At 45.9% G+C, this 71,197-nt stretch overlaps 4 protein-coding genes and 1 long non-coding RNA gene across 6 annotated transcripts in view; 3 read left to right on the top strand and 2 right to left on the bottom strand.

The window, feature by feature from the left end:
• Positions 1-1,287, bottom strand: part of LOC123050395 (uncharacterized) — a 3,804-nt gene extending 2,517 nt beyond the window's left edge. The window contains exon 1 of the mRNA XM_044473198.1: positions 863-1,287. Within this exon, the coding sequence (XP_044329133.1) occupies positions 863-1,262 (400 nt within the window). The 5' untranslated portion in view covers positions 1,263-1,287. The remainder of the gene's footprint in view (positions 1-862) is intronic.
• A 21,974-nt stretch (positions 1,288-23,261) lies between these two features.
• LOC123054947 (synaptotagmin-5) lies at positions 23,262-28,340 on the top strand. The gene is made up of 13 exons (XM_044478824.1): positions 23,262-23,716; positions 24,452-24,556; positions 24,643-24,693; positions 24,808-24,928; positions 25,471-25,592; positions 26,037-26,138; positions 26,232-26,306; positions 26,401-26,480; positions 26,559-26,709; positions 26,790-27,020; positions 27,192-27,488; positions 27,667-27,780; positions 27,879-28,340. Exons 1-13 carry the CDS (start codon positions 23,612-23,614, stop codon positions 28,035-28,037), a joined length of 1,713 nt encoding a protein of 570 aa, XP_044334759.1. The 5' UTR covers positions 23,262-23,611; the 3' UTR covers positions 28,038-28,340.
• A 4,318-nt stretch (positions 28,341-32,658) lies between these two features.
• Positions 32,659-44,987, top strand: LOC123054946 (protein TSS). Of its 2 annotated transcripts, none has more exons than XR_006426412.1 (23): positions 32,659-32,927; positions 33,534-33,595; positions 33,947-34,039; positions 34,309-34,381; positions 36,179-36,475; positions 36,559-36,617; positions 36,759-36,890; positions 37,045-37,086; positions 37,189-37,707; positions 37,797-37,987; positions 38,142-38,637; positions 38,832-38,894; positions 39,064-39,165; positions 39,247-39,564; positions 39,645-39,737; positions 39,830-39,931; positions 40,074-40,178; positions 40,379-40,512; positions 40,876-41,059; positions 41,877-42,008; positions 42,093-42,205; positions 42,282-42,355; positions 43,045-43,127. XR_006426412.1 is itself a non-coding variant. In XM_044478823.1 (23 exons), the coding sequence occupies exons 1-23, from the start codon at positions 32,849-32,851 to the stop codon at positions 44,704-44,706; spliced, it is 5,133 nt and encodes a 1,710-aa protein (XP_044334758.1). In that variant the 5' UTR covers positions 32,659-32,848; the 3' UTR covers positions 44,707-44,987. The 2 variants fall into 2 exon arrangements, 1 of the variants encoding a protein (XP_044334758.1); XM_044478823.1 differs by having other exon boundaries at positions 42,274-42,355; positions 43,045-44,987.
• A 7,265-nt stretch (positions 44,988-52,252) lies between these two features.
• On the top strand, positions 52,253-53,282 carry LOC123050394 (uncharacterized). Its single transcript, XR_006423760.1, has 2 exons — positions 52,253-52,925; positions 53,011-53,282. It is a non-coding gene; the product is annotated as an uncharacterized lncRNA (long non-coding RNA).
• A 274-nt stretch (positions 53,283-53,556) lies between these two features.
• On the bottom strand, positions 53,557-54,569 carry LOC123050393 (VQ motif-containing protein 31). Its single transcript, XM_044473196.1, has one exon. The coding sequence runs from the start codon at positions 54,439-54,441 to the stop codon at positions 53,812-53,814; it is 630 nt and encodes a 209-aa protein (XP_044329131.1). The 5' UTR covers positions 54,442-54,569; the 3' UTR covers positions 53,557-53,811.
• Between the last annotated feature and the right edge of the window lie 16,628 nt (positions 54,570-71,197).

The raw sequence follows: 71,197 nt of genomic DNA, 5'->3' as shown, positions 1-71,197 counted from the left end.
CAAGTGAGCAGACCACCTTCGAGGAGCACCGGTAGACTGCGAGAAGCTGCTTCGTGCACCACCGCAGAGCAGTGGTCACTGCAGCCCGCTGCCGCACGTGACCAGATCCGGGCCACCGCAAGCCAGATCCCGCGGGATCCAGCCTGCCCACGCCGCCCCCACCAGAAACGCGCCAAGCCATTGCCGGCAGGCATGCCTAGCGCCTGCACGCGCCAGCAGGCAGGAGTACCAGTTGAAACACGCAGAAGGGGGAGGAGGGCGAGCACCACCACGCGCTCCTCACAGAGACCACACCTGCCGGAGCGCAGCAGGCCACCGGGAGGGAGCAGCGAGCTCCGTGTGGCGCATCCTCACCACCGTCCCTAGCCACCATCGCCAGAACCCACGCACGCCGGAGTCACGCCGCGTCGGTCGCTGCCACACGGAGCTCCCCCAGAACGTGAGCGTGCCACACGGGGGATTACTGTCCCCCGCCGCCAGATCCGCGCGGGTTTTGCCCGGCGGGGGCTATTGGCGGTGGCGAGGAGGAGCGGTGAAGAGGTAATTAATATTGTACTCCATCTGTTAAGAACTATCTTAAATTTTTTCACAGAGGGGGTACTTTATTTGTTTGTTCAATGCATATTAGAGACAAGAAGACGAGTAAAATAGCTGGATATCTGTGATTGCACTGCTACTCGCGGTCAGTAGAATGAGTAAGCCGATTCCTGACTGCATTGCGCAGAAAAAGGCAGTTTGATGCTTGGGGGAAAGCAGCTTGACTCAATGGATAGTACTACGAATTGCGCACAAAAATAATGAAGCTTTCACATCAGAACCTGTAGAAAATTAACCAAGAAGAAACCTGTCCATAAATACATACCAGCGACGACCCCGGCGTGGTAGCTGCGGCAGCGGAAGAAGTGGCCGCGGTCCCTGATCTCGCGCAAGGCGAGCAGGACGGGCCGGAGGGGCTCGGCGATGAGCGCGTTCCATATGGCCACCAGCTCCTCCCAGCCGTGCCCGGTCGTCGGCCCGTCGGTCTCCTCCGTGGGTAGATCCTCCGGGGTGAGCTCGGACGCCCACCACTGGTTGAGGGCCGGAGCGCTAGGGCGTGCGCTGCACAGCCTCAGCACGCTGCATCTGTTGCGCTTGGTGAACTGGAGGCGAGGGGCGCAGGAGTAGGAATTGGAGCGGCGGCTCCGCGTGGCACTCGGGGAGACGAGGGCGCTTGCGGGGAAGAGGCGGTGGGAGGAAGCCATTGTCGCCGAATTTATCGCCATGGCGATTGTTACGGTCGTTTTCGAGTATATTGGTGGACGTAAACTTGGAGTTTGGCGTCGTGGCGGCCTATTAAAGGGACGAGCCGGATTCGGCCAGGAGTTCGGTCGGGTCACCTTTTTTTTTTAGACAAATTCGGTCGGGTCATTTTTTTTGACAAACTCGCAAAGCCTTTATTAACCCGTCACAATGTTTACAGGGGCGAAGGAAAGGTTCCCAGGATGACCTAACCAAACATGGCGGCCACCCCCGAGAGAAAGTACATGCTTTGTTAGTTTGTGAGCTTTAAAATTTGAGCTCCTAAATTCATGAATTATTTTACAAAACTGAAAATCTGAAGACCTGTCTACAATTTCTTTGATGACTGATCCATAAGATGCAGACGTGTCATTCCTCACATTATCTACCACCACCTTACAATCTGATGCAACATATATGTTCTGGACGAATAGATATGCTGAAAGGGATAGGGCTTTCCTGATTGTCATTGCCTCAAGTGTTGCTGGGTCACTAATATGCTTGACAACAATGGCCGATGCTTCGAGAAATACCCCCTGCTGGTCCCTGCAAACTGCACCCACTGCTCCAAACCTTCGGCCAGCAGAAACCGCTGCATCTACATTTAGCTTTACACACCCCTGGATTGGAGGCAGCCAGCGTGACAGTCTCGGAACTGGAGCAGTCATTGGTCTTTGAACTCGGCAGGTAGCTTGCTGAATATCTGTCAGGTAGCTTGTTACAAAATTGTTTGTTGCAAAAGGGGATTGGTAGATGTCTTCATAAACAGCTTTTCTTCTTGCAGCCCAGATCGCCCAAGCCGTCACCACTAAGCGGGTAAACTCGTCTGTGTCTAGGAGCCAAGCCTTCGGGTTCTCTTCCTGACAGTGAATAAACTTCTCAACAAATTCCTCCGGCGAAAATCACACTGTGCTATGAATGCGCGAATACTATGTGTGCGAAATCACAAGATTACAAAGGTGTTCCCCTATATAAAAAATAGATTACAAAGGTTGCTCCCACCTTCTCAGATTGTGATATGTGCGTCATTTGTCGCAACCTGGGATTTTCTCTTTTTTTCTAAGATTCGATTATTTACATCGTTTTATCTTTTAAACCGTGCATCTAAATCTCGAATCGTTTTTAGTGATGGATTTCTCACGTCGAGATCTTCGAAATTAGATCCCATGTTAAAGATTTTGACAAACATTTTTCACGGAAAATATCCAAAGACGGAAGCACGGTTTTTTTTTCCATTTTTTGTTCCTTTTTTGGAAAGGCACAATTGTGCTTTAAGTAAATTTGTGCCTCCACAAGAAGCAAATATATGCCTCTCGCGAAATAAAAAAACGCGTCTTCTTTTCTGTGCCTCTCACGGAAGTAAAAAAATGTGTTTTCTTCTTTTCCGAGAGGCGGTTGTGCCTATCCCGGAAGCAAAAATGTAAAAAAATAAAATCCGAGAGGCGGTTGTGCCTATCCCGGAAGCAAAAAATGCAAAAAAAAAACTTTTCCGAGAGGCGGTTGTGCCTATCCCGGAAGCAAAAAATGTAACTTTTTTCTTTTCCGAGAGACGGGGTTGTGCCTCTCGCGGAAGCAAATATGTGCCTCTCGAGGATCCATCTTGTTTGTTTTATAGTGATAAAGAATTAGTTCAACATTTATTCTTTGCCTGTGTTGTTGCCAAACATGTTTGGTCTTTTGATTCAAACTTCTTTCAAGTTGGTACACCTACCTGTTTTGAGAATATTTGGGCTTTGTGGCGTTTACACAAAAATAAAATTGTATTAAATTTGGTCGCAGCGGCTTCCTTGTGGAGTTTGTGGACACTGAGGAATGAATTTTGCTTTGAGGGAAGGGCTTGGAGAAGCGTGAATTGCATCCTTGCGAAAAAAAAAGTGGTTATCCTCATCAATGGAAGGTGCTCCGCGACAACACACATGCGGTGCTTTTGCAATGATGTATCCTTCTGCTGGACAGGCACATGAGGAAATGCTTGGAAGTGAACTTCCCCTATGCTGCGGGCTTCCAGTAGACGATGCGCTTTCATTAGTTGTTATTCTCTCCGTCCGAAAAAGCATGTCCCAGACTTGTCTCTTAAATGGATGTATCTAGCACTAACTTGGTGCTAGATATATCCATTAGAGGGACAAGTTTTTCCGGACGGAGGGAGTATTATTTTGTTTGGCTGGTTCCCCTTTTGCATGGGTATGTAAGATAAATAAAGAGTAGGTTATCATTTTTCTTCAGACATCCGTTTGGTTGCTGATCAGTTGCTGGCCAGTCACCCTGCTTGGCCCGAGAACTATATTGGTGTTGTGGCTTCATTCATAAAATGGATCCGGGGGAACCCCCTTTCTTTCAAAAAATAATAATTCTTCAAAGCGTATAAACTCTATCAATGTGATACCGGAAAACAACATGCATACAAGAAATTCACACATGTTGTAGGCCGCACACCATGAAAGTCACTAACGAAACTTGAGAACAAACCTGAAACTGTTTCATGCCAATCAAAATCTTGTCAATACCATTTGGAATCGGATTTTCAATTTTCGATTTCAATCGCATTCTCAATTTGCTCATGTTCTTGCCAAATCGGTGAACAAGATTCTTGTTCCAGTTGGTTTCATGAGTGTCCTGATATGACCAGAGCCATCATCTGTAATGAACAACTTTGAATGTATGAAAACCAGCTGCCCATTTCTCAAAAAAAAAAGGAGAAATAAAGGAAGCAAGCAACTAGGCAAACCGCTCCCTATTTGTACTCTTAAAATAGGTTTTCGCCCCGTTTTATCATATATAAAGCAACACAACAGAGTACACGACCGACGATACAATATGATGAGGGCCCCTCTTACAAAGCAAATCTAAAGATATAACATGAATCCTAGAACGAGCCTAACACCTCACTACGACCAGACCGATGTCGCCCGAGCACCACAACAACGCCCCCAAGAAGGTGACGGCACGAAGCATCGCTGCCGAGTCCGAACAACAAACAACAGTTTTCACATGAAGCCTTGACACAGGGACGAGACCTACGACGACGTATTCAAGAAGTGACACCCGCGGGCGCTACCATCATCGCTGCCGGATAGCGTGAAGTTTTCACTCTGGAACTCGCCTGCACCACCTGTAGGAGCCTCGGTCACCGCCGCAACGAGAGCCAGCCCATCCACACCTGATTTGCGCACCATGAAAATAGATCAGAGCCTCCAGCCACTACACCCCTTGCCATCCACACTATCAAGAGGTGGAGACACTACCGCCACCACGGAGGAAAGCCAACCGTGGAACCCGCCATCCAGGACCTCCTCCCTGGCATCCTCGGACGAACTCATTGCCGATGCCATAACACGCGACCGCCACCAAACCAACCACAAAACACCCGCCTCGACATGGGCGTCGAGTGACCGGAGCAACCAACCCCCGAAAGGGTGACCAAGTCCAACCCCCGACAGGGTCTAGCGGACGGACGCAGCAAAGAGAAAGAAACTGCTTCATCTTGCCGTGGTTTGCCTGATCCTTGCAAGTAGAATTGCACCCAATGTTGCAGAAGCATTGGGCGTTCATGAGCTCCTTCTCCAGAGACTCAGGCTACGCCCGGACCTGATCGATGCGTCGGCCAAGGGCTTCGCTTTGGCCAAGTCGCTTTACACTCTCTTCAAGGAGACCAAGGAGGTGTCAGAGGTCTTCCTTTACTTCCTAGCTCTCCACAAGTCCAAGAAGCAGTGACCATATCCTACAGTTGAGATATGAGGGATGGATACAGTAGATCAGTCATCAGACATAGAAGGAAATACTAGTCTCATAGATCTTACAATATATCGAGTCTGGGAACCTCGTCTGGGACGAATATAGTTTAGGAGTTTTAAAACTCTGTACAAAGTTACATATGAATTTTGTCCATATAATTAGAACAAGTATGATGCTTGAATGCCAGAAAGCTATTCTTCCATCAGATTCCTGATCACCCTCATCAAGCCACCTTTAGTTTTTAGTATCTTGTACATTCCTAGCAGGTGGCGTCTCGGATCCTTATCGCCTGCAATCTCATAGTATACAGCTCCAAAGTACACTTGAACCCAAAGCATCCTGAGATGAACAGACAATTGTTTAGAGAAAATATTTTTTGATGTGCTAGGAATAGAACTGCATAGTACGAATAATTGCTTCAGACACTGAATACTAACCAAATAATTTCCGTGATGAGCCGGTACAAACCCTACCATAGTAAGCAACAGAAAGCAATAGTAAACAATATGTTCACAATCATGTTAAAGTTTACGAACTCGTGTCTGTACCAAAAGACTTACCGAAAAAGCTCTGTTATCCTTGTACAACAAAATAAGTGACATTGCTGCATTGGGAATGAAGGCATACTTTAATGTTTCATTATTCACAAAGGTGCATAATTGCCACGGGGAAAATATGCATTTGCACGTCTAAAATAGTAAAAATATTTTCTATGTTCTGTTGGACATATATAAAATGTAGAACACAGGTCAAATTCATGTTCAGTTGAATCGATATAAAATTTATAACACAAGTACCATTCACAGAGGCAAACGTGAAAATTTACTTTCAGCAACAGAGAATGGCTTTCTAAAAAGCAAGTGCCTCCCATTCCTCAAAAGATTCATCTGGAATTGCTGATGTGATAAGTGTTTCAAATGAATTAATTAGACAAGACTACTCTTTTGTTCCAGTAATAAAGGCAAGAAACTTCTAGTATGATCCAGAGTATGATAAATTGATATATTTGTTTGCTCCCGTATAAAGACATGCTAAATGGTACTGCTATTTGAGTCCCAAAACTCACCGAGCTGTATCCGAGCACAAATGTGGTTTGCCTTCCCGTTTCTTTTCAGTTCTGCTGCTAAAACACTTAACTTGTAGAATATATATCCACGAACAGGGTTGGTACTAATTTACCTAGCTGGCAGAAACCAGCAATCATCAACAATGGGCCTGCAAAAAAACAGAATACATAATCGAGCAATGTTGCCACGTTCCTTGGATAATTTGCGATTTCATCAGTGAAGAGTAAAATCACGATGAAACCAAACTAGTATCGGGCGTGAAATCGGATGAATAAGAGCAAAAGTGCCATATTCAGATCATACTTGGGAAGGTGAAATTTAAGTGATACTGAATGTTATTGGAAGGTGCAGTAGTTAACACTGAATTTTCCTCCGGTACATATTAATTAGTGACAAGATGAGTCAAATATTTGGACACATCACAGCGGCTATTAGTGATTTTGCATTGCCAATCGCTGTTAATTAGTAGAACGAGTAAGTTGACTCTTGGTTACATTGCCCAGAGCAAGCAGCTTGATTAACCAAGAAGAAATGTGTCCATACACACGCACATACCGGCGACGATCCCGGCGTGGTAGCTGCGGCAGCGGAAGAAGTGGCCGCGGTCTCTGATCTCGCGCAGTGCGAGCAGGACGGGCCGGAGGGGCTCGGCGACGAGCGCGTTCCATATGGCCTCCAGCTCCTCCCGGCCGTGCCCGGTGGTCGGCGCGTCGGTCTCCTCCGTTGGGAGCTCCTCCGGGGTGAGCTCCGTGGCCCACCACCGGCTCAGGGCCGGAGCGCTAGGGCGTGCGCTACACAGCCTCAGCGCAGCACCTCGCTGGCGATTGGCGGACCGGAGGCTTGGTGCGCAGGAGCGGCGGCTCCGCGTGGTACTGGGGGAGACGAGAGCGCCTGCGGGGCAGAGGCAGAGCGACGACGCCATGGTCGCCATGGTTTATAGTGACCAACGTTTTTTTCGAGTATTGCGGTGGAGAAAAACTTGGCGTTTGGCGTCGTGGCGGCCTATTAAAGCCGAGACTTCAACTCCTCGATGGTGGGCCAAAATCACTGTGCTACGAAAGTTTAGCACTTTCTGATCTAGGTTTGCGCGAATGCTTTGTCTAAAAAAAAAGAGTAAATTAGAAAGGTCACTCCTGCGGACCAACCTATGATCGTGATTGGATGGTTAGGAGGACAATGGTATTCCAGCTCATCAGGGCAGGCAAAATTTCATGTTTTGACCCTTTTTACAAACAAAATCGGGATCTGACCCCACTTTCAAAAAAAATGACATCTGACCCTTTTGCTACTGCCAAAGGTCTTGGCGGTAGGTTCACGCAGGCTACCGCCAAGGCTTCCGGCGGTGGCATGGACGGCCCACTGTCGTTAGCTAACGGCCAGCGCAACACCCTACCGCCGCAGGTCTTGGTGGTAGGTTGACTTACCCTACCGCCGCAGGCCTTGGCGGTAGGCTCCTGTGGGTTCAGGTTTTTACAAGTTTTATTTGATTGTTTGTTTTGTCACAAGTTTCACATAGTTTCTACAAGGACGCAAAATATGAGCTACATATTAATAAAGTTTCACATAGCAAATATCAAACAGTTTACACATAGATTCATAAGTAGGAAATAGCAAATAGCAAACTTGTCCACATAGTTTGACAACCCCTACTAAAACTTAGATGCATATGCAATAGACATGTTTATGGGGCGGATAAACCTCCCCCCCCCCCCTCGTATGTTAGGCCTGGCCGTGGAGACAGATACGGCAGCGGATCCACCGGTTCAGGCGGAGGCGGAACGCTGGTCGGCATCCGACCGTTCAAGCACTCCCACCTTGCCTTGCCCGCTGGAGTTTTCGCCTCCGCCCTTCCCCAGCTGATGATATCGAACGCCGGTGCACTTGGGGGCGGCATCCTGGCTCTCTCCTCCGCATTGCTCTCGAAGTAGATCCTCCGGCCCAAATTGCGCAGCTCCCAGTTGGAGTGCTGCTTGGCAGCTTCAATGGTCCCTTCCCGGCGTTCACGGGAGATAGTTGGATCTCCCTCCATCTCTGTAGTCACTCTCTTCCACTCCTTCACACTCAGCGACCAACACTTCACATCGTCGGCGATCCGTTCTGCCCTCTCGTGCCACCGCACTGCCCTCGTCGCCTGTAGGAACTCGTCTGAAAAAGCGCTCACCGGCTGTAGAAGCTCGGGGAAGGACTCGTACACGTACGGAAGTGGCAAGCCGGACGGGTCGTGTTGGAGATGAATGGGCGATGGTTGCGCCACTGTTACAGACCTAAACATATGGATGAATAACAAAAGTTCATCATTAACTAAATAAAATACATATATCAAGATGGGTCAAATGCAATATCATATCATATCATATTTACTCCACTACTTGCATCATATAAATTTTGCTTACTCCAATCATATCATAAATTTTGTTAACAAAAAAATTGAGAAGTTGATGGTTTAACATTTGTTTGAAAAAAATCTAAGCCTAAACCTAGGGTTCATCAACTAGGTTCATCACATTGCAATCATCTAGGTTCTAGGGTTCATCATATCAACTAGGGAGGGTTCCTCATATGGTCAAAAAAACTAAACCTAGGGTTCATCAACTAGGTTCATCACATTGCAATCATCTAGGTTCATTATATTAACTAGGGTTCATCATATCAACTAGGGATTCTCATGATTTTGAACATGAACATGAACTTTTTTAGGCTATAAGAAAGCGGATTGATTTGACTCAAACTAATTGGGGGATGGGAGGAGCTTACCTTCCTCTTTCCGAAGCCATCTCGGTCCGCAAAATCCGTGAATCAACGAAGAAGATCGGAGCGGGGAAGTGGAGGAGATGAGAAAATGGGCGAGAGGAAGAAGAAGAAGGCTGGGTGGGTGGGGATAAGGGTTGGGGTGGGGTGGGCGGGGCGGTTGGGTTTATAAATGCCCAAACCCTACCACCATAGGGCGCGGCGGTAGGAGACCACAACTTACCGCCATAGGGCGCGGCGGTAGGGCGGGAGCATGTGTTAAGTTTCTGTGACCAAAAAATCTAACAGCTCAGCGGTAGGGTTGCACACCCTACCGCCGGGGCGCTCGGCGGTAGCAACCTACCGCAAGAGCCATGGCGGTAGGGGTGCAACCCTACCGCTGAGCTGTTCGATTTTTTGGTCACAGGAGGGGGCGTGGGAGGGAGGCACCCTACCGCCGGGTGTCATGGCGGTAGGCTGTATAGACTTACCGCCGCAGTTTCTGACGGTAGGGTGGCCCAGTGTGCATTTTTTGCACCTCCTAACTTCTTTTGTCTTCAATTTTTGGCAGACAACATTTTAAACAGCATATGAAGCACACAATGTATGATATATGAAGCACACACCACAAATCTATAAATAAGATAGGTTGGATACATAGCAAATAGACATCCATAAAGGTTTTCACCAAGTTATACATAGCAAATTAACGAAACAGTTTCACGAGCAAATCCATATGGTTCACGAAGCAAATATGCAAGTTTTGAGTTCAACGACACGGCAGCAACTTCAGTCCTTCCTTCCCCTCTTCGACGTTCGGTCCTCGTTATCCTTGGATCGCTTCTCAGCCGTCGTCTTCTTGCGAGCGGTAGGACGTGCTTTCTGAACGGGGATGGACTCTTCCAATCCTTCTTCGGCACATTCCTCTTCTCACGCTGGGTTGGCTGAGTTGCTGGAGGTCCGTCGTCATCATCGTACTCCTCCTCCTCCTCCTCATCGTCCTCTTCCTCTTCCTCCTCACCATGTTCTTCTTCTGCGCCCTCTTCTTCATCATCATCGTCCTCACTCTCCTCCTCGTCATCTTGGACCGCCCTAGACGACGAGGGTGCATGGCTCGATGAAGCGAGGCTACGCATCGGTGCATGAGGAAAAACATCCTCGGTGTTTGTAGCGCACCCAAGCAGGCCCACAAGCCGGCGTGCTTTGTTGACGTATTTCTGCAATGATAAAGAAACAATATGAACTTCTCAAATGTCTAATGATAACGAAAATTACTCCATATTAACTTCACCATTTCCCTCAACTTGTTCTCACTAGCTCGAGTCCCAGGGATAGCACTAAGCGCATCAAAGGCATGAAAAATGCTTTTGTTCAGCTCCGAAGACTGCAAAGTAATAAAATGAGTCAATAGCACTAAAAGTTGATTTCATCCAACCGTCGGTTCAAAAGAGGTAAAAACAACATACCACTCTGTTCATGAGGGGTCTGTACTCCCTAAACCCGCCTTGAAGCTCTCTGATGCTCTCGTTGTAGGCTTCATTCTCGGAGGCGTCATCGAAGAGGCCTTCGGCATCTGTTGTCGTCCACTGGGGCCTCAGACGCAGACGATGCTTGATGCCATCGTCGTACCACGGCATGTGATCCTCGTACCCGTCCCAGTCAATCACTCTCCTCTCCGTGTCTTTGCGTCCTTTCCACTCCTTCGCGTATCTCGCATGTTGGGCTTCCCAATCCGTGATTGATTGATTCTTCTGCCTGCTCATCCTGCAATGCATAAGAAAGAATGTAAAACACCCTTCTTGTATGAATGTAAAACATCAAAACAAGAACTTAAATCGATGAGGACGGCTTGTGGTACTCACTGGTGTAGGTCGTAGCCACCGGTATCGTGGCCGGCTGGTGGTGTGTGTTGCGCCTTACCAAATTGTGCGGCAACACGTTGTGGCAAGTGGTACTCCACGACATAGACACAAATCATGGGCACGATGCACCGGAAGAGAAGCCGGTCCTGCTTGCACATGTTGTTCAGCTCGAACCCCCACTCTCGATCATCACTATACGGCCGCCAAGTAACCTATAACCAAACAATGGTAAGCTCAAGTGAAAGTGTTATCGAAACTATTCAAAATGTAGTTTTTATACCTGGAAAGGCGTGAGAGCATCAAGCTCGTTGCTGAAGACCTTGTACAAGGCCTTCGATTCGCCCGTGTAGACACGCACCACGTCCCAAGCATATGCGACGGTCGGGTTCCGATCATCTTCGTCATCTCCGCCATAGTCCGTCCATGCACGCGGAGCGCAACTTCTCCGGACGGCCCACCGGGATTCGCTCTCACATCCAAATGGAGAGGCCCCATACACATCCACACATACCGGACGTGACTTCCGCTCTCTGGGTCGCGTCGTCAAGCTACAAACCAAGTATAGATGATAAGATGTCAAAATCTAAAGCAGCACACGTCCATGATATTTGAAAGAAAGTGATACTCACTTACCAAACGGTATAGGTAGGCGAGTCCGGCGGCCCCCCAGCTGTAACCCGCATCCCAGTCCTTTAGGAAGTCGAGATACATCCATAGGGCAGAGTTCCCGGAGCAGTCCGGAAACACTACCTCCGTGAGAATGTACCACAGGTACGCCCTGGCGTACTGCTCCACCACCCGGGGCTCGGCATCTTCCGGGCACTTGCTCCGGTGCTTGAGAAGCCATGGCAGCGGTATGCCGGAAGTCCGGTTGCTCTTAGCGGGGGGGCAGTCGCCGATGAGGCTGACAACCCCATCGTGCCAGTTCGCCCTCTCCACTCTTCCTGTGAGAGCACGACCCTCGAGCGGTAGGGCCGTAATCATTGCCCAATCCTCGAGGGTCACGGTCATCTCCCCACATGGAAGATGAAAGATGTGCGTCTCTGGCCGCCACCGGTCGATCAAAGCCATGAGAGCTGAGTGGACGAGCGTCGGCGGCTTACGCTTGAACTGCAGGACGAAACCCAATAGTCGGGCTCTCCTGAAGAACGGTGCGTACCGCTCGTCGTACTCCATCTTAACCGTCGTCTTGTGAGCCCTCATCCGCAGTGGTGGCAGCATCTGTGAAAATCAATAACCAAAGCATAATTAGCATAGACATAATAGTTAGCAACTTGTTTTCATCAATTCGAAAGATTTTGTTTAAAATGGTAATTACCACTCCATTCTCAATGAAACGGGCACGGTGACGCTTGTCGAACCTAGGGTCAAGCATTGTGTACTTCGTGCCGATGTCGTCCGCAAGAGATGGCCTCCTAAAAGAATTGCATAAGCATATCAAAAGATTTTTCAACATGAACTAGGGTTCATCATTAACTATGAAACATATCGATGCATAACAAAGGTTCATCACATTCAATGACCACCTATGAGTTAATTTTTTTGAATAATCATATATCAAGATTATCATGAACATGAACTAAATACAATACATATATCAAGAACTAATTAAAATACATATATCAAGATGCAATCACCATGGTTCAAATGCATCATATCATATTTCTCCAACAATACCCAACATGCATCATATCATATTGTTTTCAAAAACAAAAACCATGAACTAGGGTTCATCTTGAGGGATTAACCATGTTTACTCCAACAAAATCCATTACTTGCATCATATAAGATCCACATGTATCCTGTATCAAAACAAATATCTCCAATATTCTTTTTTTATAGAAAGACTGTAAGAGAACCCCCTACAGTATAATTGGTGCAACAAATCCAAATTGCAAGTACCATGCCTTGAACCTGGGTGGGTGGGAAGGCATCAACCCCTTCCCACCACTAGGCTATGCCTTAGTCTGCATCTCCAATATTCATCATATCATAAAAAATTTTAACAAAAAAAATTATGAACTAGGTTCATCTTGAGGGTTCAACATTTATTCTCCAACCATATCCACTACTTGCATCATAGCATATCAACATGCATCATCATATCACAATAAATTCCTCCAACATGCATCATATCAAAAAAATCCTCCAAAAATAATATGAACTAGGGTTCATCTTCACATAACCATACCAACTAGTGACTAGAGTTCATATCTAACACAATATAACATCTATCATCAACCTAAATCAATCCTAGGGTTCAAAATATTTAAATCTAGTTCAAGAAGGGGGGTGATTTGAATCAAATAATGCGACGAATCGGAAGCTATTTGACTAAAACTAATTGGAGGGATCGAAGGAGCTTACTTTTCTTTCTTCGGGGCCATCTCGATCCGCAAAAACGGTGAAGAAACGACGAAGATCAAAGGGGGGGAGTGGAGGAGATGAGAGAGGGGGCGAGAGGAAGAACTCCTCTGTTCTTGGGGCGGCTGGGTGGGGGAGAAGGGGGTGGGGGCGGCCAGCCCACGGGGTTATAACTGCCCACACCCTACCGCCAGGGAGCTCGGCGGTAGGATCGGACAGGCTACCGCCAGGACCAGCGGCGGTAGGGTGTGACGGAGGGGGACGGGAGGCCGTTACCGCTGTTGACGTGGATAAGTTTCCTACCGCCGGGCTTCGTGGCGGTAGGTTGCCTGATCCTACCGACGGACACCCTGACGGTAGGAAAAAGGGTCAGATTTCAAAAAAAATCCAAACGGGGGTCAGATCCCGATTTTATACGTGCAAAGGGTCAAAACACGAAATTTTGCCACCAGGGCACAAGTCATGGTGCTCACATTCCTGAATTTATTTCAGGATTTTCGGCGATGTGTGTTTAGTGGGAAAAGACGTTCTTATACGTTACGAGGCGCCTATGGTAACTTCATCAATTTCACGATGATCTGTCAGATCAGTCTCTCGGAGGTGCTCATAGGGATAGTGTCTACGCATGTGTGTTCATATGGATAAGTGTATGCGCGTTATGTGAGCATTTTCGTCTGTACTGTGTTCTAAAATAACAAAAGTCACTCCCATTTTCCAGGTTGCGAAATATGCGCCACTTGTCACAAACGAGAGTTTTTTTTCTTATGGATTCGTTTATCCACAATGTTTTCTCATTTAAACCGTGCGTTCAAATTCCGACACGTTTTCAGCGTTTGATTTCTCACGTTGAGATCTTTGAAACTAGATCTTATGTTATAAGTTTTGATGAACTTTTTTCCACAGAAAAACCAGACAAAAAAACCGAGACGGAAGCACGATTTTTTTCCTAGTTTTTTGTTCCTTTTTCGAAGAGGCGGAGTTGTGTTCCTTGCGATTTAAATGTGTGCCTCCACGATAAGCAAATGTATGCCTCCACGAGAAACAAATATGTGCCTCTCGTGAAAGAAAAAAAACATGCTTTTTTAGAGGCACAGTTCGCAGAAGTAAATTGTGCCTCCACAAGAAGCAAATATGTGCCCCTCGTGAAAGTAAAAAACATGAATTTTTTTCCCTTTTCCAAGAGGCACAGTTGTGTCTCTTGCGGAAGAAAACCTATGCGAGAAGCAAATTTGTGCCTCTCGCGGAAGCAAAAAAATACATGTGTTTTTCCTCTTCCTAGAGGCACAGCTGTGTTTCTCGCGGAAGCAAATTTGTGCCTCTACGAGAAGCAAACATGTGCCTCTTGCTGAAAAAACGCGTTTATTTTTCTTTTTCAAGAGGCACAACTATATCTCTCGCGTAAGCAAATATGTGCCTTCTCGAGAAGCAAATTTGTGCCTCTCATGGAAGCAAAAAAAGGTTTTTCCCCTTTTTCGAGTGCCTCTCGAGGAAGCAAATTTGTGCCTCTTGCGAAAGAAAAAACACATTATTTTCCTTTTTTCCGAGAGGCACAATGGACTAAAATATGTGCCTCTCATAGAATAAAAAATATATGTTTTTTGGTGCAAAGATATTTTCTGATTTTTTTTGTCCAAAACCTTGGGACAACATGAAAAACCCATTTAAAACGATAAAATGTGTAAAAAAATATCTCGAAAGTGCCAAGGGACCGCTCTTAGGCCATAAAAAATAACGCTTGAGGGACCCTCAGTTAGCTGCTCTCCTATGTCTAGCTTATAGCAAGACGCATCCGTCACGCTGAAGCTTTCCTGCACAACGCGTGTATGGGCTGGCCCAATAGCGTCTTATTCGTTTCGTTCGTTCTTTGGTCGTCGTTGATGTGTTTATTCAGTTTTTTTGTTCCTTTACTTTTAATTTTTTTTTCTTATTTTACTTTTTTTCCTTTTTTCAGTTGTTATACATTTTTTTGTTTTTCCTTTCATTTTATTCTTTCTTTCATGGTTTTCATAAAAAAAATTGCATTTTCATTTTTTCTTTGGTTTTTTGTTTCTTTCTAAGTTTGCAACTTTTTTCTTTTCTTTATTTCTTTCTTGGCTTTCACAGTTTTCCATTCTTTTTGCGCTTGTTTCTTCGGTTTTATTTTTTATTTTTTAATATGTTTCTCTTTTGGTTTTTTTCCTTTTCCTTTTTTCTTCTGAGTTTTATTCTATATTTTTTGTATACATCAAGAACTTTTTCTAATACACATTTAATAATTCAAATACAAGTTTAATATTTTAATACATGTTTAACACTTTATATACACATTTGTTGAAAAAATTCAAATACTATTTTTTCATTTTTTTAAATACTAGTTTTTCGTATACATTTTTTAATACATGTTTAACATTTAATATCATATACATGATTAACATTTTTCAAATAAAATATTGAAATAATTAGTACATTGTCAACCTTTTTCTATATACATTTAATATTTCTAAATGCTTAGTTAATATTTTTCAAATACAATTTAACATTTTGTAATACATCATCAATATTGTTTTATACATATTCAACAGTTTTAAGTGCTTCATTAATATTTTTTAAATACTTGTTTAAGGTTTTCTTCAAATGCTCGATTAACACATTTTAAATACATGATCAACTTTTTTAACACACATTGCATATTTTTTATATACATGAGAAACATATTTTATACACATTTAGCATTTAAAAAATGCTTGGTTAACACTTTCCAAATGTTTTTATGTAAAATAGTTTTTTTAATGTATATTTATTTAAAATATTTGAAAGTACAAAGAAAGTAAAAAAAGGAAGAAAAAATAAAAAAAAAAGGAAGAAAAAATAAAAAAAGGAAGAAAAAAATGAGGTTGCGGCCTTACGCGCATATGGGCAAGCCCATTTAGAGAGGGACCTCGTGCGAGAGCACGCAGGTAAGCGACACATAGTGTTGCCCCTAGGTTTGAAAATTTACCATGGTCTGACCATCGAGCCCACGTCAGTCCTCCTATTTGGCGCGACGTAGGTCCTGTAGCTTTCCATGTCCTTTTTCTTCAGGTTTTTTCTTTTAATTTATCTTTAAAAAATACTTTTCTCTTTTTTATTTTCACGTTCATTTTTATTGTCTTTTTAGTTGTCATTTTTCTTTCATTTCCATTCTTTCCTTCCTTTTCTTTTTCTTTTTCCTGTTTGCAATCATCTTTCAAATGCGTGAACATTTTTTGAGATCATTTTTTTTTTGAAAACGTGAATATTATTGAAATCATAAATGTCTTTTGCAATCGTGAAAGTTGTGCAAATTCATTAAAAAAATTACATTCATGGCATTTTTTGAAATTATGAATATTTTCTGAATTTCTGCCATTTTTAAAAACCGTAATCATTTTTTGTAATCTTTTGAATATTTATTTTGAATCAACGAACATTTTTTAAATTTTGAACATTTTTTGATGTTCTGAACAATATTTGTTTTCAAATTTGTGCTATTTGTGTGTTTTTTGTGCATAAGAGTTAGATTTGGATAGGGACTATTTAAGGAGAGGGTTCTTCCTCCTCCCACCTACCGCTTTCCTCGTTCTCTTTTCCATTAATGTTTGAAGCTTTTTTGGTCTGATCTCCTTCTCCGGCCAACCAAACTTATTGATTTGTTAAAGATTGAGAGTAGAGACCTAAGATCTACACTTCCATCAAAGGAAATTTGATTCCTCGTACATTATATTGTAAATCTTGTTACTCTTGGGTGTTTGGGCACCCTACATGGAAGAGGTCACCTTGGAGCCACATTCCATTGTGGTGAAACTCTGTGATGGTATTGGAAGCCTCCAACTAAAATTGTGGAGATAGCCTCAACCTTGTTTGTAAAGGTTTCATTTGCCGCCTTCAAGGGCACCGCTAGTGGATTCATGACACCTTGCATTATGTGAGGACATGAGAAGAATATGATTTGTCATTGTGGCACTTGGGGTGCATCCTGCCTCCATACCCCTCCAACGGAGACTTACCTCCCCCAAAGGAGGGAATTTCGGCAACACATACTCACCTCCGCTTGCGATTACTTCTATCCTTTTCTTTCGTTGTATAATCTTGTTGCATTGTGGTTACTACTTAGCTTACACTTGTTATTGTTGAGCTTGTCATATAAGTTGTCCACCTAATTGCATTTCTAGCCCCCCATCCCCCATGCGATCACAACATCACCATGGACGGTGGTAGCATTTGTTGTCGTCGATTACACCCGTCGACATCCACGGATGTAGCAGTGGTCGTTGTCGTCGTGCATTGATGGTAGCACAGCCGCGTGCTAGTTGTGGCACCTTCGTGCGCTGGTCCCAGCTTCGCACACATGCGGTTGCAACACCCTCCACCCTCACGTCCCGCTGGTCGCCCGCACCTCGCAGCTCGTAGATTCCACATGATAACCCGTTCATATTTGCTTACAAGGAGAAAGATACCCGTTCGGTATGGATACCTAGAGTCCACATGATAGTATTTCCATGAAAATGAACACCAAGTTAGCGTCACACATAAGAATATAATGAATAATGGCATTTGTTATTATGTTGTACCTTTGGGAGGCACATGAAATGAAGAGAAGTGTGCTAATGCGTGATTCAGGACCGTTGTGTCATGTGCAGAGCCCGACCAACCTGCAACCACAAAAATAAACCTCATGTCAAAGTCACATATCGCAAGCACATTCTCATATGTAATGCCATGCGACATCTATGGTTAACCGCAACATCTGGAGGCACTATAACTCGCACATGTGATCCATCTATGACACCAATAACGTCTTTAAAATGAGGCAAAAATGTTCTTCTTTAGTCTGTTCATGCTCATAGCTAAAAGTAGGATCTCTCACGGTTCTTCTTTACCAGTTGACTCCAAACCATATGTAGCAACAAGCAGATCATGAAGTGCCATGAAAACACCGGTGCTCATGTGAAACATGTTATAAAAGCATTTGGGCCGACCATAACACTCCATATCCCATTCAGGTCCATTTTGTCGAGTATCTCTGTATGTTTTGCTGAAGTACCACTCAACATAGAGGTTACCTAAGTTTCCCCTGATAGCAGCTTGCTTCACAAGTTCAGCTAGAAATCTCATTCTCTGTTGCCCCTTTTGGCCACATCTTTCATCCTTGCATCCATCTACACGAGAATGAAAACATAGACAAATATTTGTCACAATGTAATCAAGTTTCAAGATGTGAAACATGTTCATGGTCAACAACATAGAGAAATATTTGTCACAACGTAAATACGGTCTAACAACATAAGCAAATATTGGTCACAACGTAAACAAGTTTCAACATGTGAAACAAATATACTCCAGTTCACAGCACAAGCAAATATGATTCCCAACATAAGCAGATATGGTTGGATGACGGAAGAAGTACAAGTTACGTGATATCGACATCAATAAACAACTAAGATGAGAATAAATTTATGAACTCTTTATTTTGTGCAACACTGTCTGCTTCTCCATTAGACCGTCATAAAAAACACAGAAATAACTTAACATGAAAGCCAAATGTTGATGACCTATATCTACTAAACGAGAGACTTTGTCGGGTCCCATTTGTCCAGCCAAAGACCTTGCCGAAACCAAATCCGGATGGCCCGGTACACCTGTGAAAGTTGTAATTACTGCTTATTTTTCTTCATTTAACTAACAATCTCATTCGATCATAATTTGATGTAGCAAAGATGATGTGTACAAGGGAATAATTTAGAGCATGGTTAAAAAGCACTAGGGGCGTGTTGGTTGCCATCACTCAACTAGGCTGCATTGCATGACATGGTGAGTTGAGCCTGGTTGAGTAAAAACAGCTTTACGGCAACATGTTTGGTTGCCTGCATCAACACTTCCTACATTAGGGGATAACTTTGCGCACGGTGTTTGGTTACCTGCATTGTTTGAACTCACACATAAGCACGTTGTTTGGTTACACACAGGGTGCGAGGTGCGCTAACCTTGTACCCTATGTGGTGAGGTTACCTTACACACATTCACAGCTACCATACCAACACCACATACACTGCAATGGTGACGAACTGCACGATGATGATGAAGTTCTTCACCCCAAAGTGTGGCGGCGCCTTGCCAACTTCAACCTTCCATGCCTTCTTTCACACAAACTTGGCGTAAGCTTCTTCTGTCGGCTTCCTTGTCTTAAACCCTTTGTGACTACTATTGATGTATGCTAAAACCTTTTCATTGCAAGCTTCCCATCAAATGTAAACCCCTCGTGTCCTCCCGACGAACATCGTATACCACTTGTCCTAGCTGTGCATGGAGAGCAACAGTTGAAGCAGCAACCAATGGAGCAATCGAGCAGCAAGCAAAGGATCACACAAACAACAAGGAATGGAGCAGAAGAGAAGTAGTAAGCATGCATGATCATATGGCATAGCAAGTTCAACCTAGCACTACTATGGTGTCATTCTACCAGCACATCCAAAAAGGGTGTCATCATACCACCGCAAGTTCACGATCATCATGAGGGGTTAGTATATACCACCTCAACGAAATATACAGACCATCAAACAGTTTTCAAGCCCTAGCTACGCATAATATACGTCATCGTCGTCGCCATTGCCATCGCCATCGCTGTCCAGGATCATGCACGCGGTAACCAGCAGCAAGCTCTCATAGTAGTGCTTGCCTAGCCATCTCCTAAGCTAGAGCACTCTGTTGGCGTCTACCATGGCAACAAACCCAACACCCTGAGCCTTGATGTCCAGCAGGTGACTCAGAGCTGCCATGAGAGCCTCAACGCTGAACCCACCTTGCTCCATGACGATGTTGTACAAGTCAGGGTGGACGTCGAGGGACTTGCTCTCCCTAATGGCGGTTGCCACCTCCTTCACGGCCTCAGTCATGTTGGTGAAGACATGGATCTCCTCCTCCATCAGGCCGCCCCTCTTCCTCTTCCTATTGACCACAGGGACATGCTCAAATAGCTTGTAAGGGCCATCAAGGATTGCCTCTATGTCCGGGGTGCCTGGGAACTCCGACATGGGAGAACCGAGAGGCTCACCGGAGCCCATGGCATGCTTGCCGGTTGCCAGCCTGAAGTAGAAGATGTGATGCATCCGGTTGTAGTTCTGGATGGGTGTGTTGAGAAACTTAGCATCTTTGGGGTGGTCCTAAGAAAGAAGCACAAGCGTTGTTAGTTGCGAGTAGGCAATGGTTGTCAGTGTGAAAAACAAGGGGGCAGTGAGCTAACCGCAACATGGCTGGTGTAGTGCTCTGCCTCCAGAACGATCGAGCAAGTGTTCTGATCCCATAAGGCGCAGCTAAGGTCTCTGAGCTTGGACACTTGGATCCATCGATCTCTCCACTTCCCGAGGTGGTTGTACACCTGGGTGGTGGTCACCTCATAGCCACAGAACTCGAACACTTGCTTCGCAACGGTGTTCAAGTGCACCTCCTTGAAGCCCTTGTCAGTCCTAACCCCACTAGAGATGAGCTCAGACATCCTATTCAGCACGAACGTGGACAAGAACGACTGCCACTTCATGTTGTTCCCCCTACCATCCTTCTTTGCCTTGCGGATGCCGTCAGTCACGGCACCACCAGTTGGCTCAACGAGCACAACTGGCACAAAAAGAGAACCACGAGCTGATACCTCGAACACCTCTGAATCAGCGGGCATGTGCTCATCGAGGGGGGGGGGGAGTCCTCGACATAGGACGCAGCGAACTGGCTGTCAGACAAGACAAGGGCCTGACTAAGATCTTGCATCTGCATGGTCATGTCCTACCATCGTAGCACACATTGATAGTAAGCATAGCACACACGGTACTGGACGATCTATGAAAGGAGGAGCATACATTACAATTAGCTATGAATCCATGGACGTGGTGTTTCTGCACACGAGCGCACATGTGCTCGTTATCAGGGCTGCTCGTTCACGTCTTGAGATGCGGCGCATTTAATGGCGCAACGATATACGAGGGACCAGATAATGATGGAAAATAGAGGATACGTATAGCGGGGGTGCTGAGCTGTGGGCCAGGAAACGGCGGAGTGCCGGCCACCGTTATCCCGTCAGAGTTGATCCGTGGCTCGGGACGCCCGCTGCCGTCCTGATCCGTGGAACAGGAAAACCAGTTTTTGTCTGCCGTCGGCGCAGCGCGTCGAATGGCTGCTATTCGGCTGCATTCGATCCATTCCCCACCCCCCGCCCCCACCACAAGCTAGGTCGCCGTGCCAAGGATCCCTGCCGGCGTGCGAAGGAGCATCCCGAGATCTGGATCATGGAGTTCCTGATGCAACCAGAGAAAAGGTATGCGCCAAACCTATCGATTTTGTTGACGTATTCACTGGTTAGATCGGCGCTTCATTGCCAGCGGAATTCCTAATGCGGCCCGTCAGTAGGATAAATTTTGTTGATCTGCTATTCGTCGGTCCTCGTTCCTTCTTCATTTTTGTCTGATTGTTTCCTATCTGCACCAGACCCAATTTGATGGAGGAGGCGGATGAAAGTGCAGCGCCGATGGGTCTGCCGGCTTTCGGGACGGCGGGCTCTCTGCGGCAACTGGATGAAGCGACGGCCCTTGAGCGAAGACCCGCGGGTCTATGAAGAAGAGACAGGCGTGCTGGCCGCAGGTGTTGGAGATGAAGCCACAAGCGCGGGAAAATCACTTTACCGGCATGTGGGGGACTGAGTCCTTGTCGGCGCCGGAGAGGAGATTGTGTGAGGGAGGGGAATCCACTTTTGCCGGCTATGAAATCTCTAATACAGCTCATCAGCCAGCAGGTAGCGCAAACAATCCCTGGTCTTTAGTTACATGCGGGCGTCCTGGGCCATTTGAACTGTGCTTATTAATATACTCTGCCACATACATGCGGAAATACGAGTGGCAGTGTGAATCTCGGAGGGAACGAACATCTAAGATAACATGAGCATCTGTGCTCGGGAGCATAATAGCACTTTCGTGAATCCATTGTGTTCATCACTATCATACTACTCTAGCATGCTACAGATCCACCACCAATAGCTATGACAACATCACAATCTACCATCTCCCATAGATAGGCGCACGATTTAACCCTACCACATGCTTGCACATCAAACCCTACGACCACACTCTCAGATCTAGCTACAACGAACAACGAGAAGGGGGTGGTTGAACTCACAAAGGCCATGGCTGCAACTCGAAGGGGATGCGGGAACGGTCGAAGAAGTTGAGGACAGGAGTCGCCATCGTCGTGGACCGTCCGCCGCTGAAGAGAGCACCGCTTACCTGCTCGTCAGTGCCGATGCGCGTCAGCGGGAAAGCTCGAAAGGGGGAGAAGAAGGGTGACAGGAGTTTGGGCGGTGAGAGGAGGGGGGCTACATAGGGGCGACCGAGTCGGCGAGAGGTGAGCTGAAATCCTCCTGTCGTTTTTTCAGAGACGCCGTGAGCTCGCGCCATCTCCGTGGTCGCACGAGCTCAACGCCACATTCCCCCGCCACTGCTTCGACCAAGCCCGACTCTCCAGAAACAGCCGATTCGGGCGTAGCAATTGGGACTGGCTAGGAGGTCCTTTGAACCTCGTGCGATGCAAGCCGGGCAACCAAACAGACCGGCGGACCTGGTTGAGCCTAACGCAGGAAACCCAACACGTCCTGGATACTCCATCGGGAACACTCGATGCTATACGTCCCACGGCACCTTTTTTCGCTGGTCGACTCGTCGTAATGATGTGAACCTTGCGCCCCAGCCCCTAGGTCCAATCGAGCGACAGGTGCTAGTCCCTTCATCACGAAGCAAAGCAAGTAAAATCCCCGTGTTTGATCATACACCACTCCAGTGACAACAGTGTCCCGGTTGCCGCGGTCGAACCAATCCGGCGGGATCAGCACGGGGAACGGCAGGCCCGGCTCGGCCACGAGGCACGTGCACGGAGCACGCAGACCAATCCTCCTCCAAAAATAATTTAAACCCCAGGAAACTTCGAACCACGGAATGAGAACCGATCCGCTGCCCCCCAAAATAGCAAGAGCCACACACAACACTACACCCACCGCCGCCGCCCCACCATCCACGCCACCCGCCTCCCCGCGGCCCCCACCCGCCAGCGAGCAAACCCCAAACCCCACCCCAGCTCACCGCTCGCACGCCATCCCATCCCATCGCATCCCACCTGGCGAAAGCGGAAGAAAAAACAGTTTTCTCGCCGGTCGCTCGCCTGCCGAGATCTCCATCCCACTCAACTCAACCCAAAACCGGGATCGCTTTCCGTCCCTCTCCCGATTTCCGCTCCCCGGTCTCCACATTTCTCCGCCTATTCTTTTTTCCCCGTGGTCTTTCAAACTCCTCGCCTCTCCCCAGCCAGTCCAGCCCACGTCGGCACCGCCGCCCAGCCAAGCAGGCGCCACTTGGACTCCCCGCCCGTCCGTCCCGCGCCGGCGTCGCCCCAGCCCGTGGCGGGCCCCGCCAGCTGGAGCGCCTCGCCTTGGGCGTTTCGCTTTCGCCCGCGGGCCGCCCCTGCCTGCCCGCCCCCAGATGCGCGTTGGCCTGCGGAAGGGGAGGAGGATAGCGCGGTGGTGGTGATTGGAGCCGAGGAGGAGGAGGCGGAATGGGGTTCTGGATGGGCCTGGCGATGGGGGTCGCCGCCGGCGTCGCGCTCATCGTCGCCTTCGCCCGCTGCGAGAACTCCCGCGGCGCGCGCCGCCGGAAGCTGGTGAGCCCACGCGCCCCCCTCCCTCTCCCTCTCCCCCGAATCTTACCGATGCGCGATACCTGGGCAGGGGATTGGAGGAATACAGCGTGGCGTAGGAGCCGAAGCGGGCCCGAATCTGTTCTTGCCTTTTGCGGTGGGGCTGTTCAACTGTTGCCTTCGCGTTAGGTAGACGGCGCTCCGCATCATCATCCCTGTCGCCTTGCTTAACTGCGTCGGTGTCGGTGTCGGCATAGGTTTTGGCTTATGTGGGTCGCAACTTGCTACCACGCTCTGCTCGCAGCTTGTTACAATGGCACAGTAGAATTTTATTTTGTAGCTTGTAGGGCAATAGTACTCATTGTGGGGTCTTTGATTTTTCCCAGCAGATAAGCTCAATGGCAAGTGCATCTAGTCGTGCCATATGGTTCTTGTAGTAGTTGCAGTGCTGGCCACTCCCTTTCACCGTGCATATGACAGTTTAGAGCAGGCAAATTGTAGTCCATGGGGTCACTTCTATATCACCTTTTATGTTGTTGTTGTTGAAGAAATTGCATGTTCTGTTAATAGAGAAGGCATTGGCGCCCAAATTTGAGCAGAGTACTTGAACCCAGGTAGTGGAATGTCCACCCACTTCCCCACCCAGCTGAGATAGGCCTTCATGTCCATCCTAAACTTGGAACGCCTCGCTCTGTGACTGAATCCCCGGGTTGCAGCCATACCTGAATTAATAGGAATTTTCGCTGGTTATTTGTGCAGGCTGCCACGGTTGCCACTTTCTCTAAAATGACGGTCGAAGATTCACGCAAGTTACTTCCAGGTACCCTGTACCCATCCTGGGTTGTTTTCTCTACGCAGCAAAAGGTATACACACTTCTTTAGCAATCTCTGGTTAGCTCTCCTTCACACCATAGGTGAATGATCATGTATTCATGCGTGCAATTATGCAGTTAAAATGGCTTAATGAGGAGCTCAACAAAATATGGCCCTTTGTGAATGAGGTATGCATCTCATCCCATCTATCCTGAAACCGTCACCAGAATTCTTTCTATTTTACTTCTTTTGTAAATACCCTCTTCTTGAGCATCTTCTTCTCTGGTCATCTGTTGGTGCAGGCAGCATCAGAACTCATCAAAGCCTCCGTTGAGCCTGTTCTTGAACAATATAGGCCAGTGGTCTTTGCTGCCCTCAAGTTCTCAAAACTCACTCTTGGCACTGTTGCACCGCAGTTTACTGGTAGGTATATTCAAACTACCTCTCATTGTTTCCTCTATCTTGTTATATTCTTGATGACATTGAACTCACTCTTTATTGTCGCCAGCATTTTCATCGTGCACAAATTTTGTTGACCAAATTTTGCATGCTTTAAGCAATAGTATGAGTATGACACCAACAAAGGAGACATTAACCCCTTAAGTCTGCTGCTGCTGCTGCTGCTGCATATTAGATTGTGTACATGGTGTTTGCCCATACTTCAGAATGGTAGTAAAATGGTTTTGAGGCCTTGAGCGTGTGGATGAATACCAATTTTGGATGCACAAGACTATCAACAAATAAAATTTCATCCTAATGGAAATAAGGTTGTTCTAATGATCTTTATACTGTTCATTTAAGGTGCACCACTCCACTTATCCATTTAAAATGTCACTTTCTGTAAAAAAAATAGTTATATTCTGACGAATTTGAAGTAGTTCCTTCAGTAGTTCAGTTGTGTGGTGCTTTATTTTAGTTTCATTTCATATAGCCTGACCCAATATGCCCTACTCATCTTGGTGCAGGTATTTCGATCATTGAGAGTAATGAAGAAGGTATCGTTATGGAGCTAGAGATGAATTGGGATGCCAATCCAAGTATCATATTGGATGTAAAAACTAGACTTGGGGTGGGGTTACCAATACAGGTGATCTATTTCATGTCTTTGTCTTTGGTCATGTTGTATGAAACTATGAATTGATGGAATATGCGCAAGGAATCATAACTAACTTACACAACTGACCTTTTATTTTTGGACTGGTTGAATTATGAATCAGTCGTCTTACATGTCTAACAAGTAAGAAGTAGTCAAGTAGGTAAAAGGTTGTTGATCAGATTCTACTCTGGTTTACTCATAATCGACCAAGGGGCATATGGTGTTAGTTCATCAGTCAACTCATTAGTTTCTGCAGTGCAAAATTTTATGTGCAATTTTTGCATGACATTGTGAGTTGTGAGGGTCCATGTGCTTCGGTTGGATAGTGATAGTGTTAATCCTTAAAAACTTCAACTAATTACTGTATCATGTATTCCATACACCAAAATGAACCTTATCACTTCTTCCATAGTTCTAAGATTCTCCTGCATATAGGTGAAGGACATCGGCTTCACGGGAGTTTTCCGCTTGATTTTCAAACCGCTGGTTGAACAACTGCCTTGCTTTGGAGCTGTTTGTTTTTCTCTAAGACAGAAGGTTAATTTGTTGCCCATAATTGTTTTTCTCTGGTCGCTGAAGCTATTTCTAAGTTAGCCTCCTTACTATTTTTCTCTCCTATAAAATTGTTAGAAAAAACTGGATTTCAAACTGAAGGTCATTGGTGGCGATATTTCTGCTATTCCTGGAATTTCAGCTGCTCTTGAGGTTTGGCTATACGCTTGTGTTTCATAGCAGAGACTTGGAATTTGCAAATCCTATTGTTGAGTTTGCTGATGCAGTATCCTTAATCCTTTTACAGGAAACTATAAAAAATGCTATTGAAGACTCAATAACATGGCCAGTAAGGAAAGTCATTCCTATAGTACCTGGGGACTACAGGTGAGTATTGGTTAATTTTTCCTGGTTACATAATAGTGTCACAAAATCACAGTGGAATGACTAATGATTGTGTACCAGTGATCTGGAACTGAAGCCTGTCGGCACATTGGAAGTCAAGCTTGTGCAAGCAAGAGATTTGACAAACAAGGATCTGATAGGAAAATCGGATCCTTTTGCCACTTTATATATCCGACCATTGCCAGACAAAACCAAGAGAAGTAAAACAATTGTAAGTCTACTAAATCCATTCCTTGTTTGGGCGCTTTGCCTTTTTGGGATTCCTACTAACTTTTGTCATCAACTTTACAGAACAATGATCTCAATCCCATTTGGAATGAACACTTCGAGTTTATTGTTGAAGATGCTGATACTCAGAGCGTGACAGTCAAGATTTATGATGATGACGGTATTCAGGAATCTGATCTGATTGGCTGTGCTCAAGTTAGCCTGAGGGATCTTCAACCTGGCAAAGTGAAGGATGTCTGGCTGAAGCTTGTAAAAGATTTGGAGATTCAAAGAGACAGGAAAGATCGTGGTCAGGTGAGCCCAGTTCTCCTGGAGTAAAACTTTTTTGCTTTCATGGAATCTGAATTGCTTGAACCCAAAATAGCTTTAGCTTTCCATACCAGCATTTTTTATGGGGCATATTGAAAAATTGGGCACATAACCTTGTTTCGTTGTAACCTTTTTGTTGTGGCATGACCCCAACAGGTGCACCTTGAGCTAGTCTATTATCCATATAACATGAAGGATGAGACTCCAAATCCTTTTAAACAACATTTTTCGATGACTTCCTTAGAGAGGACAATGACAAGTAATGGAAATGGATCAGCAAACAAAGATTATGGCAGGTTGTCATCAAGGAAGAGAAAGGAAATTATCCTGCGAGGGGTTCTCCAAGTAACCGTGATATCTGGTGAAGATCTGCCAGCAATGGATATGAATGGAAAGTCTGACCCATATGTTGTAGTTTCTCTCAAGAAAACAAAAACGAAGCACAAGACAAGGGTACTTTCTTTCAGATATAGCATTGCCAGTTTTTAAATAGTATTAGTATCACAGTGTTAATTTTTCAATGATTTTGCAATGTTGGCCTCTGGTTAGCTATATAATGTGTTACCATTCAGAATTTGCTTTACTCAAAGCATGCCTTAACTTCACTGTTCCTATCATGTGCTGATCGCAGGTTGTGAATGAAAGCTTGAACCCAGTTTGGAATCAAACTTTTGACTTTGTTGTCGAAGATGGCTTACATGACATGCTCATGCTGGAAGTTTATGATCACGACACTTTCAGTAGAGTAAGTTCAATCAAAGCTTTTATCATAGTGCTGTCCGGGCTAATTAATCAACTGCGATATGGTCTCATGTTTGCATGTCAAACTATGTTTTTCTGTAGGATTACATGGGACGGTGCATCCTGACCTTAACCAAGGTTTTGATCGAAGAAGATTACACCGACAGCTTCCCATTGCAGGGAGCAAAGACCGGGAAGCTGAAGTTGCATCTGAAGTGGTCGCCACAATCAATCAAGCGTGATTCGGGAGAAGCAGCTTAACTTTCAGACCATCCTTAGTTTGCACGCACATATGTGTGCCTCTGGTTTCTGTGGGTGGACATTGGGTTGACTGTTGGCCATGGTTGGCTTTTTTTTTTTAAGAACAAGCTGGGGTTCGTTCAGTCATCATTTTCCAGGTGTAAATTGTGTCCCATCGTTTCGTCGCGGCAGGGTCATGGTGTCGATAGATTGAATTCTGCAGTGGCAGTGACAGTGATCAAACCGTGTTTAATTTCCTTGTAACGCCATGCTTCAAAGCGCGTCTGTAAATGCAGTAGAAACAAATTCAGTTCGTGTGGGCAATCGTGGATGCTTTCTCACTCTCATGAGGATAGAACCTTGTTATTAGATGCAAAATCATGCAAAGCTGTTGGCCTTGCGCCCTGTTTTTTCCGGTGTCGGGTCGCGATTCGTGAAAAGGTCGTGTCGATTGGCTCCAGTTGCTTTTGGTGTCTGAGGTTAACACTCAGCAACTGTGGTTAGTGTACAGCACGCTGTAAGGTTATAGGTAAAGACTAGTGTCATTCCTAGAGGTAACGAATAGAGGTCAGCAGTTGTGCAGCGGATACTCTATGATCCAGTGGCAGGATCTTTTGCTAAAAGAAAAGACAAACCAACGGAATCTGAAGGAGAATCTGCACTAGCTTGTGCTACGATGAAACAAAGTGCCGGAGACCTCCCGCTCCTTTCAGTTTCAGACCACCAACGAACGGCCGCTGCAAACGCAGTAGAGTAATCTCTCCACGGAGCTTTGGTCAACGGACTCGTTGTACCGAACACCAAAAATGTTTGTTTGTAAACATCCCATTACGGCCAAGGCGGCAGAAGGGATCAGCGCACGAGCATCCCAGGGTTGCCTCCTTGGGAAGATGCGCTCCGCGGTTTTGGACGCTACCGCCGGAGACGGCCGCCCAGCTCCGACGGGAGCATCCATCCTCGTTCCTTCCTTCCATCGCTAGAGATAAACAGGCTTCTGCAACCCTAAGCAATAGATTCCCTCCGCCTTGACATATTAATACATGTGGTTGGATGGCCAGAGAGACAGTGGTATCCTCAAGACCCCAACCTATCAGGGTTAAGTCCTGATGCTCGCATTATTTCTGGATTTATTTTAGAATTTCCGGCAATGCGTTTTCAGTAGGAGAAAATTTTGATGAGAAATCGCCAATCAGTTTGGGCTATGATAGCGGACACGGCGTGATAATTAACAATGCCAGGAGAGGAGACGAAAACATACTCCCTCCGTCCCTAAATATAAGTCTTAGGAGAAAGAATGAATGCATGAACGAGTGCTAGTGTCAGGACGGGCAAGAGTACTTTGCTGCTTTGTCCATGTCGTTAACCCGACGATCTACACACACAACCCCAAAGTTCTAAGGGTAACTCCAACACGGATCACTAAATCGCCCGTAATTGTCTTGATTGGACGCTGCTAGAAGGCGATTAGGAATGCTGCAAACGAGGTGGTGTTGTCTGTCGTCATGGTGGCGTCGACGGCAGTTGGGCCTGAAGGTTAATGCGTTGACCTCTTCTAAAGTTGGGACGGTGGAAGATAGCGATGGCAGATTCTGTAGTGTGCGCATGCAGTGCACGTTTAGGGTATGCTAGAGAGGTTGGTGTTCTCAGCTCGCTGTGGGGCAGCTTTGGTAGGCCACCGGGTAAGATGGTGTGCGTTGGTGCGGTCAGGGCACATCATCAAGCTAGTAGGTGTAGAGACGTATATAGATCATCAGAAAAGCGGTTTTGGGTTGATCTATGTATTTGTACTTATCAGACTCTATTGAATAATTTATAATAAAGATGACTATGTGCATCATTTGACGCAGAGGCCGAGGGCTATCTTCCTTTTCAATAAAGACTATTTGGAGAGGTTTGACCAAAATCGATTAGCAATGAGCATGATCCAATGGTCACAGCCACATGAAAATTGGTCAAGGACATGTGTTTGAAAACTCCATTTCATTCGGTCATCAACTATGGCCTTCATACATTACATTACTACTCCCTTCGTTTCATAATATAAGAGCGTCTTTTACACTAGTGTAGTGTTAAAAAACGCTCTTATATTATGGGACGGGGGGAGTAGTTTGTTATTATTATTTGAGCAGTCATCAGGAATCGGTCTGGGCTAGTAGATTGGTAGTGGACACGACGCGTTAACGATGCCCAGGAGAGGAGACAAAAACATACTCTACACGTAGGGGAATGAGCGAATGTGAGTGACAGGACGGACGAGAGTACGCACTTTGCTGCTTTGCCCGTGTCGTTAACCCGGCGATCTACACGCACAAACCCAAGTCCAAATTCCTAAACCGTGTGGTTTCGCTGGACTCTGCTCGATCGTTGTCGTCTCTGTGCGTGTGCTCCACCTGGAGACTGGAGTGCCGTACCGCTGTGCACAAAGTGTATCGTCCAGAGGCCTGGGGACGGCGGTGCTGCCGTCGAGTAAACAAACTTGACGCATCTTTGCGGGCTCACGCGCCCCACGTTTCCTCGATTTGGAAGTGTTACTTTGAGCACATAAAATTCTCTCTAGAGGACTTGTTGCAAATCTGCTCCTCAAATGTTCGCGGACGCTGACTAGTCAAGACTTAAATTTACCTTCTCACAACTGAACACCTCAATTATTATATCTCAAATCTATATAAACTCATACAACTACGTCGATGCATTACACACATTGTCCGGCTACTCCATCACTACTAACATTCCATCAGACTACCAAAATTTAGCATGGTTGGCTAGAGTGGAGATCATCCACGAGACCACGACTGCCATTGCCCTTCCCGGCACCCTTGCCGCCCTTCTCGCGAAAGTACCGATCAAATACGCAGTAGGGATCAAGCCGAACTGCTCGTCACCGGAGCTATCCTCACCGTTGTTGTCCTCCTCCTCCTCCTCGTTCAGTGGCAGTACGACCATGGCACGGACCGTCCGATTCTGCTCTTGGGTGAGGGCGTTGTCCTCCCGGGAGCGGCGGAGTGCAATGCAGACCGCCATTGCCTCCTCCAACCCGCACGGAATAACACCCCAGTCACGGATTCGGATTGGTCGGAGTCAGATCTGCTGCCGGCCATGCTGGAGACGACCGGAGGTGAGCTTGGGTGGCGGAGGGAGTGGAGGGGAGTGGAGTGTGAAGTGGCTAGGGTTTGGCCCGGCGAACGGATAGGGATGAATATATGTGGGGGCGTGAGCCGCGTCCGGCGTGACTGACGCGCCCCATATTCGCCCTATATTTAGGCTAGATATGAGGGGTACCGGTCATTCCGGATGTTTGCGGCCTCTTTGAGGCGCTCGTCTGGGTCGAAATTTCGTGACCAGTCAGTAGCCAAGAGATCATCGTTTTTTCTTTTCTTTGCAATTGCAAAGATGACGACACATGAATGCATACGCATCATCCCTTCCGGTAATGACACAAACACATCACCACTGATGCAGGCACACCGGACGTACGTACACATGCCCATGAAAGTGCGTCTCCTAATCACCGCTAAATTTGACAGGGATTCTCATCGGACGTATCGTCTGAGTGTGTGCGTCTATGTGAACTCTGTCATTTGAACTCTAGTGGACAGGACCCGCAAAAAAAGAAAAAAAAACTCTAGTGGACAGGAGTAGAACACGACTCTACAATCTCACCGAGGTAGTTCTTCTCAGCAAGGGTACAGTATTTGCTTTCAAGCAATGCCGCACTCGTGTCCGATGTGGAATTGCTAGGCATCTACCACCACTAGCCTTTGGTTATCACCGCAGTCTCATCACACATGTTCACACAAGGGCCGAAACATCTGTCGGCGTTCTCCAGGCAGAGCGCGGACAAGAGCAGGAGCAAACCGCCCTGCTTTCTCCAGGCCAAATGATGATGATTTCACTTATTTACACCACTAAACGCCGGAACATTCAGCCGGGTTCCGCTGCCAAATCGTTGCACCATCAGTGACGGACGAATTGCGCGAATTCAATAATGCTCAACTTGGCATAAGCACCACCCATGCGCCGCCGAACAGAGGGACGAAACCTGGCAAACGAACTGCCTCGGACCGGCCGGGCACCCAATGGGACACCTCCGGCCACCTTGTAGAGACCGTGCCCGTGCCCTCCATCTGGCCTGGCCGTGCCAGCCACCGTCCAGGCCACCCCCGCACGCCACAGCTCCCATCACTTGTCCCGTACCTCACCGGGGGTGCACACGGTTCCGTATACGCCCGTGGTTCCGATCACCGGGGGACGCTATTTTTTTGTCCGAGAAACACAGTACAGACGCGGACGCCGGCGAGACGTTACCTTGTCCCGTTCCTTTCACCTTCCCTTCCCGTGCAACTCGCGCGCGGCCCACCCCGTTGCGTGCAACTCCCTTCGGCCGCACATGAGGCCTGTAGGCTAGGCTGGGCCGTTGAGCGAGCGGACGACGCCAAGGCGCCACACATGTCGCCACGATGTGTCAAGCCATGTACTGCCGTGCTGCGCGGCGGGGCCCCCGTGCATGTGACTGGAGGCGTGGGCCCGCAGGTCAGGCGGGATGGGGCGCGGGGTCATCACGCGGGCGGACGATCGAGAGGCCAGGATCGCGCGGGCTCGATCGGATGACGGGATGAGCCTCGGCCCGGCCACCCAGGCCGCTCATCCTATATCCTCTCCCCCCTCGTCCCCGTTTCACTCGAGCTCCTCTGCTTCTTCTTCCTCCTCCTCTGTCTCTTCTTCGTCCGTCCCTTGCACCTCGGCCTTGGCTTATCTTAAACCCCTCCTTCGTCACCGTGCGTGCTCTGCCGGGGTAGATAGAGGAGGGGCGCTCTGAGGGAGGGAGGGCGGCAATGGCCCCCAAGCACGCCGGCCGTGGCAAGGGCCGGGGCGGCGGCGGCAAGGGCGACCGCAAGAAGAAGGAGGAGAAAGGTACGGACGCACCCATGAGACCTCCCGGCAATAATCCATGGCCGCACAGCGTCGTCCTCGATAGTTGTCTGCCGCTCCTCGTCGAGTTCGTCGTCCTCCGCGGCATTGAATTGCTGTTTCTGACGGTGCCGTATGCCCATATTTGTTCCACTGCTTTACAATTTTGCGCTCGTACAAAAGGTAAAAAAGACGGGCAAAACAGTAATCCTGTCTGTTCTTTGCTCCATCCATCTCCGATCTTTCGCTTTTCCAAATCGCTTGCTTCGATTCCTGGCCACGACGCTTTGCGCCGGCTGAATTGAAGGATACGCCGCCCTGCCCTGCCCGGCCCCTTTTCTTGCTCATGATTAGTTTTCGCCGCGCCCGATGCCCGTCCCTCTTTTTTAGCTTCGAATTACGACGCCGGTTCCGTTTCTTGGTGCAACCGCGCGCCGTGGGGGCGACGTCAGTTGGGTCATGCGGTTCGCGAGCGCGCAGTGAATTGCGCTCGCGCGGCCGGCCGGCCGTGAAGGCTCCTCTGACCGCCTTAATTCCAAGCATTCTTGTTGTTGCTGTTGCTGTTGGTGATGATGTCTGAAATTCTCCGTCTCCTCGTGTGTTTTGCAGTGGTGCCGAGCGTGGTGGACGTCGCGGTCACCACCCCCTACGAGTCCCAGGTGACACTCAAGGTATGTATGTATTGCCATGGCTTCTTCTCCCACTGCCAGCCGCCTTCTCCCACACAGAAAGGACAATGAACAGGACAGACGGGAGCTGAATATTTTCCAGCTGATTTTGGCTGACATGTCCCTGATTCCGAGCACACCGATGCTTACAAATTTCTCTGCAGCAATCTCCATGCCGAGATGCTCCCTCCCTCCCAGTATTGTTTTGTAGTTTACACTTTTTTACTTATAAGAAAATATACTAGCATTGTTTACACACGCCTCACAATGCGTATCCAGCAACAGAAGAACAGTCAATAATAACTCGAGAAGTTGGCGCGCGTGTGATTCGTGTGGCTGATTGTGCGTGTGCAGGGGATATCGACGGATCGCGTGCTGGACGTGCGGAAGCTGCTGGCGTCCAACGTGGAGACGTGCCACCTCACAAACTATTCACTCTCCCATGTGGTAATGCTTCCTTCGCTTCACTTGTCTCCTTCCTTTCCCTTCTGCTGTTAGCTCTGGACGGCCAAAATGCACTCGTTTGCAGGCTGTACTAGCTAGCTCTAGGCGCTGCTCCAGCATTGTTGGCAGCAAGCTGCACTGCTAAGCAAATTAATCAGCCGCAGCTTCTTCAGTTATACCATCATTTACTTACCTACCGACTTTCGGGACGCAATGTTGGCTTGATTTGTATGGTAGCATTCGCTAACGGTGGCGCATTTGTGTTTTTGCAGGTGCGTGGGCAGCGGCTGGAGGAGGGCGTGGAGATCGTGGCGCTGAAGCCGTGCGCGCTCACCATCGTGGAAGGTAGGTGGCCGCCGGAACAAACAATCTACTACCTGCTGCACTCTGTTTTGATCTTCGTCAGAAACAGACACCACCAGTAGTGGTGAACTGAACGCACGCTGCTGTTTGTTTCTTGTTCCTTTACGGTTCTTTTGTTCTGGCGCTGTCGAAAGGCGTCACATGGACTCGCGCTCGACCCGGCTTCTAGCCCAAACTAACACGGGGGCTTGCACGCACGCACGTACGTAGCTGGCTGGCGGGCGTTACTACAACAGGAGCTAGCACATACGTTAATGCTTGTGCAGAAGAAGAGTGCAACGGTGCAAGTGGACAAACGCGCGTAGGCACTGTTGTTGCTTTCTGCCATGGACGTAGCTAGCGTCTAGAGGTTCGTATGTACCGCATGTGGTGTGTCTGCCGTAGAGCCACGGTCCGTCGGCGATCAACCCACGGACATGTGTCTTTTGCCGCACATGCGTGTGAGCAGGAACAGAAAGCACGAGTGATTTTGGTGGATCGTGTAGGGTTTGGCTCGCCGGTAGATCAAATCTTACCTCACATTCCACTGGAAAAAGGTCGACCGGTGCATTGCCGGCGCCGCGCGTGTCGTCTCGTCTGCATGCCTCTCTCGGCAACCCGGGGAGGTGATTGACATGATGACATCGCTGCCCTCTCGAGCTGTGGCCGGGGCGGCTACGGCGGAGAGCTTTTTCCACCACACCAACCAGTCGTGCTAGCTTTTTCTTCACCGGCGTCCCTTTCCGGCCGCCCCCATGGCGTCACGGCGCACGGAGAGAGAGCAACCTCTGACAGCCTCGGGAGTGCACTCGATGCCGATCGAGTTCACGTACGTAGTGCAGTACGGTCCAGTGGTTGGACGGCGCGCGGTTGTTGTTAAGTGGTCTGACCAACATAGTAATTAACGCCTGTTTAGTGTGCTGATTGGTTGGTCAAAAACGCCTTGGTTAAGGTCGCCTCCTTTTCCCCATCAGCGAGAGCGACCGGCAGTACTCCATGTCCATGAGGTGCTGTGCTGCCGTCAAGTGCCGATTAGTTTGGGAGGGAGGTGGCGTTTGGACGCACTGGCGAGGGCATATTTTCCGCCTGATGCCAAGTTCACCTTCTTCTTCTCTTAAGCAGCAGCAGCAGCAGCAGCAGACTAATCACGCACAGTGCTTGCTATATCTTATCTGACGCTAGCATCATCATCATATCATATCATATCATAGTAGAATATACTATCTGGGGTGGAAAATGCAGCCTTGTGCAGCTCCTTTGTCCTCCCTAACCTATCCAGCAAGTACGTATCTAGCTGTGCGTTTTCTCTTTGATTGTTGAAAAACAAAGGAAGTAGTAGTATCTGGTTGTTGTTGCCCGGCGTTGGTGCGCACAGGCCAGGACAAAGCTGGGCGGCTCTTGGGATCAGCGGTCGGTGTGTTGGACTGTTAGGTCCAGTGGCCACTAATTTAAGTTTAATCTTGTGATGAGCACGCACTAGCTTGCAATGACTCACCAAGTTTACTACGTCGGGCATCTTATTAATCTTAGGTGTTCAGTGTCAGCTAATCAAAATTGATGAGAACACACTAGCTTGCAATATCTCCTTGCAGATTTTCCTGCAAAAGAAACATCTCCTTGCAGATTTTCCTGCAAAAGAAACATCTCCTTGCAGATTTTCCCCCAGAAACATCTCAGGAAAAAAACATTGCTTAGCCAGTGTTGGGCTTGAATTAACTAACCCGGCCCAGCCCAAGCGTAACTGTTACTAGGCCTTTGGTACTGACCGAGCCCAGCAACGGCTTTCCTTCTTGTGTGCAGAGGAGTACGCGACGGAGGAGGCCGCGGTGGCGCACGTCCGCCGGCTGCTGGACATCGCCGCCTGCACCACCGCCTTCGCCAAGGCCAAGCAGCACAAGTCCTCGTCCAAGCACGCGCAGCGCCCCGCCACGCCCCCGTCTCCCCCACCCGCCTCCTCCCCCGGGGCCAATGGCGTCGGCGCCGGCGAGGCGCCCGCGATATCGGAGGCGCACGACATGGTGGCCATCGGCCCGCCGCCCAAGATCGGCGAGTTCTACGACTTCTTCTCCTTCGCCCACCTCACCCCGCCCCTCCACTGTAAGCCGCATTTTTCCTTGGTCGTTGATTCTCTGATGGAGCCTGCTTGTGTGGGTGGGGGTTGACTGACTTCGGGTGTGCAGTTATCAGGAGGAAGGAGAGGAACGGCGCTGCTCAGGACGGCGATTACTTCGAAATCGAGGTGTGTGATCTCTCTCCCGACCTCGCTCAAAGCACTGGAGTTCGTTTGGTTGACACTGTATCTGTAATTTGTTCCGATTTCGCCATGGGCAACTCCATTGTGACCATGCACCTAACTGAAAGCATTTTCATGTGTACCCAGGTGAAGGTTTGCAACGGGAAGCTTCTGCACATAGTTGCTTCGGTCAAGGGATTCTACCTGGTGGGGAAGCCGCACACCGTAAGCCGGTCCTTGGTGGACCTGCTACAGCAGCTCAGCAGTGGATTTGCCAATGTTAGTAACCCCAATTCTACACGATTATTACCAATGCATTGCCTGCTTCGTTTCTATTATCATCTGTAACTTTGCCGAGTACACTTCGGTACCCCACATTTTTCGGAAGTTGTCCTATCATCTGACAGTGGTATCCATGATTCATTTCATACAGGCATACGAGGCACTGACGAAAGCTTTTGTGGATCACAACAAGGTGATTGTCGTAAATACTTTCATTTTGCCTGGTTATACTGAAGATCGAACCAATGCTATATCTATTGAACTTTTGATGCTGACACGTCTCTTTCATCCTTAGTTTGGGAATCTACCGTTCGGCTTTCGTGCAAACACATGGCTTGTTCCTCCGATATATGTGGACTCTGCTACAAAGAGCCCAGCTTTGCCGGCTGAGGATGAGAACTGGGGTGGCAATGGAGGTGGCTGCGGACGAGACGGAAAACATGACCGGAGACGGTGGGCAAGAGAATTTTCTATTTTGGCAAGAATGCCATCCAAGACCGAGGAAGAGAGGGTGATCAGAGACCGGAAGGCTTTCCTTTTACACAACTTGTTTGTAGATACAGCGATTTTCAGAGCTACGTCGACAATACGGCGGCTGGTTGATACTAGTCCACAAACTGGTCCGGATGGTTCGTTAGTACTTGAGGAACGTGTTGGGGACTTGCATATAACTGTAAAGAAGGATGAGGCTGATGCTAGTTTGAAGTTGGAGGACAAAGTTGACGGAGTTGCCATCTACCAGACGGATGCTATGGATATATCACAAAGAAATCTTCTGAAAGGCTTAACTTCTGATGAGAGTGTCGTTGCTAAGGTGATTGCTTGCTACCTTTCTGATTTACACACTTAAACTGTGTGCTCTAATATTGACTGCTAAGTTCTGTCAACACGATTTCCATGCAGGACTCTTCCACGCTAGGTGTGGTGATTGTTAAGCATTGCGGATATACGGCAACAGTGAAGGTTTCGGGACGCACAAAGAACAGCAGCGATGGCAAACAAACCAGTGATATCTCTGATCATCTTGATGAAATACCTAACATCGATGTGGATGATCATCCTGATGGAGGTTCTAATGCCTTGAATCCTCACAGGTTTGATTTTTTTTTTACTTACATGCTTGCTTAGTGATAGGTTGATAGCTTCAAGATTTTATTCACATACTTGCTCATCACTAGAGGAATTTTCCACATTCCACACTCAATGTTGTTTAACAAACCTTGTTCTCTCTGTGTGTTCTTTTTTCAGTCTAAGAATACCACTGCCGAAAATTATTAACCCAGAAATCGCTGCCAGTAACCAGCACCTTGCATCTAAACCACATGTTGATAATTATGCGAGGAAACTAGCATGTACAGTACTTGAAACCAGCTTGAGGAAGCTGGAGAACACCCCGAACAAAAATCCTAGACGTATCAGGTGGGAACTTGGGTCCTCCTGGCTCCAGCACTTCCAGAAAAAAGATGCTTCCGTTTCTGAGGACAGTGAGAAGAATGCAAAAAAATCTGAAAAAGATTCGTCTGTCAAAGGTCTCGGCAAGCACTTTGAACAATTAAGAAAAATTAATAAGAAAGAAAGCACTATTGAAGATGCTAAGATTGTTAAGGAAGAATCTGATAGCAACTGCCTGCTGACAAATGGTACGGAGAAGTCTGAAAATGTAGCATTTACCGAAATAAGGAACCTGATTACAGAGGATGCTTTCTGCCGCTTGAAGAGTTTGGAAGCTGGCCTTCATCAAAAGGTGATTTAACTATACGATTCCACACTTGTTTTAGAATTTCCAAGTGCCATCAGTTGACATGGTCTGTCTTAAAAGAATTAAATTTATGACCGATGCTATTTGATCTGGATTGACAGAGCACGATCGGTTCTATATATGAATATGTTGGTGAAACTCTGATGCACTATTACCTAACTTCATTTTTCTTAATCTAGTCCCTTGAAGAGCTCACAAAGATGGCCCATAAGTTCTATGATGATACTGCACTCCCAAAGCTGGTAAGCGTTCTCTACTCCTAGTCTTATGTATTTGGAAAACCTTAGCTAAAATCCACAGTTCTGAGAGACTGAGAGTCCATATTTAAGATATTGCTGTCTTGACACTTTCTTACATACTATTTGATTCCCAAACTGAATAATTATTTTTCGCTGGGACTGATTTCTGCAGGTGGCTGATTTTGCTTCCCTTGAACTTTCTCCAGTGGATGGAAGAACGATGACTGATTTCATGCATACAAGGGGACTAAATATGTGCTCATTAGGCCGTGTGGTGGGTGTAAATACTAGTCTTAATTGCTTTTGCTTCTATGCTAGCAGGATAAACTCATGTTCTTTTTCTTCAAAATATCAGGTAGAGCTAGCAGAGAAGCTCCCACACATCCAGTCAATATGCATCCATGAAATGGTCATTCGAGCCTTTAAGCACGTCATTCGAGCTGTTATTGCAGCTGTTGATGACATGCAAAATATGTCTGCGGTTATAGCCGAGACTTTGAACATTTTACTGGGATCTCCAAGATTAGAAAATGACCTTGATACAGATGCTAATGAGCATAACTTGCGGCTGAAATGGGTAGAGAGCTTCCTTTCTAAAAGATACTGCTGGACACTGAAAGATGAATTTGCGCACTTGCGGAAGCCCATCATTCTGAGAGGCCTTTGCAGCAAGGTACATACTGTAAAGTGAGATTTGCAAACATTCATAGCTTTTCGTTTCCTGAACAGCATACTAATATATCTGTTGATCAGGTTGGCCTTGAGTTAGTCGCAAGAGATTATGATATGAATAGCCCAAACCCGTTTGACAAATCCGACATTGTCAACATAGTTCCTATATGCAAGGTAGCATATTACTAAAAGTTCTGAACTATTTATGTCTCGTCGATTGGGTGTATTGTTGATTAAGTTTGCTTTTGCATTGTCTTCTCTTCCAGCATGTCGTCTACTCATCTATTGATAGTCGAAACTTACTAGAATCATCAAAGATGGCTTTGGATAAAGGAAAGCTTGATGATGCTGTTAACTATGGAGCAAAGGTATGCAGTGGTCAACCTTTTTTCACGTCTTCTCTGCACATCATCTAACTGCTGTGCTACAATTCTTCCTGCATATGTTTTACCTTTAGTGAAGTCATTGGCTTGTCATCTTTATGTACTAATATACTCTTCTCTTTTGAAGGCCTTGTCCAAAGTTATAGCTGTTTGTGGTCCATACCATCGGCTGACTGCTAATGCATACAGTCTTCTTGCTGTAGTTCTTTACCATACTGGAGATTTTAACCAGGTACCTAAATGAACTTGGTTTAGGTTGCTTGTAATCTGTCTGTTGTATGCTCTACTTTGCGCAAACCTGTTTTGCTCAAAAACGAGCTGCATAGTTTGTCATTGATAGGACTCTGCAAGCAAATAGAGACATGTCGGATAGCACTTTGTGAAAATATTGGAAGTTGCACTTCTTTACTACTATTTGTTCTTTTGTTGTAGGCAACTATATATCAACAGAAGGCACTTGATATCAATGAAAGGGAACTTGGTCTTGACCATCCGGAAACTATGAAGAGCTATGGTGATTTGTCAGTTTTCTACTACCGTCTCCAACACATTGAGATGGCTCTAAAGTAAGTGTTGTTATAGGCGTTCGCTTGTGGAAACATGAAAATTACAATTATGACTCTGGCTCTTAGGTAGTCTACTGCAATCCACAATGTTATTGTACTGATATATTTCTCCCCATAAAATGGTTAAGCAGCATATATGTTGCAAGTAGGATGTGGCCATTGCAGCTTTTGTTCTGCTGTACTAGCCAGTGTGTGTGCTGTTTTGTCAAATAGCCTGTGACTGGAGGTGTGTTTACTCATGAAGTGACTATGGGCACCTGTTTGTTGGATAACAATCATCTTTCGCATATCATCCACCTGTTTTCATTTCTATTCTCTATTTTTGTTGACTTGTATTCCTAATGGTATATTTTCCTCTTGAAGGTATGTCAACCGTGCACTTTATCTACTTCAATTTTCTTGTGGGCTTTCACATCCAAATTCAGCTGCCACCTACATAAATGTGGCTATGATGGAAGAAGGTATGGGAAATGTTCATGTTGCTCTAAGGTATTTGCATGAAGCGCTAAAATGCAACAAGAGATTGCTTGGAGCTGATCACATACAGGTATTTTTTTTGTACTTTTTCTTACCATGTTTTCATTAGTCCACCTAAGGCTGACACAAGTAAACGACGATTTTTTTCCTTCGAATTGGTCGACGTACTCTAGGATACAACACTTGTAGAGATCAGCTCTGTACTTACATCTGTTTAGTATAAAATATGTTATTTGAGCTTTCTCCCGCAGTAATATTTGTCTAGGATTAAATAGCAGTACTGGAGTCGGAATGCTTATCTTATAACAATGGGTATTTAAGACACCACTTACAATCAGTACGGGATCAATTTCTTGATATAGTTAAATTTCTCTAACCCAAACAACGTTTCCAGAAGTGCTCTTGCACCAATATTTCCTTAGAAATGGCATTATTGCACTAAAATGCTTGTCTTACAGCATAATGTGCATAGACACCTATGGTATTTAGACATGTCATATTAGGCTACAACAATGCATGCAAAATCCAACTTGTGATGTAGCTTCTCAAGTTTCTGGATATTCCCTACTGCTCTCCATCAAAGGCGTGCCTAACTTTTCATGTTTTTCTCAACAAAACTCTTCAACGTCTTCCAGGTTTTGAAACGACATTTTTTTTACATAGAGCCAATATCACCATGCTGTTCTTTGGTTCAGAAAAAGATTTGTATTGCTGTAGCTCTGTGCTGTCATGTCTCGTTGAAATGCATCTAGCAAAATATGCCCCTTTATATATTGGAGAAATACACCAATTTGTTTGGTATGCATGCACATTTGAATTCATGTGATGTACACAACATGCACAAAATCCGGTTACTAAATTAGTATCACTTTTTTTTTACCAATCAGACTGCTGCAAGCTACCATGCCATAGCCATAGCCCTCTCCATGATGGATGCGTACTCCCTAAGCGTGCAACATGAACAAACCACCTTACAGATACTTCAGGAGAAACTAGGAGACGATGACCTTCGAACTCAGGTTCTTTTTCTGTGAACATATGAAGCTGAAGACCAAATATTTTAATGTTCTCTTGGATTGTTAAACGTTACTTTCCTGCTGCAGGATGCTGCTGCTTGGCTAGAGTATTTCGATTCAAAAGCATTAGAACAACAAGAGGCCGCTCGCAGAGGAATCCCAAAACCTGATTCTTCTATTGCAAGTAAAGGGCATCTTAGGTATGAATAAATTGTGTATTATCAATTGTAAACTGTCTCAATCTAGATTGAAACATTTATCTTTCCAGTGTATCAGATCTACTTGACTACATAAGCCCGGATCAGGAAAGAAAAGAGAGGGATATGCAAAAGAAGTGCAGGCGTGCAAAGGTGATTATAGTATATGTATAATTTTCAAGATTATCATTGTTAAAATGAGTTAGCAGAGATATGATTATTTTTCAAGATTATATCTGTTGAAGAATTCTGAGATAAGAAATTGGCGCGCAGTGGAAAGTTCAGAACAGGGCCGGTACAATAATTTTTGTAGGGGTGTTATGTATGGACCAATGAACATGTGCTAGTCAGTGATCCCTAGGCAGCTTATGAAGTTAGTATAGGTCTAAAGTTACGACTTACAACTGCCATAATAGACACTACAATGGTACCAGCTGATCTTGGTAAGTTGGGTACTAACCAGAAATCACCGCAGGAACACAAAATCTAATCGGGATATACCCATTTTATTTTGGCAAAAAAATCCTGTGGAGATATACTGACATATATTTGGCTAAGCTTCCTGATTGATTAGTGCCATCTACTTGAAAATATTCGAGGTCCACCCATGAACTTACGAACCAAGTATAAGTCCATTTTGTTCTTAAATAGAGATTCTCTGCATATGTACACACATTTTATTCTTTATTGTAGAATAAAAAGATTCATGAGTTGCTCTCTTCCTTGTGAATGGTTGCTTAAAGGTTCTTCTGCTACTGCCTAAATCATTATATGAAATTTCCATGTTGCTCATATTGCCTCTTACTTTTCCTTTTTTGCACCATTTGTAATATTAAATGCAGAATAATACCAGAGCACACCAAGGTGAACCAGTTGAAGAGAAGGAGAACTTTCAGCATGACTCAGGATCTCTTCTTGAAGCAGATAAAAAGGATTTTCAAGAAGCAAAACTGGAAGCAAGCCCTCGTGTAGTAGCAGTAGTAGCAGAAGAAACTTATGCTGTCCATGATGAGCTGAAGCAGGTAGATACTTTGTCACCTGAAGAGTATTCTGATGAAGGTTGGCAAGCAGCTACATTGAAAGGGAGATCTGCAAATGTGCGGAAGAAAAGCATCCGCAGAAGGTCATCTCTCACCAAATTAGTGGTTGATCGTACAGAAGATGGTCGCACTGCTTCTGCTCATAGGAGTGGTGTACAACCACAAGCAAAAGAGCATAAAGAGGAAGCTGTAAACTCCCCTAGCCAACTATCGTTTGGCAACTTTATCAGAAGTGACAAATTGAACGGGGATCCCGTCATTACCGAAGAGAAGACTTCTAAGGGTACGTCTAAATCGGAATGGAAGGTAAAGCCCACAGGAATCAAGAGGCCAACTAGCATAGCTTCAAAGTTGGTATCATACAAAGATGTGGCAGTATCACCGCCTGGCACAGTGTGGAAACCAATTTTGGAACAGAAGGAAACAAAGGAGAAGGATAACGAGCAAGATACTGATGTAGCACCTTCATCCGAGGAAGGAGATAGAAAGCTTATAGATGAAGAGAAGGAGAAGTCAAGTGATGAGAGCAGCAAAGAGATTGTCTCAAGTCAGCCAGAGGGAAGCAGTCCCCCAGAGCCAGAGAAAGCTTCTGACAGCAATAGTGACGGAAGCTCATCTCCGGGCAAGAAAACAAGTGGAAGCAAACTTTCAGCTTCAGCACCTCCATTCAAACCTGGATCGCTCTTATCAGTGTCCCATCCTTACAGCACAGTGGCAATATATGATGCTAGCGTTGTGCTTCAGCCGATTCCAAGTCAAGCAATGGAGGTTCTCCCTCATGCTGTCGATACTAGAGTACCCCGTGGTCCTCGGTCCACCTTGTACTATCGTACTGGGCATTCTTTCCAAAGGAAACAGGGTTATACACAGAGCCAGAGCACTATTCTGAGGGGCAGCACCTCCCCCCCAACCATGAACCCCCATGCTGCTGAGTTTGTGCCTGGAAAAACTGTGCAACAAACTGATTTGGCTGCAGGGGAACAAGCTAATTCTGTGACTGATCCAGCAGATCAGCAGTTGGCATCACATGCCTCAGATGAAGTGAAAGTTGATGTTCGTGAGGCAGACAAGGCAGGTCAAGTGGAGAAGACAACTCCAGGTAAAGTGAAGGAACGAGCGAAAGACGCGACGAGAGATTCATACAAAGCAGAACTTGCAAGGCAGATTCTGCTCAGCTTCATTGTCAAGTCAGTCCATGACAGCTTAGGTTCGACTCGACCCCAACCGGACAGAAAACCAAGCGGGTCAGATGAAGCTAGTAACGAACAGAGCAGCAACGTAACCAAGACCGCCTCAAGTCCGAAAGAGTTCGACAAACAACCGAAGGCCGCCGAGGTGCCCAAGAGCGAGAAGGATACAGAGGGGTTTACAGTAGTCTCAAAGCGTAGGAAAAGCAAGCAGCACTTCGTGAACCCCATAAACGGTCTCTACTCTCAGCAGTCAATCTGCACTTCGGTCAGCTGAGGTTGCTGCGCTCCCTGAGACCTGCAAGCAGTGCAATGTGTTGGAAGATGGTATTGCTTACTTTGCTCTTATTAGGCGCTTGGTAGCAGAGTTTTGCCCTATATTCAGATGAACGAGCATGTTGTCAAACTGTACAAAGTTTTCCGCCGCCCCCCCTTTTCCAATAATTTTTTTGTAATTTGAGGTAGCAGAATAAAATGGTTTACCCTCCTTCCTATGGATGTACTATGTTATTATGACAGAAATCATAGGATACAATAGCAAACATTCATTTCTTCCAATACTCCAATGGTGCTCCTGAGTTTGCTTTGATGATTTGCACCTGTCAAGTTGCCGCTGCAGAACGTAGTTTTGCCCTATACAGATGAGCGAGCATGTAGTCAAGCTATAAAAAGATTTTCTCAATTCCATTTTCTAATAAATTTTGTAATTTGGGGTAGCAGTAGTGCTGAATAAAATGTTTTTCCCCTTCCTGTATACTATGTTATTATGACAGAACCATAGGATATAAGGAAATATCCATTTCATCCAAAACTCCAGTGGTTCTTGCAAAGCAGAGTGCAAGGCCGGAGACATCAGAGGTTTAGCTATAGTGTGATTGCCAAGTTAAGTACTCCCTCCGCGTTCGTACGCAAGGGCACCCAAGCGCTAGGATTTCTCTGTCTCCCGCGCCGCCGCCGGTCTACCTCGTCTCATATGGTCTTAGGGCGATGAGGCGCGATGGATCCCGGCCCTTGCCGGCTGGAGGCCTTCGTTTTATGTGTTTTTTGAGTTTTATTAGGGTTTGAGGTGAAGGAGGACGCATACTGCTGGGACGACTGCTACATGTTAGGCGGACCGAGGTGCTGGGTTGCGTATTGGTAGTAGGACGCCTTCAGCTGGGAGGGCCAGGGTTGCGATTGCCCGGGCGACACCCGCCTGGCAGTGTGCTTTTGTTTAGGAGCTCCGCCCTCACCGGTTGTCAGAGTCCGACGTCCAGACTTCCCAAACCTCTTCTAGTCTGGGGTTAGTTTGTGGGATTTCGGACGTTCAATTCGGACAAATCAGGTGACCGTATTGGATGGCTAAAAATGTTTTGAACCGTCCGATTTGAACATTTATGGTTGATTTGGTGATCCACGTTGGAGTTCCCTTTTTTTTAGAACACGTTGGAGTTTCCTGTACCTCCATGGTCCATTTTAGTAAAGATCTGTAATTTGGGTTAGCATTAGTGCTGCTAAACAACGCAACCTCTTTTTTCTTTTAACAAAAGTCCATCCCATCAAACACATCTTGCCGAACATTCCAGTGGAGCTCCTCGTTAGGCTTTGCTTTGATCTGCACCTGCCCAAGGTGAAATCCTATTTGGAGCGCCAAATAGAGTGCATTTTGTTTCGAGAAAATCCAAATAGAGTGCATTTGGTAGACATCCGACACCGTACCCCGTCGCTTGTTTCATCGTCGGCGCCCAAGTAGCATTTTTTTCACCGGTTTTGAGAAGCTTTCAGAAACTTTCGGTCGTTTTTTTTTTCACTTTCATTTCTGTTCTTTTAGGTTGAGTTTGTTTCGGGTTTTCATTTTTATTTTTTTATCTTCTCATTTCTCTTTGGCAAGGGCTTGGCTTCAGCCGACGAATCGCACGTGAGCATCCGTCGTCTCGTCCGTGCGACCCGTGTCATGTGTGGGGCCCACTCAATACTAGGGATAGCGAGCGGTTCCTTCTTTTCCTCTTCGATCTCTCCCTCCTATCTCACGAAAGGATAAGCCAACAGCCGATTCCTTCCTTCCCTCTTCTCTCTCTCTCTCTCTCTCTCTCTCTCATGAATGGATGAGGAGCAGCCATTCATGGGAATTGGTGTCGTTTACCTAGGAATCGATGCCTTGCAGCTGGGTCGGGCGTGGGCGCTGCCGCTGCCGCCCTCCTCCACCATGGACGTCGGCCGCCGCGGTGTGCCCGAGCTCGGAATGGCCGCCGCCGACCTCGTCCATGCCATTCTCGACCATCATGATGTTGCTGTTGCGGCACCATCTTTCATTGCAAAAAAAACTGCAACATTATCCATGTTGCAAAATCCTTCCGCAACATCATCTATGTTGTAAAAATGAATGGAAAAAAAAAATCTACAACACAATCTTTGTTGTTAATATTTCAACAGCAAGACCTCTGTTGCAAATGTTTCTGCAAGAAGGCCTCTATTGCAAAGGAATCTACAACACCAGGTTTGTTGCAATGGCGGTACCAAGTCGTTGGATGACACCAGATGCGTACACCCCCTTTTTTCTAGTTATTTTATGAATAGTTTTGCAAATAAACATTTCTTTAAAAATTTCTGAACATTTTAAAATGCATGCTCGTTTTTCAATTGTTGAACTTTTTATAAAATTCGTGATTTTTTTCAGATTCATGAAGATTTATCAAATTGATGACCTTTTTCAATTTCATAAACGTATTTTACAAAATCATGTTATTTTTCAAATTCGTGAATAATTACAGATTCACGTACATTTTTTCAAGAAAAAAAAATCATATCCATGTACTTTTTATAAAATCACAAATATTTTTAAATTCAGGAAGATATTCAAAAAATATTTTAAAAGGTGACCGGTTTTTTCTTTACGGGTTTCATCACTTTTCTTCGGTTTTAGTACCTTTTTACTGACTTTTTTTGCTTTCCATGTGTTGTTTATATCTTCTTTCTTCATTGTCTATGTACATTTTCATGTACGTGTGAAACATTATTTTATACATGTTAAACATTTTTTAAACGCACAATAATTTTTTTTAAAATTAATGTTTTGATTTCTACAGTTTTGTATGCATCAAGAACGTTTTTATACATGTTTAACATTTTCTTATAGTCCATCCAATCCATATTAATTGTCGCTCAAACGGATGTATCTAACATTGATGATGTACACCCGTTGTCCTCTAAAATGAAAGAGATGTATACCCATTAATTTTGGTTCTCACTGTAAGAATGTGTAGTTGTAAGCTTAGTGAACTATTTAGCGTATATCAGTCTATTTTAGGGATCAGACTCAATTTTGCCAGTGAAGCTACATCTGGATTCTGAAACAAACATCTATTATTTGTGATTCTGATATCAGATTCAGCTTTGCTAGTAAAGCCGAATTTGGAAGCTGAAACAAACAGCTATTTCAAAGTGTACTTCGGTGGTAAAGTTCATTCTGCAAATCAGATATGTCAGTAAAGTGAATGCAGAGGTGATTGAAATCCAATCAAAGCTGAAATAAACAGGGCCGCAGATTCAGCTTTGCTATTGAAGCGAATTCACATGTGATTTGAATCCAATCAAAACTGAAAAAAAAAATTAGGTCCTATGTACACCCATTTTTCTAAACCTGGCTCTTGCTCCGCCACTGAGTATGGTTCTGACGTCTTCCTCTGCTCAAACCAGCGAAACCAGCCCGATGCAATGCGGGTTCGCTCTTCGGATGCCTCCCCGACGACACCTCTTTCCTGGGTTCCACAGTTAATAAGCCGTTGCAGAGCAGCGGGCCAGACCGCCAGAGCAGAGCAGAGCATGCAGAGAGATCAGTGGGCATCACTTGGCCTGCACTTACAGTTAAGCCGTCGCACGCATTGCCGTGCAGCTGCTGCAGCAGGCAGCCCATCCTACCCCTCCACGTCGCAAGAGGTCAACCCATGCATGCGTCCGCCCCTCCCCTGGCCAATGCCCAGCCCGGGCCCGTGCCGGTGCCGCGCCATGCCATGGCATCGCCTCCCCCGTGCATGCAGCTAGCACTGCACACGCATGCGCGACGGACCGGACGCATTCATGGCCCTCCCGTGTCGCCCGTTCTGTACTCCCCGGACCAGCTGCGCGCGTCGCTGACCCTGCGCTGTGCACTGCCGCTCGCTACGCGCGCATGCATGCGTATGCACGCCGTGCACTGCACACGCCGGATGCTACGCCTGCACCCCCCACCCGTTCTCCTTGCTCTTTTTATTTATGACAAGCCCATTGATTCAAAGCCAGGCTGCTGATCGGCTCAGCTAGCTCAGGCCAGATCAGACCAGAGAGGCCAGCAGGGCCGGCGTGGCAGCGTGAACTCTTATTAATTAACGGTGCTGTTGCAGAGTGCTGCAGCAGCAGCGACCTGCGACAAGGGGGGCTAGTCACGGGAATCCGGTTGGGAGGGAGGGGAGATGCCACGAACCGGAAAGCGACGGGGCTCTGTTCTGATTGATCCGGAGGGAGAGACCAGGCTGCGAGCGACGAGAAACGCGCTGGTTACTGCAGGCGGTTTCGGTATCCTGTGCTGGAGTATATGCTCAGCGCCAGTGTGCGCACGCACGCGAGGGCTGTGGGCTCCTGCGCGGCTGTGCCGGCGTGCATGCTCACCATGAAACCCGGCGTGCATGCTCACCAAGAAACAGTATGCACTAAAATATGAAAGAACGCAGACTTTGTTTGCACCAATAACTGTTCGAGTACATTGCGGGAGAACACAAATGATTCTTGCCAACACAGGTGCATGGGTGATTCCGTATGAAATGTAGTGAGAAGATATTTTTTGTAAAAATGCCTAGTGTACAATCCTACTCCCTCCGTTCCAAAATAGATGACCCAGCTTTGTACTAACTCAAACAAATTTGGGTCATCTATTTTGGACCGGAGGGAGTGGAAATCAAACAAAAGCACATACGCGAAAAAAATCATTAGGATTACAATCGTCTAAAATTCTTGCAGAAGTCCTTCGAATACAAGAGGCCAGTACGCCAGTGCTATTTTCTGCGGTGATGCTCCTAGTAGAAACAGAGCGTCCTTTCTTACTGGCCGTAGCCGAGCTTTCTCAAAATTTACATGGATAAACCTGTGGAAAAAGAGCAAAAAGGAGGGACACATAAGGGTATCTTCAACATGGACCCTCAAATCGCACCTATATGTCCTTTGCGGGAGTCCAGGCACTTTTTGTCATCCAATAATATCCCTCAAATGTCAATGAACTGATCCGGACGTCCAAATTAGGACAAACGAGAAGCAAACTTGGAGGCCTTTGGGGGAGTCCGGACATCCGTCGAGCCAACCAAAAGCCACAACGTTGGACATCCGGACATCCCCTCTCTTCCCTCAACCGCGACATGCTCATATATAAATGGACATTTAAGGGACATGGTTCGATGACCGGCTCACACATCAACGTCCACAAGCTGGTCCGGACCAGTACACGGACAAATAGTGTCCATTGTAAAGACCATTGTTGGATGTGCCCTAAGAAAGTGTGACATGTCACACCTAATAACCATGGCTACGGAATCAATGCCCACCATGATCACACTCTCATGGACCTTTTGGCTAGCTTTTATCGTTTGGTGTGAGAAAGTGATTAGCTGAAATGTTGTAAGAATGATCTCGATGAATTGTTCGACTTTCTTTCACCATATGTGTGAAATGAAAACCAAGTACCATGATCGTAACATACATTTTTTTGAAAGGAAGGCGATGGACCGAAGACCATCTCCAGCCACACTTGGTTAATGTGTGTCTGTAAGAGAATTCCTTATTTGGTCCTTCCTTAAAATTTGCTTCCCTATTTGGCCCATAACAAAATTTTCTTCCCTATTTGACACCTAAAGTAATTTTTTGTTCCTTATATGCCACTTCTATCCATTTTAGGCAGTAATGGGGTTAAGTGTGAGGTGAAAAGACCATATTGCCCCCTAGTGCATTGTGTAACTATCCTGGATGTAGTAAAAAAAATCTTAGTTCCCCCATCGTGTAACACTCAACATTTCAACACCATCCAAAATAATTCACGGGAAATAAAATTCAACAATTCGTAAATAGGTGATACACAACTGAATTAACCGTGTTATTGTGCTCGTTGATCTTTTTCCTTTTGTTTACTTTCCTCATCCAAGAGGCTAGCATTGTCCAACATAATATCGACTCCTCTGTGACCCTTGCTAGCCTCGCATTCTCTTTCGCAAGCTCAATTATCTCATATGTCTTCGCCTTGTCAAGCTCCCATTTTTTGCCATTTCCCTATCTTCTACATGTCCATCCTCTCCCTCTTAATTGTCATCCCCCTGCGCATCCTTTCCCAGTCGGGGTCCATCCTCTCGCTTCGCACATTCAAGAAGAGCTTGTACCTCTGCTCCTTCTTCTCCTCCATTTTCTTCACCCCCTCCCCCGGTTGTTGCAAAAGATGTTTGTATATGTGGTGGACATTTTGCTTGTCGCGCCCTCATGCATGATCCTATCCTTCTCCCAGTTCTCCCCCCTCAAGTGTCTATTCCTCTCTGATTCAGTCCCATGTCCGCCCGTTCCTCCACCTTGACCATTATTTATCATATCCATCATGAATGAGTCCTAAACACGCATCACACTAAAACTACCATATTAAAATCGGTCCGAACAATGCATATGTGGCAAAAACATTGCATATCAGGTTGAAGAATGTCCTCGAATAGTTGGTTTGCATGTCCAGCACCCGAGGTTCCGAACATTGTCCACATCCGTTGGAGTTCTAGAGACTCATACACCGTATCCAGGGAAGCGTCCGACTCTTGCGTGAAGGCATCTAGAATGCCTGGCCATTGCGAAGCCGAAACAACGTTGGGGAGCAGGCGTGGTGGAAGACGCCGAAGCAGACGTGGCGAACTCCACGTCAAGGCGTCCTTCGCCGCAACTTCCTTTTCAGCCTTCTCACGGGTGCATTGTCGGGTATGCGGTATGTTGTTCCTTGTTGGCGATGGTCTCCGCCTTATTCCCAACGGTAGGGTTCCCATGAACTCCGCCGAGCCATTGTCCATGGTGGCGGGAGTCGGTCGGTGGCGTGGACGCGAGAAGGGAAGGATAGAGCGAGTGAGTCGGACGATTTGGACAATTTTAAGAGATTTGTGGTGTATTTGTTCCCGTTAGATCCAACATGGTGGACTCGTCCCGATGACCCCAAATTCGCTTCACATATAGGCTAGTTTGTGGGGTGTTGGACAACGCGAACATAAGTCTTGAATATGAGAAAGCTAGTTGGATGACGTTTTTTCGTCCGGTCAGTGTCCAAGCTATTCACGCGGACTTACACAAGATTTGGGGGCCGGTTAAAGATGCTCTAACAATCGTCAAACATCTATTCCAAGTGAATACTACGTTTGACGCACAAACCCTATCCGACCCACCACGCATCCGATTCATAACAACATGCGTACATAGACCATCCTCCGGCATGATGCCCGTGACTGCTAGTACTAAATCTTCTAGGCACCCACGAAATATATTCCACGGGCCCCCGCATGCAAGCAAGATACGGACAGATCTATGTTTGCTGCCCTCTCTCCACAGGCGGCCAGGAGAGGAGATCGAATAACCAATTGACGCCGGCATCCGATTCCTACCCAACTTTCGTGACCAACAACACGATCGCAAGATGTCAATCAGCTCAGCTCCCTCCGTTCATGCATGGGCAGATAGATAATGTTCGAAACTTACGCGAAGCTCCCGTTGAAAGATCACATGCGCCTTTCGGGCAATTGGTCGATGATGCCTTTCTCGTACGTTCACCCGCAAAAAAAGAAGTTTGTTGACTCCTCTTAGGATGTGTTTGGTTCAGAGGCTATCCCTCGGGGGACAGGGATATCCCCTTTTTAAATGGTTGCCACCCGTTTGGTTTGAGGGATAGAAGGGATAAGGATAGCCATTATTCCTGGAATATTCCCTAAAACGGGGGATGTGCGGAGCCGCCGAAATCTCGCGGGCGAAGCCAGCCACCCTTCTCGTCTCACGCCCGAAGCGTTTTTCTCTCGCTCTCACCCCTCTCTGGAACAGAAAACACTCCTGGAAACATTATCCTCTCGATTCGCTGGTGAGCGACCACGCTGGTGAATCGTACAAGTGGAATGGTCGAGCCATGAGCGGCGGCGGCGGCCGCGCTGCCATGGTCGGACCCAGATAGGCACACGCCTGCGGCCCCCACCCGTGCCCCGCCAAATGGGAGCGCGCCGCCGGTGACTTACGATGCAGAGTGGCGGCGGCGGCGGCTTCAGTGCCTCTGTCTTTGGGTACGTGATGCCGGTTTTATTCGATCTTTGGGTACGTGATGCTGGTTTTATTCGATCTTGATATGCGCCTCTGTTCTCGATCTGTTTCTGGTGGGCGCAACAACTTCGATTTGATCTGGCGGGTGGCACCAGTTGCATCAGGAGAAAATGAGGAGAGAAAGTGGTACGAGCAGGAGATGGCTGATGAGCTCAAGCTCTTCTACACGTTCAACTAGTAAACCTCAATTTGTACAGGGCATTCGTGTACCAATTTGCATTCTCTGCTCTGAATGTGCACTGTTCTTTCTGTCATCTGATAGGTTCTGAGAATCGGCGAAGATGCAGACCACAGATGGATCAGTTCACCTATCACCAGTACTTGATACAAAGATTGTTGTGGTTGTGCACTAGTGTCTTCGATATGGAATTATTCGATTAAAATAATGCATGGTCATCGCAGGAATTTTTTAGTTATCACCACAACGTATCCATCCCTCAGTCTCTCAAACCAAACACTTAAAATGGCTATCTCTAACCATCCCACCCAACCAAACAAAAAAAGGGTTATCCCTAGCCAGGTGGTTGGGGATACCCTCAACCACCCAAACTTATCCCGGGAACCAAACACATCCTTAGATGATGATTTTTTTTTCTTCTTTCGAAAAGGCAATAATAGCAACTTTGACCTCAGCTTCTATGTTTAGCAATTGTATGCGTAGAAATGAAAAAAGGCAATAAGTAGCAACTTTGACCTCAGTTTCTATGTTTAGCCATTGTATGCGTGGAAATGAAACCAGGCAATAAGTAGCTTTGACCGCAGGTTTTTATGCTAAAGATACATGGAGTACTCCTACTTGTGTGTAAAGAAATGAAATTAAGACTTGCACGAGTGGATGTGATATTAGTAGAGAGATGGAAATGTAGAGAGAAAGCAAGAGTTAAGCAACCAAATCAAGCATAATTAGGAAGCAACACTGGTCCGGTCATGGATCATCTAAATGCGAATCAGCTACTAGGTGGTACAGAGAATTAAACACGGCATGTCGGTCGTGGGGATTAATGGCGGGGTTGACCAGAGTCTAGCTACAGCCTAGAGGTAATGGCTAAGTAGTAATTAAGAGCTAGGCGAAGGAGGAGCTCCGTGGGGAGTGGACGGGGAACAGGGGCAGCAGCTTGGGCCTCTCGGCGGCGTCGCCTCCGGCGCCGGGGGCGGCTCTTGGTGACGAGTGCAGGTAGAAGGCCTTGGAGGCGATGGCCTTCTCCTCCCTCTCCACCTCCTCCTGGCTTATCACCACCCCGCAGGAGCACGACGAGGGCGGCGACGGGGAGGGCGACGAGGCGGAGGAGGAGACGCGGGCGTAGTCCATGGTCGAGACCGGCGAGTACTGCATGACCCCGTGGTGGTGTTGGTGGTGGTGGTGATGGTGGCCGTGGTGGTAGTAGAACGGCTGCGGCCGCGCGAGCTCCAGCCTGGCCGGCGCCGCGCGCCGCCTCTCCTGCAGCTTCGGCCGCCTCATCGGCACCACCGGCACCATGGCGGCGCCCGCGGCGTGCTGCCTCTCGGTAGCCGGCATCGCCGCGGCTGCAGCTCCCCCCGGCGCGCCCGTGAGCCTCTGCACGAGCGCGCGGAACGTGGCCGGGTCGGCCTGCACGAACGTGGTGTTGGCGTCCACGTCCACGCAGCCCCTCGCCGCCGCCGAGCCACCGCCCCTGCTCGGCGCCGGCGCGCGAGAGGACGACGACGACGGCATGAGACCAACCGAGCAAGCTAGCTAAGCTAGCTACCTAGCTAAAGAGGAAGCGGGCGACCGGCAGGAAAGGCGAGGCGGTGTGTGGCAGCACATGCGAGGGCGAGGCGGATGGAATGGAAGAGGGCTCGCCGGCTGGCTGCCTTTTTTAAGGGACAGAAAGGGTGCATTAAAGCGCGTAGGGTTGGGATCCACCCATCGCTTGTAGGACGAGGGTCTTTTCTCCCTTTCTTTCTGCGAGCTCCCAACCTTTGCGTCTCTTTATTGCCGTGCGTGCATGTGGTACGTACGTACATGGTCGAGTACGTGGTAGATGTCACGACGACGACGACGATGCTCATGACTTGCCATCCATCCATCCGTCGGGGATCCAGCCGGCCACATGCATGTACACGCATGTGCATGGTGCAGAAGGATGCATCTTTTCGCCTGGTCCATGAGGCGTGCACATAGGCGCAAAGCTAGCTAGCACGCGTACGAAAGCTATACGGCGCGGCGAGAGGTCCGTTGATATGAACATGGAGCATGGTGGTGTCGCTTCTTCTTGTCTCATGAGGCTTCTTCATGCACCCTTGAGGTATAGTACATGGTGCATCAGCGCATGCACTGGGCTAGATGCGTGCCGACAGAGCGAGGCCGGTGCGGTGCAGTGCGGTGTCCGCCTGGCTGGACGGCCGGGCGAGCGGCGCCCGTGGAGTATAGACCACGGTGTACATGCTTGCGCGAGGGCGCGGCCGGCCGGCATGCATGCGGTACCGTATACTCCTCGCACTGAGCCTGAGCCAGAGCCAGGCCGGTTGCTTGGCTTAACCGTTGCGCCCAGCGGGGTACAGCATACTGCACAGTGCACTGTACGTACCTGCTCGTAGTACTTCGTATCTTACGAGCCAAGTGCGGATCCATGGCTGTTCATGTCTGCGTATGTAAGAAAGAATACAACAGTAGAGAGTATTCATTAATTACTATACTTGCTCTGTTAACGTCAGTAATCAAGCGTACGATCCTGCCATAGCGCGTGTATAACCCGTCACTGCCACCGATCATCAGTACACTCGATCGAGCTAATTAATTATCATGTACTGCACGCAAAGCAAAAGAAGAGAAAAGTCACCCCTCGACGCGTTTCCTCTCACATGGCGTACTGAGACTGAGAGCGCACGTACACATCGGGAATTCGGAATATATGTGCATCAGATGGACGTCGACGGCGGGCTGGCGCGTCACGGGCGCGCGTGCGGGGGACCCGGCCGGGGAGGCGGACGGGCCGGGGGCCGGGCGGGCTTGCGTGGGGGAAAGAAGAAGGTGTGCAGTGCAGGTGTGCTTGCTCGCTTGCGTGGGCCGCGGTGGATCAGCTGCGCCGCGTCCGGCGAGAGAGGGGCTGATGGCGACGGCGGCCGCGCCACGCGGAGCGCGCGCTCGTGGCCGGCGCCGGTGTCGCGTGATCGGGCGTGCATGGGGGAAGCCCGGCTGACCTATCAGGCTGTCGGGATGGGGCTAGCTCCACGTATAGTACGTAAGTTGACGCGGCCGGGGAGGGGACCCGCGCGGGAGGTCCAGTTGTGCCGTAACGTCCGTCCATGGCTCCATCAATCGATCGATCACGGGGGGACGTGGATGGCTTGTCGGGGGGCATGCATCAATGCATGTAGCGGATGTGTCGATCCGCCATGCGCGTAGGCGGCCAACCAGCCACAGCCTCACTCGGCTCAGAGAGAGGGAGGGAGAGGGAGGAGAGCAGGTCTATTTTGGTTGTTGCTGTTGAGAAATAAAAACATGTGATCAATTGTATGGGAGGGATGCCTTCTAAGAGGTGTCTGTTGAAGAAGAGATATCTCCCCAACACATCCCTTCAGCATGTATATAAATGGGTCTCTCACATCACAATAAATCTAAGAGAATCATTTGTGTTCTCATTTGTCTCTTTTACTTTGATACTACAATACGTTATCAGCACTTCGCTCTCCGTTGAGAGAAAAAGGCCATCCGAGACGGCCGAACATCGGCAGCGTTTGCCTACAGGATCTAGCGCATCGTCGTCACTATGGATGGATACAAATCGATCCATGGCTTCTCGCCGGTCTTGCTGCTCCACCCCATAACGCGGACGTACTTGCATCGGCGACAAAGAACTTGGCTGGCGCACGACGCGGCTGCTTGATGCAGCCCGCTACCGGCGCGAAGCGGCGGGTCTCGGCCTTAGCGCCGCTCCGTCCAGCGTGAACACACAACTACGAAATTGATCGCTGATGGGCTGCACTAGGACGGTCCTCGGCAAAGACGATCATGCATGCATGCCGATCAGGAGAAGGCTAACTTGATTTTCATTTTGAAATTAGTATCAATGATCCAGTAATTGTGTGTCTCTCCAGAACCGACAGAACAATCGGGCAAGCGGTTATCAATCCACGGCGAGATTTGTATTGTCTTCTTGTGATCAATCCATTGATCAGTATAAATTGCAACATCTTGTCCCTCGGACATGATAGTTGAGATAATTGAGTGTATGAATCAGTTCATACTCAATCTTGTTGCATACATAATTATTTTTTCTTCTTTATCATCATGATATTGGACGATTAGAGAAATTATTTGACAATTCTGTTGGCCACAACTTGACAAGTTGCAATATTCCCAACAATCATCAGATTGTTTTATGCACTACATGTGACATCGGGAAATTAATTTTAAGGCACTCTCACCTTAAAATTTGAAATGAGCCAGCCAATATTCTTGATTGAATGCAAGAATATGTTTGGATTATTCAACCATTATCTGGGTTATCTTGGTACTTCATTGTGTTCATAGACGCATCTAGAAGATGGTCTTAGGTGTGTATATCCACACATAACCATGCATTTACTGAATTAAGTGCTCAAATTGACAAATTTAGAGCAAATTATCCTAACGTGGGATAATTCTACTGGAATGGAAATGTCGTTGAAGTTGATTCACGGACATTCAATGGTTATATTCAGTATATGGTACATAATCAGAATGGTTTGGCTTGATCTCTTATGAAAGAGATTCAATATTGCATAGCCAATGTTGCAGAATTGTGATTTACCAACATTTTGTTGATGGTAACATACGGTCTCACACTCCACATATTTGGTCTAAATGAGATCAAATGATAATGCACCCCCTTGTAGTTTGTACGTGGAAATAAGTGAAGTATTTCCCATCTGCGGTAATTCGGTTGTATACCGATATCACCACCCCAGCGTACATCATGGGCCTTCACATATGGTTGGGATCTATGTGAGGAATAACTGTGGTATGTTCGTTAATCCGCCGAATACCTTAACCCTTACAAGGGAGTTATTTGCAGCCCATACGCTGATTGCCTTTGCAATAAGAACATTTTCTGGCATTTGGGGAAGATGAGTACCACAAAGAATGCCAGGAAATGGATAAGAAATGTCATAGACATTTTGTCCACGTACTTCAGAATCTGAAATGCAGGTTCAAGTTATGAGAAATTTGCAGCATATTGCAAATAATCTGCCAAGTATATTTACTGATGACAAAGGTGTCACTATGGTCAAGTACCAGAACGAGTGGAGGTACCTAATAAACCACTCGTCTCCCTAGATGAGAGTAAGAGGGGGAGAATTCTGGTCGCATGAGATTAAGTTCTCATATGTTTCAGCGAAAACAGAGGAGATTGACCCCTCGATCAGTAAATATGATTCAACCTCAAGTTGAATGACACCCGAGGGATGCGCGGCATCCAAAGTCCAACACATATGTGCACACATTTTTAGGTGTTGGGACATCGAAACACTTTGACTCCGTTGTTGTGGGAAATCACAAGGAGTTAAGAGGCTTAATAAGAATTTCACAATGATATTGATTCATGAGAATCGTATATGAGAAAGTCTACATATGTCGACATGAAATTCTTCTCGAGAATTGCTAGAATCCTTTTGGGCCCTGAACCAAATCCATGGAGAGTGTTGTTGCACTAAGAGCATCTCCAGCCGCGCCCCCAACAAGCCCCCCCAGGCGATTTTTCGGCCGCCGGTGCCAAAAAATCGGCCCAGTCACGCCCCTAGGGGCCCTTTTTCGCCGGCTCGGGTCGAAATTGGCGCCGGCGGACCCAACCCGAACCCGGCGCGCTGGGGGGCGCTCGGGGGCGCCGGGCGAATCGTTTTTGGCGCGAAAGCGCCGCGGGCCAGCCGCGTCAGCGACACCGCCCACCTCGTCTTCTCCCGACGCCTCGGTTTCCCGCGGGGAATCAATGGCAAGGCTGCCGCCGGTCAGCTTTGCCACTAATTCCTCACGGGCGGCGCATTCACGGGGCGGCGCGCCGACGCCTCCCCTCCCTCGGACGCGTACACACGGACGCGGCGCGGCTATATATGGCCTCGCTCGCCTGTGATGAGTGCCACCTCTCCACCTCTCCCGAGCGCCGCCGCCGAGCTCTTCTCCCCCAGCCCTCCCTCTCCCGAGCGCCGTCGCCGATCTCTTCTCCCCCAGCCACTCCATCTCCCGAGCGCCGCCGCCGATCTCTTCTCCCCAGCCACTCCATCTCCCCGATGGCCGAGCGTTTCCCCGGAGACGAGGCGGCGGCCAACGGCTTCGGCCGCCATTCGCTCCGCGAACAGGAGTCCTGGCTCCTGTTCCAGGCGAACATCCCGGCGCCGCCGGACATGCGCGCCGGGCCGACGGGCTGGAGGCTCAGCAATGGGGGAGTGCCCATTCCCCCGTTGCCCGACGCCATGGCCAAACCATCCTACTTCGCCGACGAGGCTCAACAACGGTGAAGACGGAGCACGGCGAGGTCGAGCTCGACGACGACGCGGCCCTTGAATGGGCACGCCAGGACTCCATCAAGATGGCGACGGAGCGCCAGCGCGCCGCCCTGCGGCGCTTCGAGCAGCACCGCCGAGGCCGCGACGAAGGAGGAGTCGTCATCATCGACGACAGCGACGATGACGACGACGCGCCGCCGCCGCCACCAGCCAGGGAGGGGTCCAGCAGGGGCGCCCGAATCAAGGAGGAGAAGGCCGACGATGGCGACTTCTCGGCCTTCAGCAAGTTTTTTTGATTAGTTTTTATATGTAATGGCGACTACTCGACTTAAATCCGCGAATATAAGCCCAAGTTTGCTGAAATTTGGCGTGTTTTAGCCGAACTTTGCGTAAATTTGCTACACAATTTTTTCCCCGTGCCTGGGGCCGGCCCTGGGGGCGGCGGCTGGGGGCCAACTCGCCCCCAGGCCCATTTTTTTCGCCGGGTCACCCCCAGGCGGCGATTTTAGGCGCCCCCTGAGGGGCCAACGGCTGGAGATGCTCTTGTATTGGTTCAAATGAAGGGAAGCAATTAAGGAAGACTGTCACTCGCTCATCAAAGAGAGGTATTTACCATTGTAAAACCTGCTCCTCGTAAGTATCTTCCAGAAGGAAGAGAAGTGCATTTTTGTTTAAAAACAAAAATAAATGAGGTGGTGAGAAAGCGAGGCTTGTAGCACAAGGGTTTTTCATAGAGACCCGACATCGGTTACGATGTAGCATACCTTCTTGGTATGAGTGGAATTATGTTTCGATATTGAACGTTAATGGCAGTACAGATCCATACGGTTGATGTATGTAATGTCTACATACTCCCATGGGTCAATTAGTTTGGATGTATATATTAAAGTCATTTAATGACTTAATATTCTGAATAAAGGTAAATCGCAACATGCATGTGTGAAACTTCTGAAGTCATTCTATGACTTGAAGTAGTCGGAGAATTGTGTGGTGCAACCGACTAAGCGAGTTATTCCTTGACAAAGATTACTCTCATACTAATGATTGTTGACGTGTATTCATGAAGAAATCCTGGATTGGATTTTACATCACCTTAATTTCTGGTGTCGATGATCTTATCATCAAAGTCTATATAAGACATGAAATACACACAATCATGTTAAGACGGATATTTGGGTTAAACCAAATTATGCTAACTTTATGGCTTAAGCATACCCCTAAGATACCAACCTTCATATATCCGAATGAATTGGTGAAGTTCAATATGGATATATTATATCAAAGGCATATATGGTCATATTATACCTAATATGGGATACAGATCCCTGAGACATAGGGGAGATGGTGAAGTGATAGTGGAGCATGAATTGCCATATCTAAATACCACCGAAGCACTCATATATCTTACAAAATATGTCAGGCCTGACACTATAGTTTTTGGCAATTTATTGAGAGTGCAATTCCCCGAAAGGTATAAGGTTTATGTAAGGAATATCCTCGGATATATCCAGGGCACAAAGTGTCTTGATCAATTTCATCCAGAAAATCAAGATGAGATCATGGTTTGATATATTGATAGTGGCTAATTATCTGATCCCACAATGCCATATCAAAGACTGGGTTTGCTGGAAGAGTATTTTGAAGGAAGTATTCAGAATAGACTCTAAACGAGTCCTTCCAGTGATCATTCTATTTTATTTGAAGCATCAGAAATGTGGATGACTTCATAGAATGATTGGCCACATGTGAAATCATGTGGAGATTATCATTATCTGCCAAGATAATGTCACTTGTATTGCTTATGGGTTATATTTATCCTTGTGAATTACAGAAATGCAAGAGGATAATATGCAAACAGATTATTGTGATATTCACAATATCTCTATCAATGTTTATATTCCAGAACTAGGTTCATGGAATTGGTATGAGATATTCTTGAGGTTTGCAAAGTTCAGGGGGAGTAAAATCCCAAGTTATAACCCGTTGGTGATCCTCAAATTACTCATATTGTACTCCTTTTCCCTTTATGAGTTTTCCATGATGGTTTCTCATATAAGGTTTTTAACAAGACAATATAAATACAAGTGCGGATATATGCCATAATGGTTTCTCCTTATATTTTTCCCACTGGTTTTTAAAGGAGTTTTCGATGGCATATTATTATAAGGTTTATCCTCAATTTTTCCCACAGGGTTTTTGGAGGAGTTTTCTGTTTGCAATATACATATGACGAATTGATCAAGGGGGAGTGTTGAGAAATAAAAACATGTGATCAATTGTATGGGAGGGATGCCTCCCAAGAGGTGTCTGTTGGGGAAGAGATGTCTCCCCAACACACCCCTTCAGCATGTTTATAAGTGGGTCTCCCACATCACAATAGATCTAAGAGAATCATTTGTGTCTCTCGTTTGTCTCTTTTACTTTGATACTACAATAGTTGCATTTCGAGATATTTTTCAAACAGTTTTGCTCGACTGAGACTTCATTATGTCTCAGTCGATACTATCTTCTTTTGATTTTGCATGGAGTTTCGAATAAAAACTTCTTTTCAGTTTTTCTTTCTTCTTCTTACGTACTATATCACTTGACTAAGACATGCTTAAGTCTCGGTTGACTGAGACCTAGCCACACTTTTTTCAAAACCGATGCAAAAGCTAGGAATTCCCTACGTCAGCCGCTGCTGGTTGAGGAGCCTGCACCATCCGGAGAAGGCTCACCGTTGTTGCTACGCCAGCCGTTGCTAGAGAGAGTAGGTCACCGTTGCCGGTTTGCGAATGCCCAATATTCACAAACTGGCACTAAACCGGCATTCGCAAACCTCCCCCAAGTTTAGTGCCGGTTTGCAACAAATGTTTGTGGGCGTTTTGCCACACGGGGTTGGAGATGCAATAACATAGGTTCGAGCGAGGTTCATTACACCTCAACAAAAATGGGAACACAAATGCCTACACTCGTGGTATTATGGAACTCAAGTGCGCCGCATGAGAAGTGACCCAATTATTGGCGTCCGTCTTAATGTCCATCCTTTGCGAAGAGCTGAAACCAATAATTATATGGAACATGCTTTCGCCCCTCTTTATAGATAAAGACACGGATGAATGAACCAATACAAAGTTGTTGGTGATATCGAGTGCCCTGAGAGTTTTGGAGATTGCTGGACAGAAACAGTGAGAGACTAATGTGTTTCCTAATGCACACAAAGAGAATAGGTCCCTAGATTGCTATAATATTTTGAGAAGTTTGCTACCGAGAAGCTTGCTACTTCCAAGAAGTTTGCTATAAACTTCTACTGAAGTTATCGACGCAGTAGAGAAGATTGCTACCGAGAAGATTGCTGCTTCCGAGAAGTTTGCAATTTTGAAAAGTTATCTGCACAACAGAGAAGATTGCTAAGCTTCGAGAAGTTTACTACTGGGAAGATTGCGTGTCGAAGACGACCCACAAAAATATTGCTGAAGTGAAGCAATTGCTACGGAGTGTGGTCCGAGAGAAAATAACCGCATCAGAGAAGAATGAAGATGAAGAGAAGATGCATTGTTTTCTTTGGTAGTTCATTTCTGTCTTTGAATCATAGGACAACCGTACAATTAAGAGCGGCTCAATGTTTCAAGACTCGTGTCTTTATGATGCTTAACTGAAACTTATCCCAAGTGAGTGGCGAGAAATATTTTCATGCGCAAAATCATTTACTGGTCAGCCAAAGACGAAGTTCTTTTGGGCTATGTGAGAAATGCTATAACAAAGGAGTCAGCTTTACTTGTTTCTCAAGTAAAGTTGTCGTGTGAGTTTGAAAGCCAAATGTTGGAAACGTGTAGGTTGGCCATTCGCTGGGCCGCATGCCCTTATTGAGCATTTCACCCTCTAGATTGACCCGGCTATAAATAGCCACCTCGCGCCTACCGTTGTGGTCGGCTGCTCCATTTAATTTTCCAATAAGATGTTTTGAGCACCCCTCTCCGAGAGATTTGAGTAAATCCACTGAAAGAAAACCCAGAGCCCAAAACTTAGATAGTGGTTGAGCATCACAGAGATCTAAGTCGAGAGCTTTGAACCTATTACTCTTGAGAACTGCTAACTCTCTAGACAGTTAGGTGTCTGTCTAAGTGACTAAGAGTAATTGTGGTCACCGAAAAAAAAGTATTCGACAACCAAGAGTCATTGTGGTTTGTGAAGCAAAGTCAAGGTTTGGAGATTGCCGATAAGAAACTACCTTGAGTGAAATCAATTGAACTTCGAGGAACTTCACATTGAGGAGAATAGGACAAAAAGAGGCTTGCTCATGTGTTCAATCACAAGCCCTCCAACTATACATAACTCTTTTGCATAAGAGTGAAATGGTCTACCAAATTGCCTATCGCCATCGAGCAACACTATTCACTTCTATCTATAACATTTCTTTTAGTAATCCTAGTTAGTGTTGTATCTGTGTTGTTCTATTGTATGTCAATACACATTAGTTTGGGCACTTCGACATGTTCATCTTTGTATTTCAACTTGGCGTGCTGAAGGTGATTTTTTTCTATGTTAGCCGGTTCTTTATCTGCTGCTACCTACTTATTCTTCTTAGAAATGTTCTGACTAGTATTTCGCAGTAGTGCTAACTATTTCCTTTCAGTAGTATTTTCTGTCGGAATTTTCTACCTGAGTTCTGGTGGTTACTTTTTGAAAAGATATTCTTTCTATGTTGTCTTATTTTCTTTCTGTAGTAGTTTTCTTTCGTAGAACTGCATGTTCTTCATTTTATTTCCGCTATGCTGTGTTGAGAGTATTTAAGTTTTAATAAAATTTTAAGTACCCCATTCACCCTCTCTGGTCGACACACTCGTATCTTACAATTGGTATCAGAGCAATGTACTGGTTTTCCTTGCTTTTTAAGGTCTAACCACCTTGGAGTTTGAGTATGTCTTCCGTAGTTAACTTCAAGTCTATGGAGAAGATACATGTCTTCCATGGGACGGATTGCCCTTTCTAGAAACAAAATATGAGGATTCGTAGGAAGGTCATCGATGATGATATGTGGCAGGTCGTGCAGAATGGATACATGATGAGGACTCCTAGTTATCTCACAACATAAGAGAAGAGGCTTGTGCAACTAGATGCTCAAGCAAAGGACGTCAACTGCAATCATCTTTCCAAGGAGCAATTCCTTCGCTACATAAGACTTGAATCAGTGAAAGAAATCTGGGACAGATTAGAGAAGATCAATGAAGGTGTTTCAACTCCGAAAGAAACACGAATTGATATTCTCCGGGCCAAGTTCAACCGCTTCAAGAGGCTTGGGAATGAAAACTGTCAAGAAACCTTTGATCATCTGAGTGATATCACAAATGAGCTGCAAGGTCTTGGTGCTGAATATATTGTCGATCATGAGATTGTGAAGAAGTTGCTTCGGTCCTTGGACAATTCTTTCGATACCGCTTTGCTTAGTTCCATTTCCACTGTGTTGTGTTGGGAGTTTTGAAGTTTTGAATGAAAGTTTAAATGTCCTATTCACCCTCCCTGGTCGATATACTCCTTTCCTATAATTGGTATTGGAGCAATGTATTGCTTGTCTTTGCTTTTTAAGGTCTAACCACCTTGGAGTTTGAGTATGTCTTTTGCAGTTAACTTTAAGTCTACGGAGAAGATATTTTTCTTTGATGGGATGGATTACCCTTTCTGGAAAGAAAATGTGAGGATTCGTAGCAAGGCCATTGATGATGATATGTGGCAAGTTGTGCAGAATATAGATACATGATTGAGACTCCTAATTATCTCACAACATAAGAGAAGAGGCTTGTGCAACTGGATGCTCAAGCAAATGATGTCATCTGCAATCATCTTTTTAGAGCGCAATTCCTTCGCTACATAAGACTTGAATGAGTCAAAGAATCTGGGACAGATTAGAGAAGATCAATGAAGGTGTTTCAACTCAGAAAGAAACACGAATTGATATTCTTCGGGCCAAGTTCAACCGCTTCAAGAGGCCCGGGAATGAAAACTATCAAGAAACTTTGATCGTCTGAGTGATATCGCAAATGAGCTGCAAGGTCTTGGTGCTGAATATATTACCGATCATGAGATTGCGAAGAAGTTGCTTCAGTCCCTGGACAATTCTTTCGATACCCTCACGCTGATGATCAACGAAAGACCTGATTTCAAAAGTCTTGATCCTGCTGATGTTATGGAGAGGCTGAACACCCATAAATAACAACAAGAAGAAAGATATCTGTATGGCTCTAGCTACCGGAAGAATCATGCTCTCAAAGTTGCAGCTAATTCTTCCTCAGACGCTAAAGAATATGCTGATGAATATTCCGATGACTCTGATAGTATCATGAAAGATCATGAGCTGGTAACTAAGCCTTTTTAGCACTTTCAAAAAAAGAATGTTCTAGAAGAAAAGCTTGAGCAGTAATTTAAAGTCCTCGTCAAGCTCAAAATCTTCTAGAGAGTATACATGCTTCAAGTGCAAGAAGCCTGGACATTTCATCTCAGATTGTCCGATGTGGAAGTTGAAGCTAGAGCAAGTGGCAAGTTCATCATGGGCGGTAGCAAGAGTTTCAAGAGCAAGACCAAGAGTTATGATTCTGATGTTGAGAAGAACTAGCAAGAGGCCCATGCGTTGCAGGGAACATCAAGATGCATTTATACGAGTTGTTTATCTTGTGGGAGACGAAGATGAACAAGGGAAGGCCTTATCTGCAAATGTGGAGAGGGGTGCGGGTATCTTTTTGCAAAATTGCCATAGTTTGCTTTCTATCCATCAGATATAGATCGGACGGTCTACATTGCAGGATGGCAGGCACACCATCATCACCAACTCGGTTTTTTATAAGAGTAGAGAAAAGAAGAAATGTTCTCAAAGAAGAAAGATAATTCCTTCTAGAAGTCTTTATCAAAGTCTTCGTCAAGAAATCCCTCCAAAACTCACTCCAACCAGAAGAACAACTCTCACAAGGATAAGGCATATATTGGGAAAGAAATGGACTCTGAGGAAGAAGTCTCTAACTCCAAAGAAGTTGTTGAAGAAGATTCCAAAGAGGAATCTGATTTAGGCATGGCCGGCATTGCATGTGCTTCTACACCTGCTTCGAACTTCTTCGACAATAGTACAAGTGGTGATGAAGCTCATGCGTATATATTTAATAAATATAAACATAGAAATTTCACAAGTTGTTAAGTTGGGTCGGGCTGGGCCCAAGCTCGACATTTTCAAGGTGGGCTTGGTACAACTAGAGCCGAGCTAGGCCTATGCTAAACATGTATTCATAGGGCACGTCTAATTCTTACTTGTAGCGAGTTCTTTGTGTTTTGAGAAGAACTTGTAGCGAGTTCTAAGGATGCATTGGGTGCAGTGCGATGGTACTTGGCCAGGCCCACCAACACGATCAAAGCTACACGTCTCCTCTTCTTCTCTGCTTCTTCATTCGTACATTTTTTCTGTTTATCCTTCGTTATATTAAAAGAATTCCTAAATACACATATTCCAAAAACCTAATTTACTTCGTTTTTCTGAAAATGTTCACCGCAAATTTGATAAATGTTAATGCAATGTAAAAAAACTATTCACATACTTTTTTTAGATTAATTGATAGCATTATTAAAAATGTTCATGGTATCTAAATTTTTTAAATAGTTGATAGACTTCATATTTTTGGAACAATATTCACGTGTTTCAGGATAATTTATGTGACATTTCAAGAAAATGTTATAAAATGGGGAAAAAATTGCGTAATATTAGAAATTGTAAGGTTTCATTGAAAAAAATGTCAGTATCTATTTGATTTTTTTAACACTTATTCTTTAAAAATATTCAGAACATGTATTAAAAGAATGTTAATCATGTATTTGAAAAATGTGCAGCATGAAGAAGAAAAATGTTCTAGATATACAGAAAATTTATAACATACAATATGTATTTGGAAAAAAGGTAGACATTTATTCAAGAAAGTACAATAAAAAAGCGAAACAGAAAAAGAGAAAAACGCGAAGAAAACTGTAAAAGAAACACAAAAAACCGAAAACCAACAGAAAAATGATAAAAACCGGCACAAAAAATACACAAGAATAAAAGGCGCAAAATTTACTCCTCACGAAGGCATATTGGGCCCGCGTGCATTCATACATATGTCCAAATCATGTCGGTATTTTGCTTATAGGACATGTCGTTGGCCTGGCCCGAGAAGCACACAGTTTTATCTCACGACGCTAGCACGCCACGATTTTCTACCTGGAAGTACGCCATGTTTTCTCCTGCGAAACAAAAATTTATCTAATCATTTCATATTTCAAAATATTCTAAAACATACATATTTGAATGATTCTTTATTTTGACTAATTTTACAAAACTTTTATATATCAAAAAACTATTCATCATGTATTTAAAAAATGTTAATCATGTACTCTCACCGTCTGGAATTACCTGTCGCTCAAACGGATTTATTTTAGCACTGAAATATGCCAGATGCTTAAAAATGTTTTTTTGCATGTATATAAAATTTCCATGCAATTATTTTATAAAAAATAATTCAAATATTTTAAAGTACACAATGAAATTTTTAATTACACAACTAACATTTGCGAACAAACGGTGCTGATTTTTGAAATACTTGATGGAAAGTTTCTAGATACATGGATAAAAAAAATACACTATAGACAATTTTGAAAAAATGATGAATGTTTAAATACATCATGAACAATTTCTAGCTACAAGCGGATGAATTTTAATACACGACGGACATTTTTCAATATGCGCTGAACATTTTCTAAACATGCTAAGTATATTCTTTATATATGCGATGAACCTTTTAAAGTACACGGGGGACCTTTTTTAATAGAAGGCGAACATTTCTCTAAATACACGGTTAATGTTTTTGGAGATATGCTATGGCCATTTTTGAATTACACGATGGGAATATTTTAAAAATATGACCACCATTTTTTATGCATGTTGAACTAAAAAGTAAGAATCGGGAGAAAAGAAAAGAAATAGAAAAGAAAAAGAAAATAAGAATAAAAAAAGGAAAACAGAACATTAACAGAAACAATCCTGGTACTAGCCGTCCGGGGTTCGGCTCCTCTGCAGTCACATTATTACTGCACGGGTACTGTACCAACCCACATCAGCCATCCATTTAAATCTAACGGCTCTCATTACCCCCACTCGATTCTATTAATAAATGGAAACAAACAGCTAATTATGTGGTAGAAAATCTCGTACGGCTGCAGGATTGCCGCCCAACAGAACCTGGCGCGTGCAGTAATAACGTGACTGCAGAGGAGCCGAACCCCTGATAACCGCCTTGGCGCCAAACAACGATCTCTTTGCCTTTGTCCCGCTCATCTTCCTCGTTCCTCCTGTTCGTCCTTGTAAAATAATATGGTAAAGGTACGTTGATCTGTGATCTGTACGTGGCGCAGATCAACTCCCTTTTGCCCTATCTTTCTTCTTATCGTCCTCCATGTTCAGAGCAAAACCAAGGCAAGCTGATCCGTAGGCGATAAAGATTATCTCCCTTTTGCCTTCCTTCTCCTAGCAACAAAAAAGAAGACAATTAATCTGAAGGTATGACATATGCTCTGATTGTATTCATGTTCTCAAGGCACACAATTTGTAGATTGAGTTTGCTATGCTACTATTTTCTTAATGGAGGATGATAAGGGCAAGATGCAAAACTTATTTTCTGCATCTTTTAGATTATGTTAGAGTGAAAAATAATAATAGGAGTGATCTCAATTGTTTTGGACAAGCTCAAGATAAAATGCATGAATATATTCAAATATTTGTTTGTAAGACAGATAATTTGCTAATCAAGTACCTGGGATTTCCAAAACATGACAGGAGAGTAATGCAGATGATCTCCCTTTTCTTGTCCTTCTCCTAGCAACAAAAGCGAAGAGAAAGTCTAATGGAGAATATGACTAGCACTAATGAGGATGCTAACAGGTACCGACAATTTTGTTAAATTCTCAAGTTATATCACCTTAAGATTGTAGTGTAAACATACAAACAAATAAGTTATGTGTAACTTTTACAGGACAAATGTGGTTCCTAGTTGGATGCCTCAGATTGGTATGAAATTCAATTCCACAAAAAAGGCTTGGAACTTTTGGACATGTTATGGAGGTCATATTGGTTTTGATGTAAGGATAAATTATGAAAACAAGAGCAAACTCGATGGAGTAATCACCTCAGCAAGATATGTTTGTTCCAATGAGGGTTACAGAAGAAAAGACAAAAGGGATAATAATACTAAGCGTCTTCGTGCAGAAACAAGGACCGTCTGCAATGTTCAAATGGGAATTACTATAGACCGAGAAGCCCGAAATTATGAGGTGCATGAGTTAGTTGTAGAACACAACCATGTCTTGCAATTACCTGGGCCCAGCCACTTGATGCCATCACAGAGGAAGATTTCAGCCTTGCAAGCATTTGAAATTGAAACAGCAGATGATTCAGGAATTGTACCTAGAAAAGCCCACGAGTTAGCAAGTCGACAAGTTGGTGGTCCACTGAACCTTGGCTACACATGTCGTGATCGCAAGAACCACTTGCGAACCAGGCGACAAAGGGACTTGATGTATGGTGAAGCTGGAAGTATGCTCAAGTATTTTAGAGATAAAAAGAATGAGAATCCTGCATTTGAGTATGACATGCAACTAGATTGCGATGAAAATATAGCAAATATCTTTTGGGCTGATGCAAGGATGATAATTGACTATGCTCATTTCGGTGATGTTGTTACCTTCGATACAACATTTGGGACAAACAAAGAGTACAGACCCTTCGGTGTGTTTGTTGGTTTCAACCATTTCAGAGAAATGGTCATTTTTGGTGCTGCACTGTTATATGATGAGACATTTGAATCATTCAAATGGTTGTTCAACATGTTCCTATCAGTGCATAACAAAAAGCAACCAAGAACAATCTTTACTGATCAAGACGTAGCAATGGGTAATGCAATTCAGACAGTATTTACCGAAGCATGGCATGGATTGTGCACTTTTCACATAATGCAAAATGCCATCAGGCACTTACCTCATAAGAAAAAAGACGAGGATGGACCAAATGTACTTGCTGATTTCAGTGCTTGCATGTACAAGTATGAGGAAGAGGAAGCCTTTGAAGACGCTTTCAATGCCATAAGAAGCAATGTGGAAACACAAACTTGGTTGGACAGCATCTACAAAGTAAAAGAGAAATGGGCAAGATGTTACATGAGGAATGCTTACACTATAGGCATGAGAAGCACACAATTAAGTGAGAGCTTGAACAGTGACTTGAAAGACCATCTAAAGTCTGGTCTTGACATCCTTCGGTTTTTCAAGCACGTAGAGAGGGTTGTGCAAGGAAAAAGAGATAACGAGGTAAATGACGAATATGAGTCTAGGAAAAATTTACCTAGAGTCAGAAAGGACTCCTATGGTAATACAAGCAAGCAAAGTTTACACACCACACACATTTGAAGATTTTCAGAATGAATATGAAAGATCCATCTCAGCATACATCAAGCCACCAGTACAACACAATGTTTATACTGTTGCGATTGCAAGTCTTGACCCAGAATTTTCATATGAAGAAGAGTGCAAAGTTCTTGTAGACTATGAAGAGCAAAAGGTTCTATGCAATTGTGGGCAATTTGAAAGAGTTCGTATATTGTGTAGTCATGCTTTGAAAGCCCTTGATGTCATGAATATTAAATATCTTCCAGGCCACTATATTTTGAAGCGATGGACTCGAGAAGCACGAAGTGGAACTATTCAAAACAGTCATGGAAACATTGTTTTGGAAGACCCTAGATCGGAAGATAGGCAACAGTTGAAGTTTTCCATGCACGATTTCCATGGCATACCTTCCCAAGCAGTTGCATCAAAAGAGTGCATCAAACTAGTAGATGATGCTTTGAGGATTCTTAGGAAGCAAGTTGAAGAAAAAGCTCCTACTACTACATGCACAACTGAAGATATATCTAAAGAACCTGAGGATTGTCTACAGACCGCTTGCCTAAAGAAAAAAGAAATTC

The sequence above is a fragment of the Triticum aestivum genome, chromosome 2D (assembly GCF_018294505.1).
Source record: "Triticum aestivum cultivar Chinese Spring chromosome 2D, IWGSC CS RefSeq v2.1, whole genome shotgun sequence".
Classification (NCBI taxonomy): Eukaryota; Viridiplantae; Streptophyta; class Magnoliopsida; order Poales; family Poaceae; genus Triticum; species Triticum aestivum.
This window is presented reverse-complemented; position numbering and strand designations above follow the sequence as displayed.

Bases quoted from the DNA above. Each gene is read 5' to 3' on its own strand.
- LOC123054947 (XM_044478824.1), top strand. From the start codon at position 23,612: ATGGGGTTCTGGATGGGCCTGGCGATGGGGGTCGCCGCCGGCGTCGCG. The intron at 24,929-25,470 runs GTAGGTATATTC...ATCTTGGTGCAG, and splicing joins TGTTGCACCGCAGTTTACTG to GTATTTCGATCATTGAGAGT. The intron at 26,481-26,558 runs GTGAGTATTGGT...ATTGTGTACCAG, and splicing joins ATAGTACCTGGGGACTACAG to TGATCTGGAACTGAAGCCTG.
- LOC123050393 (XM_044473196.1), bottom strand. From the start codon at position 54,441: ATGCCGTCGTCGTCGTCCTCTCGCGCGCCGGCGCCGAGCAGGGGCGGT.
- LOC123054946 (XM_044478823.1), top strand. From the start codon at position 32,849: ATGGCCCCCAAGCACGCCGGCCGTGGCAAGGGCCGGGGCGGCGGCGGC. The intron at 32,928-33,533 runs GTACGGACGCAC...TGTGTTTTGCAG, and splicing joins CAAGAAGAAGGAGGAGAAAG to TGGTGCCGAGCGTGGTGGAC. The intron at 41,060-41,876 runs GTATTTTTTTTG...TTTACCAATCAG, and splicing joins TTGGAGCTGATCACATACAG to ACTGCTGCAAGCTACCATGC.